We start from the raw sequence: 72,089 nt of genomic DNA, 5'->3' as shown, positions 1-72,089 counted from the left end.
TTGATCTGCACGGAGCGTTTTCAGTGAGACAAACATTTGTCCAGGTGAACAGAATCAGCTTTTTTAAATAACATTATTTGCACCATCACAACTTCTCAAATGTGCACATTATTGTTATCAGCAAAGACTTGGCAACATCTGACCGCCTGTTCTTAAGCCATCTTTAAGCCATAAGCATTTTGGCCCAACCCTGGTCTTTTCCTAGACAAAGGTAGAATAAAAGTGTAGAAATAGCTAGGACTCTGTCATCTGACTAATATTGTGTCATGCACACAACAGAGAATTGAATGTAATGGATTACCTGGACTTGCAGCAGAATACACTTGTTATTGGGACGGCACTAGCATTTGTCCAACACCTGTTAAACCAGGAGGATAGTGTTTCACTCCCCAAAAGCTAGCTGCACTCCTAAAAAGCCAAGAGCCACTGCTACACTTCAAAACATCTATTTTTGATGTAGTGTTGCTCTGCAGAAAGGCACAAACAATACGTGTGACACATTGTTGTGTGCATGTAGGGAGGCGAGTGTCTATTGGCCGAGGATGAACCGAATCCCCTCCGGCTGTTGTGCTTGTCTTTGCTCACCAGTAAAGACGTGACTGAGCTGACAACAGAACATTTGAGGTGAGGTCAGGCTCAACAAAGACACGCTGCTTCGCACACACACAGTGCTGGGCAGCGCAGGACACAACAACGCCTCTGTGTGTGTGAGTGACACATAAATATTCGACTGAGCTCTGTCTCTGGTGTCGTATTGATGTCTGCTGCACGCGTCGTGCTTTCATCTCTCCTCACCCCTCCCTCGGTCCTCTCTGGGTTGTTTACAGTGTCAGTGATGTAAGACTTCACAGATATGGAACGCAACTTTTGATCTCCAGGCTGCTAAGTGTACGGTTAGTCATGCCCTCCTCCTCTTCTTCCTGGGCTGAGAAAGTTTTGAGAAACAACACTCGTCACTTATCTTCACGTGCAGCGTCTCTGTGAGATAATCTGGCGCCGTTAACATGCGCTGCACAAAGACACAGCAAACTGGCGTGCGTCTGAGCTGTGCTGCAGCACACAGCCAGCTCCTCTGTCACTGCTCAGCCAGCCCTTTCTTCTACTTAAAATAGCAGCAGCCTGGAAAATTAACTGTGATGCCGGTTGTAGTTTTTGAATAGGGTTTTTGTTTGCCGCACAACAGCTTTGTTGTGCTTTATTAATGCGCTCCAACAGCGTAGTTGTTGCTGTGCCATCTGTGCTGCAGCTACCAGCTTCACCTCAGCAGCCACATCATAGGTCTCAGCTGTCCACGCACAAAACTACAGTTAACAATGCCAATGTTAAGAACAGTAGGTCCATAATCTCCTCTCACTCATCATCCTTCCAAGGCGGGGGGGACGAGTGAGAGGGAAACACTAAAACACATACCAGAGGCTCTCTGGCTGGCTTTAAGCTCCTTTTGGTTAAGCAGTTCAGTAAATGGACATAAACAGGTCATTAAATAAGACTATTTTCTCTAATAAATCTTTAATCTTTCATATTTCAGTTCTGTTTGATTGGTTATACCTGGAGTTTCCATGGTAACAGCAGGTGGGATTAAGTGCTGCAGCAGGAGAGCGTCGGTTTACAGCCTACAGTTTTAAAGAGGACAGTGATGCTGATCTCAAGCTCCACATTTGCACCCCTGGATTCTACTGAAAGTAGCTTTGCTTGATTCACAGTTCAGAATGATCCTTATTTGTCTTACACTCAGCCCTTCACCTGATCTCACTCATTTTGCAGCTTCAACCTCAGTGTTGTTTAAGGCCGCCCTCATTCTTTGTACTGCTGCAAACTCTTTCTCCTGTTTTCTTACCTCCTGCCTGTTCCTTTGTCTTTCTTCTGTCTCCTCTGATCTCCTCCCACCTCTCAGTGCTCTCTCCCCCCTACCTGTAAAGAATCACACGAATCTCTCAGAGGTGAGCTGGGTTGAGCTGTATGTGTGTGACTGCTGCTGTCATCTCTCTCGACTTTACCACGTGAGCATTCAGCACAAACGACAGAGAGCTGCTGTGGGCTGAAGAACCTAAGAAAAGAGTAACGAGTATACAAGATGGACTTGGCCCCTATGACATCACCCAGCGGTCTGAGAAGTCCTGTTACAAGGTGTTTTTGCCATGGACATCATGGTGTTTCGGCTTTACCGACATATTTAGTTAGGCTAGGTGGAAGAATATCAGAGGAAGAGTTAAAAAAAAAATTCTTATTTCCTGCATTAACTGAGATCAGGTGAGTATTCAAAGCAGCACTGTGGCTGAATTAATGTGTCCTTCCTCGGCTGCCTCTCGTTTTCAAAAGTCAGCACTGCAGGACAGATACTTTTCTAAAGCTCAAAGAAGAACACACAGAACATGGTTATCATGCAAGTTCACCTGATGTCACACTAGTTGACCAAAAAGCCAAATCCCTACAAACACACGACACAATTCAGACGGTGAAAATAAGAAGAGTTGCTGTGTGACGCTAGTGCAACGTGGGGACGGTGGGTTTTGCTTTTGAGTTACTTGTAACTTTTACACAAAGACAATAAGATGTGAAGCGAAACTCAATCAGTGCATCCTCCCATCCTGTTTCCACTTATCCAATTCAGGGTCATGGAGGGGCTGGAGCTGCCATAGGGTGAGAGGTGGGCTACACCAGTTGGTTGCCAATCTTTTGCAGGGCTAATTCTAGGGTTTAAAATACCCTGAGTGCTCCGTCCCTCCCTGATGGATGGGGGAGGATACTGAACCACCTGTGCTCCCTCTGGAGGAGGGAGGAGTTGGGTTCCTGGAAGAAACTCACTGTGTGGCTCAGAAAATATGTGCCGAGATACGACTGAATCCCAACGATAGCCACCGAGAACAAACTTACAGTTAATGGTTGGAGTTAAGGAAAAGGGAATACACCACAGTGTCTGCATTTGAGCACAAGCACAAACGTTCACTTTCTATTTATGCTCACCATATTTACTCAGAGAGGAAGCTCGGGAAACCATAATGTATTTTTTAAAGTTTGCTTTATGAAAAATGTTCTTCTTAGCTCTCATAATGTGTCACACACAAACACTGGTCACCCTCACAGTGTGACCTCACAATATTTCTTAACTCATTTCTTTTTCTAATGCTGTATTGATTTTAGCGTTCAATATTTTATGTGAGACTGTGTGATTTGAGGAGGTCTTTATTAAAAATGTCAGCGCTCTTTCTTCCTCTGCGCTGCCTCTAAGAGGAAAGGAAATGGCTCCAAAATTACAGCCACATATGGAGAAAATCACCTGTGTGTGATACTTTTAATATTTCATGCAGAGTAATGTTAAACGCTTTCATGGATGCCTGTGATGTTTCCTCGCACACAAGCAGAAGCTTTAATAATGTGCTCTCTGATCCCAGAACAACATTCACTGCATCCTGAAGTTTGACACGAAACAGAGACATCCAGCACAGCCCAACACACAACAGGACCAAACCCCCGAGACACAAGTATGGAGAAACTGTGTAACGCCTAAACATGGAAAGAAATGAGGCAGAAACATTCACACACAACTGAGGCGGCATGTTAGGGAAGATGAAATAGAACTGTAGTATAGAAGTGCTCCTAAATAAAGAAAATGTTAGAATAACTACTGTTGCGAAATCAGTTTCACCCAAGTTCTTTTTATTCCTCGGGTATCCAGAGACGGCACCAGAACTCAGTAGTCATTTCACAAAACCTTTATTCATCTTTATTTATCTTCATTTGAGCATGCATCTTCTAGAAGGGAAGACGTGCAAGGCCTTTGTCTGTTACAGTCAGCTTTATAGAAGTGACCCCATCATAAAACCCCCACGGTGTGCTGCAAACTCTGTGTTTGTGTGTGTATGCACGTGCACGTGAGTGCCTGTGTGTGCGCGTACCCGTGTGTATGTGTGTGCACGTGAGTGAGTGTGCATGTAGGTGTGTGTGTGTCTGTATACGTGACTTCCTGGGGGTCATAAAAGTAATCTCCTCACCCAAGCTACACCAGATTCCTCTACACAACATAGAAAACACAGTTAACATATTAGAAACACTGAGACTCCCACTCTGCATCCACTGGGCCAGTGGCCTCTTGTTGTCTTACATTTACAGATCAGGTGGAGAGTCTCCTACAAACCTACTTCTTACATTTATAACAATTATGAGTTTTATTAAAGGTACAAGCATCAGCATCAGCAACCCCCAACTGTAGCTTCCTGTCTCCTTTTATGACAGCAGAACCCAGTGTCCATAAATTCCTTTCCTTCTAAACAATTACACTCACTCAGGCTACAGCTAAGCCAAACTAAAACACAAACCAATCCTTCCTTATTCCTCTGATCTAAACAAATTTAGCACATCATATTATAATAATTATTTTCTTGTACTCACACTACAAAGACTAAAGAACGTTGAAGTTTTAATGTGCATGTTCTAAACTCTGAAGGAGGCTCATGCATTTTAGTTTTTCCTCACAGCAGCCTAAATCTAAATTCATGAGGTCTAAGAGGCGAGGAAGACAGATGGCAGATTTCGAGCAACTCCTAGAAGATTACCTTTCAATTTTCACTTTTCTCTTTGCGATTTGACAAGGCATCATTTCAAGAAGGCTACATAACAGATGAAGGCTGTTTCACTCACATCAGTGATTTGTGATTTGATTTGATCAAAATAAATCCTCTCCACAGCTGATTGGACAAACGCATGTTTGGCTGGACTGACAGAGAGATTATCTAGCTCAAAAAATATCTGATATTAAAGTTTAATCCACTCATTTACCCGCTGCTAATTCACATCTGGACTGATGGCAGCGGAGTAAAACTAAGTAGCCTTTTCATTAGTCGCATGTTCCAGTTGTCCCTTGGCTTGTTGTGACTAGATTGATCGGGGTCTCCTCACTCTGATGTGCCTAGAATATCTCGAAGTGTCTGACCGTTTCTCACATTCTTAGCTCACTGAGAGAGAGAAAGACTGTGAATGCTTAGTTTGGAGGGGGGCCGAAGTTATGACCTTGGCTTCCTGTGCAGTATGTTTTGTTCTTTCTAATCAGACAAATGAGGCCATGATTCTCCGCAAACAGTATTTCTTATCAATCAGCAGTATCAAGCATCATAAAACAGTGTAATATCCAATTCCTGTTTTTCTCAAAATGAACAATCAATTACAATCAAACAATCAATCTGCTGGTCCCTCTCTAGTCTAAACAACAGTGTTTCAGTAACTTTCCACTCAAAGATGGTCCCCTCTTATCTACTTCTATATCTACTTTCTACTATCTACTCGAGCGAGAGTCTACAGCTTTCTACCCACCAAGGACACGTAGTCGAATGCCTTTATTTTCAGGGCCGTGTCCACTTAATACTACACTTTATGGTTATGTGGCATTTTAGTTAATATTTCAATGTGTTCCAGAGTATTCTATGTTTAGACTTAGATCTCCCAGTTTAGTTATTGCTTAGTGTCGCCTTTGCCTTTGTTTCCGTACTGTTTTATCAGCCTCCAATAAACGTCTCGCCCTCTGTTAAAATCAAGTTTAGTTTGGCGTGTCTGCACTTGGGTTCCCCTCCCCACTCCATACAGTCTGCTTCCACAGACTGTGATAGGATCAGGCTCTGAGAACTTCATCGTGAACAATGAGCACTCAATCGTCCTTTAAAATCTTCATGTTCTCAAAAGGTAATTAGACTAGTCTGGCATCTCAGTCAAACTGGACAAGAGTAGGCAAAAACAATCTGACATCTATGTCTTTGTCTTGTGGGGAGTCAATCATACAGAAAAGGAGAAAACTTCATCTTTATTTTCATATTCTCCTCTATGAGCAAGTTGTTTACGACTTAAAATTATCCCCAGTTAACATCATTATTCAGAAAAAGCCCAGCGATCCAAACCTCAGCCGCTTTGTTCACTCAACGTATTTCCCATGTGTGATTGCTGCTATCTCAGCAGGCACACAGGAAACACAAGCAGGATTTATGGATAAGTTGACATTTTATTATGCTTATCATGGGCAGTGAAAATAAGCACTATTGTATGAAGGACACACAAATATCTGCACACAAACGTAATGAAACCAGCTTTTTTTCTCCACTCTGTATATCAGGAGCTGCAAAACTTATTAAAATGATTAGTATGACACACATACAAAAGGACGCACACATGCACGTAACACACAAGTGTTTACTGATGCGTTGAACTTATTCTGCTTATCAGCACTTATGAAAGCTAGTGCTATAAATAAGGGACACATTCCCCACAAATGCATTAACATAAAAATGTGCATATCTCAAATATATATTTGAGTTAGGTAAAGCAGGAGGGCACACAGAGGCACACAGAGGCACACTCCAAACAGGGTGAGGAGGCGAGAGTGGAGCTCCTGATTGTGCTGCATGAAATTAATAACCTCAGGTTTATTAATCTCTGCATTGTCGCAGAGCTCGTGGTGAAGGGAATTTTCTTTTTGCAGAACAAACAGTAAGTTAGAAAACTACAAATGAGAAAAATGAAAATACAACACTGCAAAATCTGTACACAGGATCAGTTCCTGATGAAAGGATATATATACCAATAAGAAACGAGAGAAACCACAGATGAGAGGGTACACAGTAGACACGAGGAGATGACACTACAGGGAAAGGGAGAGAGAATGATGATTGTCAGACAGACAGGGGCAGGATGAAATCCAATGAAAAATGTTCTTTTTATCCTGGAATATTTGCAAGAAAATGGCCAGAAATGTTGGACTGTTCAGGCGTCTGAGTTATCCTTACTTCAGTTCTAATCATTAATATCTGGAAAAAGAAATCATACAATACGTCAACTGTTCCACAAGTCACTTAAAGTCACTTAAACATTTCTACCCCTGTGCACGCAGACAGAGTGCACAGTGACTCGTTCAGGGGAACCCTCTATTCCTGCAGGACAAACAAGAAAATATGCACATAAGCTCATAAGCACTTGTTCCAGTATGTCAGACATTATGCTTAAATTAGAGCTGACAGTGTGATTCGGTACCCAACACGAGGCCTGGAGGACTCGCAGCACTTACTGAGTTCCATTGTTTTGATTTTGACAAATATTTCCGAGGCAACTGCCGAGCGAGAGAATACTTTCACTCTGGTCCTTCGGTGGGTGTGACATCATTGTTGTCATTCCTCCTTTGTACGCCAAAACAATTGTTTTGCCATTTTACGCTGTCGCTCCATTTCACAGGTTCAAAGCAGTCGGACGAATAGCTGTCAAGCGGTTTAGTGTTGCTATCGTTTCATGACAAATTAAGGAGATAAAACAACATCTGTGAAATTGTGCTTGTAATGAAGGTCTTCTTACACAAAATGCACATTGATAATTTCTCCAACACACGTACACACTGAATACAAGCACACAGAGATTTAACTTTAATGATTAGTGTTTCCATGTTGGCAGTCAAACATGATTATTTTTTATTTTTTCTCTGAAGTGACGAGTAGGAAGCTTCGAGTTTATAAGCTGATGGGTGGAACATTTCAATTGTGTTTCTAGAGTTTATCTTTCCTTCCTCTGTCACTGCCCAAATTGTACATCCTTGATTCCTTAACTCCTCAATTCCTCTCCTCGTGTGTCAGTCCCTCACTCCCAGCACAAGTTCAGAAGGTGAGAAACAGACACGAGGAGAGAGCAGCAGCAACACCAAACACAACGAGACAGCCTCACGTCACAGTAAGTGAAGCCAATTGGACGTGATGTTTGATGCAACGGTGTCAGAAATTGTTGTGTTAAGTTGTATTTAGTGAGGGTTTGGTCTGCGTGATCTTTACAATCAAAATCAGCGTTATTGTCACTGTAGCAATGAAACGCTCAACAATGAAACTGAGGTGCAATTTTCTCACTGCAGAAAGAAGCTCAATTGTTTCTGTGTTTTCCATGTTTAATGCTGGTGAATAAAACACCTCCTCTCCGCCTCAAACCTTCCATATTTTCTCATACAGTATTATTATATGAAAGAAGTATGAATGCCCTCATGTGTATGATGAAATATCATTTTCATATTTGTGTAAGGTCTGACTTTATATAATGTTTATAAATCCATTTCAGCAAATAATTCAATATTACTGCTGGCAATAATAGTACTAATAGAATCAGTTCCAGTGATAATCAACATGTTTTAGATGACAAGAATATATAACTGCAGGTTTCAAAGGACTGAAGGGCAGACTTGTTGCTTCCCACTCTGCCACACAAGCTGATCAATGCCAGATTAATTACCCCTTTAATTTCAGACTGACAGCCTAAAATTAAAGGGGCTCCAATAATGAGGAAGTTATGACAGTGTGTAATTATAAAGTTTGAGATCAGTGTGTGTGTGTGTGTGTGTCTGTGTGTCTGTCCACTGTCCAATCAATAAATAACATTTATTTTGTGTTTGCACACATTAGAAGTAAAAATCTAATCTGAGTAGAATCAGCTCTGGTGTAAACACGTATTTTTATTTTTTTACTGCTTTAAGAAACTCCTGACGCAGCAAACTGCATCACAGCTGGAGTGTTAGGAGTAGCTGCTGCTGTACATTACTGGGTCGTGCCAGTGCTGTCAGCCTGCATTCTGGTCCCTGTGTGCTTCTCTGAACCCTGCTGTGGTTAAAATCTCTGAGTCTGTACAGATGATACATTCTGTGATGAGTCTAAAAGCTCCCATGAGGCTTCCTCCTTACTAAAGTCCCCCCAGTGCTCCTTCTTATTGTCAGGCTCCGTAATTAAACTCTGCACTGCTACTATGACGGGTCTGTGCTGTTTGTATCTACATGTTTGAAGAGACTCTAATGTCTTCACACATTAAGCCTTGAGCTTTTTTCTTGACTGATATATTGATGGTTAGCTTGCTGACACCACGTGACACACAAATGGATTTATTTTTACTTCAAAGGAAAAGCTCTGTTTCCATGTAACTTCAATGCATTCTTGCTCATGTGTCTAGGGGAATGCATTAGGTCGCAGAAAGCCAGGTCTTCTTAGCTAATGTCTAGAAACATGCCACAGCCAAATAAGTCCACATGGAGTAACGTCTGTTAGCAGAGTGAGCTGAATCCTGGGGTTTGGATCATGCAGGACTTTTACTTTGTGTTAAATTTTTCCCTTGCCTGGTGTTTGAACTGAGCATTAAAGCTACTTGAATAGATTAAAACTAAAGATTGTATCCATCAATCTCTCACAAACTGGTGGAAATACGAGAATCACCCAAGTGCAGACTCTATTTACAAAGTTTTATTTACAAAAATGTGAACTTAAACAAGAAATGTGGCTAGAAACTGAAACAGGGGACGTGGAGCCGAGGACAGTCAACGGCGGAGAAACGCTTAAACACAGGGGAGCTCTGCAACAAACGACAGGGCAGGAAGGCAAGAGAGTGACCAGAGGTGAGTACGTACTGCCGTGGGGTGTTCTTACATTTTTCTTGGTAGGTACACCTACTGTATCAGTTTGAAACTCCTAGCTTGCTTCATTATCGTGTTATCGTATATGCAATGAGAACTGTGCAATTAATTGGTCATTACGGTTAAATTAGGCCTGACAGTTTGATTCAGTACCCAACATGAGGTCTGAAGGGGTTGATTTTGCCGTAATGGCCTGCTCCCTGGACATTAGCTGCTTTATTACACTGCTGTTTACAAAGACATTAATGATTTATTACAAACTCAAGTAACGCGCGCATTTCTCCCCAAAACATCTGTGCTAACAAACGAGCAATATGGTTTTGCTAAAAGGCACTTCTGAGTTCATTTAGATCAAACAGAGCTGAACTGACTCAGCTGACAAAGTCTGCCCTGACCAGTAGAACCCAGCTGCAGGGCATGATGGTTATTTTCACCACTGCTTGAAAAGAAATTGTGTTTTTTTCTTGATCGTGTTGTGGATTGCTTTCTGTGAACAGGATTGACATTTTCAAAAGAAAAGTTTATTCCTGTTTGGACTCTAGAATACAATCTCTGAACATAAAAAAAACAAGTCACACAATCAGCTTTGATTTGTTGAACAAATGCAGAGCAGATTTCCTGTGTATGCACAATAATTTACCTCTGCCGGTACAAATGAGGGGCCTTCGCACTGAAGCGATTCAGAACATTTCTCCATGAAGTCAGTGATATTTAGCAAATGTTAACTTGCTGTTGCCTTTATGTTCCTGCCAGTTAGCTTATTGTGCACAACAAAAGAGGAGCAAAGTTTCAGTCCCACTTCACACACACATTTGTGCTTCTCCATTTCAGCACTACGTTCATCTCTTATACTGTCTGTGAAATACATGCAAATAAATGCATGCATTTAAATGTATTTGTGCATTTTTCTGTGTTGTAGTTTCAAGTCTACAACAGCAGTCTGTATAATTCAACATATTTACACGGGCTCATGCATTTCACAGTTCAGAGAGTTTAGCATTTCTGGCAAAAACAGACTCACTGGGGAAGGAAGAAAAACTGCATGGAAATGCACCTGCGATTGAGCCAGTGGAAACACATGAACCAGCAAGAAATTCAGGAAGATGATCACCTCAGACAGCTGTGCCAGATTCACAGACGGCACTGGTGCCATGAGCTGGAACAGCAAAGTTGCTCCATCGATTCACCTACAAGCGTCAAGCAACCTATTAAGTATTTGCTCATCTGTCTTCACACTAATATAAACTCGAGTGACATCGCACTCCTAATCCACTGGGGATAATATGATATCAGCCCACCCTTTGCAGCTATAACAGTTTCAACTCTTCTGGGAAGGCCTTCCACAAAGTTTAGGAGTTTCTATGGGAATTTCTAACCATTCTTTTAGAAGAACATTTATGAGGTCAGACACTGATGTTGGATGAGAAGGTCTGGCTCGCAGTCTCCGCTCTAGCTCCATCGGATCAGGACTGTGCAGGCCGGTCAAGTTCTTCCACACCAAACTCACTCATCTATGTCTTTATGGACCTTGCTTTATGTGCTCGTGAACATGAAATTGTCCACAATGTCTTGGTTTGCTGAAGCAAAACGAATTCCTTTCACTGGAACTAAGTGGCTGAGCCCAAACCTGAAAAACAACCCACTGTTGTAGACGTTTAAACAAAAGCCGTTGTGTGTCCTGTGCGAAATGATTATTACCGCCTACAACAAGCACGAGACTTACTGCTGCTGTCCTTCATCTTTCTCTCCAAGTAATCAAACCATCTGGATGTGTGGAATATGATAGAGGTTGGGGAAATGAGACCCATCAGAAGCATCCCGGTGCTGTGAACTCAGCGGACCTTATGCTTCTTAATGGATTTATTATGAGCTGGAAAACGGGCAAACACTTTAGCCCGTGAAAGAGAGGAAAACACCAGGATGGAGACATTTTCCAGAAGGCTGCTGTTGATCGCAGCCTTGGAAAATTTCGCTGATGTTATTTTTTTCCTCTTCTGGGAAGAAAATAACTCGTCGTGGCATGGCTAAAATAAGAAAGGAGGGAGTGTGAGAGAGGAGGAGGAGGATTGAATTACCAACACTGGCTCAAAGAGCTGTTTGATGTTCAGATGCTGTGATAAATTATTGATGTGGAGCCTGTTAAATAAGGCCAGTGCTCATTTGATTACAAATCTCATTAGGGCTTTACAAAATATGCTTTAATAACAAAATCCCTCAGCATAATCGCTGTGTAAAGAGATTGAACACTGTCATTACACAAAGCATACAGCTGTGGTATTGTTACTGTAGGCTAACGATTTAGCCTTTCAGTGTGAATGCACTGATTAACATTTCTGACAGAGGAACATTATGAGTAACAGTTAAAAATATAATAAAATACACAGCACAATTACACCAGAGACGACTGCCCTTGATCTCTAAATGTTGTTTGGACGTCTGGTTAAAGTCATTAGTAAATAAAATGTTATCTGCATACTGAAACGTCACCAAGGCTACTAATTAGTGAATAATATCTGATTACCACCAAGTAAATGTTAGCAGGGTGAAAGCTTGCGTTGACCTCACTAAGAATTTCTACGGCCTTTGCAACTCAGCAGTGGCTTTTTAAAAACACCTCTTTTAGTTCACAGTGTCAGTTTTATGGCTCACTCACAGTCTGCCTCAGTGTCTTGGTGTTTCCAGCATCAGCAGGCCGCCGTTTTCAGCTCACTAGTGCCAATAAAACCATTACAGACATTGTTCGAGACGAGCTGGTGAAGGAAGCAGAACATCAAGCAGCTAAAAAGCCTGATATGTTGCACCAGAGATGGTGGACATCAAATGTTTGCTGCCACATTAAGGACCAGCAGTGCAGAAGTTTGTACACCAACCCCTCATCGTGACGTGGAAACAGCTAGAAATTACTGCACGACACATTATATCACTTTTCTTTACTGCTGATTTTAAGGATTTATTGATTACTTCTGGAGCACACTCAGGCAGTGTGTGCTGTACTGCATGTTTTATACCCAAACTTCAGTTATTTTGTGCGGTGCCCTCCCCAGAGCCGACTTTGGAATACAGGCGGTGACAAGAGACCTTCATTTTCCTCTATCCAGTGCTCCTGCCTCAAGCTAGCTCCAGGTAAGGTCTATCCTCTTGATGTCTGCCTGGAGGTGTCTGCACCAGGTATTTTTCGGTCAGCCTTTCTGTCTCTTCTGTTTAGGGTTCGATGTCGGGGCCTGAACAATGTCCTGAGCCTGAGTCCAGCTGCAGCACACGTGTGCAGTATTGTGCTCGATCGCTGCATCCAAGCACAGAACTACAGAGTCTGAAAGTCATTTATAAACCCATGAGACATGTGAGAGGTGTGTCACAGCCACCAAGAGCAGATCATCGTGGACTTTTCCAGTAACTCGTGACCAGTGTTGGTCAAGTTACTTGAAAAAAGTAATCAGTAACTAATTACCGATTACTTCCCAAAAAAAGTAATCCTGTTACTTTACTGATTACTTATTTTCAAAAGTAATTAATTTCTTAGTTACTTAGTTACTTAGTTGCTTTTTAAAAACACGATTTACAACCTGAAGAGGTGATAAAACGATAGATCTTTCAGCCCAATTCTACTTTTTCTGCATAATCCATCATACAAAATGTAATCAAATGGAAAAGTCTCTTTTTAAAACTTGTTTTATTAGTTTTAATCTTTTAACTTTATGCATCAAGCAAACATTTAATTATATGCAACATTCTCTGACTGGAAGAAATTTGTTTAATATTTAAACCTATTTTCTGCACATTCCAGCACATAAAATAAAATATTTTTGTGTTTACACTCAGTCTTTCAAATAGATGCAAGTAAAACACAGCAGAACATAAATAAAGTCAAAGACTCAGCGGTCCTGTTGCTCTATTTTCACCTGTAAAGCAGGAGTGGGGCAGGCGGAGGTTTACCCTGGTGCAGGTGTGCCGCGGTCAGTGGAAGAATCCGCGAGTTTCTCTGTGAGTTTCCCATTACGTCGTAGCTACTCGGTGCTTGTTGGAAGTTTAGGGGTTTTTTCGCTGTAAAAAGAAGTTTTCTTCCCACGCACAGCGGACACTAATGTTTTTGTCACTTTTTATGGAATCAAACTCAAAGTAAGGTCAGTACTTCCACGCTTTAAACGCTGCACGCTCATACTCTCTCCCACAATCGATATATGATCCACTGTTGACGTCACACTCGCTTACGTCACTGTCATGAGACATTCTCGCAAAAAAATCACGGTTTTAGTAACGCAGTAACGCAGCGTTCCTACGGTAAAGTAAGGGTAATCTCATTACCGTTTTTGCAATAGTAATCCCTTACTTTACTCGTTACCTGAAAAAAGTAATCAGATTACAGTAACGCGTTACTGCCCATCTCTGCTCGTGACAGCTGATGCTCATTTAGGTACTGTGAGTTCACAGTACCTGGCAACAGCTGGACTCCAACATGGAGTTGTTCCTTACAGACTCTATTATTCAGATTCAGATAACTTTATTTATCCCCATGGGGGCAATTGAGAGTGCAGAGAGTGGCAAAGAAGAAGAATAAATAAACAAATGAAATAAAATAAATGTGTCGTGGCATCTAAACTCTGGAACTTTAATGCTACGGTGCTTAGAGCCATATCTCGTCATTAAAAACAAAAGGAGAGCATGAAAATATGGAACCAGAACTAAAATGAATTCATATTTTTCACAGAAATTGTACATTTTACATTTTGACAGTGATGCCAGTATATGTTGACATTTGTGAAGGCGACACTAAAATGTTCTGTTAATAGATTAGAAGCTGAAGAACGTCCACATTCACATAGCCTGACTGACAAAAGCTATGTGTTCAACCACAGTTCTGGCTGTGGACTAAAGAGAAAAGACACTTTTCTAAAACTTCAAAGTTGTGAGTGCTAAGAACCTTTGAGATGCATAAATGCAGCCTGACAATGCAGGGACATTCTGATATGACTTGAAAAAGACAGAAGCTGCGCAGCAGCCTTTAGAGGCTCGGCAGACTTGTTATACAATCCAGTCTGCTTGAAGAGCTCAGATCTGGCTTTAAACCCCAGCAGGGTTCAGAGGAGCACACGGGAACCGGAATTCAGCCTGACAGCACTGGCATGACACTGTAATGCACAGCAGCAGCTACTTAAAACACCCCTGCTGATGTGATGCATTTCTGCTGCATCAGGATTTGGTTCTACTTTAGGAGAAACTGTAAAATAAAGTCTGAGAGATGCCAGAGGGAAAACACTGCTGTCAGTTTCTCCTTCTGTGTGTAAACTCTCTGATGTTTTCAATAATTGTAATTTTCAGCGTTTGTTGTGTTTGTTGTTTTTGCAGAATGAAGAATTTCCTGCTGGAGATGCATTAGCTCAATATGAAAACACAAAACCCGACAGGATGGATTTTGCTCTTGTCTTACATCGGGGTTCGGGCTTACGTTTATTTTACCCACTAAATTATTAATAATACCTGTTTTTATATTTGTGAAGCATCGCAGTGCTGTGAAAGCTTTGTGTTGATTCCAGAAGCAGTTCGTGTAAGCAGGTGTGTAACGATTCTCATTTCTGTTGACAATGTAAATGTTGCAGGGTACTTTACAAAGCCACTATTAAACACGGCACACTACCCAGCAGTGCCTCCTTTTATTATTTTATTAGAACCTGATCTCTGCAAGGGCTCACCAGGACTACTGAGTCAGTGAAGGAGGAGAGAGATTATGGATGATGGAGTTTATATAGATTAAAACATTTTGGGGGATTAACAATACTTTTGTTTCTTCTAGTCCACGTATTTCTGACATCTGACAGGAGTAATAGCTGCCAGCAGTGATCACAGCATAGCGACTATGCTGAGCAGTGACCAGTGCTGCTGGTAAAGACAATACTTGACATAAAAGTAGGTGTTAATGTCATTCAATGTGATTTCTTGCCTTCTGTGTATCATCTCGACTACGTCCACGGCAGGTTGAGGCTCCAAAAGTAAGTCAATCCCCACAGACTCCAGTATTAAAATGCTCAACTTTACAGCAGAAATAAATGTGTTTTCAGTCCTCTACAAAATGCTGGTGCTGCTGCTTGCTCTTGAATGTTTTTGTGCCATTTTGATGGAAATGTCAAAAGATAACATGGCTTCCTGTGACGTACAGCCTGTCCAAGTTCAGTTCTAGTATTTTTAAGCACTAATTAGCTACTGTCTCTGTTACAGCTTGCTAACAGAGCTTGTTAGCATTAGCACGTGACCCTGTCATGCAGAAATGGTAACCTCTGGCTCCAGAAAACCAACACGATGGCAGCCATTATACTGAGGCGTAGTCAAAAACAGCGTTCATTCATTTTACAGTCTATGTGACAAAGAAAACATTTAAGTAGACCGCTGTTTTATGAGTGTTTTATTTGTTAATATGCATCTGGATGATGCTGGGACTCTCTTGCACAGTGTTTATTAGACTTTATTTGGAGTTTTAGAGTTCTGCCCATTTATTAGGCACAGGTTATTAGACTGTTCGAGGCGGTGCTTGAGTTTTGCCATGTTTGCACTGATGATGTGAGTTGAAAAAATAATATGAAGAAAAGCAAGATGGTTAAATGACCTGATATTCCTTTAATGAACTCATACACGGGACAGTCAGCTGTCACCAGGCTGTTAGTTTGTTACCAGCTGCATGAGTGAAGCTGGATTTGCTTTCACCTTGTGAGTCTGTTTGTGTGTGATGGAGATAATTATGCTTGCCACAAAGATCCAGTTGTATGAGCTCCTAATTCATATTCATATTCTGGGAGTAAAAAAAGACCCAGTGCTGAAAAAAGAGGCACCATCTCAGAGGCTTTGTTTCGTCTGCGAGCAGTCTTTCAAAATAAAAGTCACCTGAGTCATTTTCAAGGGAAGGATCTATAAATATGACATCAGATCTTTGGGATGCATCACAACCACAACAAGGACTTGTCAGGCTGTGATCTCCTCCACCTACACTGTGCAGTTTATCCCTCCTGGGAAGAAATGGATCAGAGTGACTATAGAATTACTGCCAGGCAACACAAACAGCTTGTGACCTCTAGAGGCTCTCCACATTATTTGATTGCTATTTATAAAGGCTTGGCTTTGAAAGCAACTTTACATTACCTGATGTCATGGAATTGTGTATAAAACACGCTGCTCTAGGGATTTATTCCATACAGTGTCTCCAGTTGTTTGCCTGTTTGCATGAAAGTAACATGAAAAATGGTTAAGGGCAAGGACACGGGTGAGGGCTAGAGTGCAGTTACCTGCTCTGCTAACATCTACCGGGTCTTCGGTAACACAACTGGAGTTAATTTGTGTTTTAGCCTCATGTCAAACCAACATATTTCAAAGAAACTAAAAGACTTTACCCTTCAGATGAAATCTCACACATGCATTTTGGTCCTTCAGCTCTCTTATGCTTTTGTGTTTGATTGTTCCAGTGCTACAGTCTCTAAATCCATGGCTCAAAGGAACCGAACATAAGATGGCACAATGTTGCCACAGTTCATTAACCTTTTAATAATGAAAGCATAATTACTCACAAAGATTGAACACAGATCAGGGTGATGGGAGCCAAAAACAAACAAAAGAGGAAGTAGACCGTGAATCAACCACACACTCCACTAAACTAATGTTAGTAACATTTTGCACTCTCTCGTAGTATGAGGCCCTCACTGAACGCCTCTGGCACTTTACCTTTGTTGTTTATTGCAGACTGTATGATTGTTATTCTTTATCCTTCAGCTGTAACACAACAATTCCCCTTTTAATAGAGTATCTATTGATCATTTATCTATCTAACACAGGCTGCCCAGCGACAGGGTGGATGTTGGGAACATGTGCAGCAAATCCTGGTCCTGCTTCGCAGCGTTGTGTAGAATTGTGCAGCATTGTTTAGTGACTAAACAAGCGACATTTGAACCAGTTTTCCACCAGATTCAGGTCCTGATTGATCCACCAGGACAGACGATAAGACAAATCAGAACTAGGTCACCAGTCCAAGATGGAGTTGGAGTCTGTTAACCCATGACATAAAAGTTTACAAATTCATGGATTTTACCGATTTTTCAGCAGTTGTTATATGTTGTATTTCATGAAATGTCAAATGTCATATTTCAATGTAGTTGTTCAGCGCTGGTCCTCTAAGGAAAAATGCTCACACCCCTGGGCTGACCTGTGCCTTCTGAATCATTTTGATATGTTTGTGAGAAACAAATAAATTAAAAATTAAAAAATAAAATAAAATAAATAAAAAAGGTTAAAAAAAAACATAGGTAATAAAAATCAAGGAATCAGGAAATAAACATTTTAACTGACGCACATAAAACAGTATATTTTTTCCAAAAAAGTGCACTTCTCCAAAATAAGGGCGGTTCTGTAGATTCGGGGTCATGGTAGACATTGGTGCTTAAGTTGGAGGTAACTGGGATGTTTTTGGACTGAAGGGAACAGAGACTGATGGTTAGAGAGAAACAAATAAAGGAGGCCATCCACATCAGGCTTGAATAACAATCGTTGAACAGGGAGGTGGTGATAATACCAACCACCAGTCATCTGTAACATGGGTCAACAACCACCAAGATAACAACCCCACGAGGGGTTAAATAGGACTTATAATCAGCTGATAGAGGAAACACCTTTGAAAGAAGAACTCGTGTGCTTAAGGTTGGGGGTTATCACCAAGGATGCCCTGGACCTCGGAGGCTTCAGGAAATTGGTGTGCTGCTCATTTACATGTTCAGGCTACCAGGCTGACGGTGGGTGTGTGAGGAATTAGAACGATGTGCATGTTTAGCATTTAATAGTTGTTACTGCTTTTTTTTCTAACCTGTCACTATTAGCAAAAGTAATTAAGTAAAATCATCTGTTTAAAGCTTCCTCTGTGGATTTCTTCCTTTCCTCTGTTTCTGCGTTTCTCACTGTTCAAATGGTTCAAAGGTTTTTTTAACATGAGGCATTTGTTTGTTCTTTGTTGTTCTTCCTGTGTCTCATCACTTACCCGCTCTCGTCTCTTGCCGTGTGATTGAAAATGTTCTTTGAATGTCAGTAGCCATTTGTCTCTCTCTAACTTGCACATTGTTTATGAAGTATGAGTGCCGTTTTAATGTCGAGTTCTTTTCCTCTCGTCTTCAGGTATATAAGTGCTCTTTAAACGTTTGTTTCTCTCTTTTCTCACTCTCTTCTAAATGGCATTTTAATGTTTGTTTTTTCACCGCTCTCGTCCGCCTCATCCTGACAGCGACTTCTTTGATCATCTGAACTTTTTCTTCAGTTTTTCTTTTCCCTTCTTCCTCTGCTTCCCTCACTCGTTGACTCATCCATCACTTTTCCTCAGCAACTGCTCGAATTTCCTTTTTACTGTTGTTCACAAATTTCACTCACACTCTAGTCTCCACTGTTCTTTTGCCTTTTACCTCTCCTCCTACAGTGTTGTCTGTGCTCTCCTCCCTTTCATGTATCCGCTCACCGGTCTCCATATTTTTTTTCTACTTTTCATTTTTGAAAATGAAATATGTGCTGGTTCAGATCCCAGCAGTTAAATGCACCTGACACGGCGAGGTTCAGCTAATTATCGTTCCATTGTGGCATCTCTCCGCCTCATTGCGACTAATGAGGGCAGAGAGACAAAGAAACCCCAAGGAGATGAACACTGGAGAATTCTGAATGACAAATGTGTGTCTACGTTCCCATGAAGAAATGCCAGCTATTTGAATTTGAGTGTGAATGTGCCTGTCTACACATATTGTGTCCAGTGTCCATTCAGTGAAGTGCTGGGAGTGCTGAAATAATGGTGTGTGTGTGTGTGTGTGTGTGTGTGTGTGTGTGTGTGTGTGTGTGTGTGTGTGTGTGTGTGTGTGTGCGCGCGCAGATTTTCGGTCACTGTAATGGAGACATGTCTAGTGCAGTAACAGCTCCAGTTTTCAGGATGTCCTGTTGTCCTTTTCCCTCTGCCTTTACCCTTCGTGTCCCTTTTTCCATTTGATGTAGCTCCTGTGGATTCTGTTGCAATGAATCAAATTCACCTGAAATGGGTGTGCTCATAATAGTCCACTGGGTAAACTGTGTGGGCTGTGGAGTTTCCAGAAATTCAGGCCCACACGTGTAAACACACCTGTGGCTGAAAATGCTGCTGCATCCCCAGGTGGAGCTCTCAGGTTGGTGGCTAATGTGTGTGTTAGTTCAGACTCTAAAATAAATTGATTCATGTAAACATCACAGCTAAATTTGAATTGTCCACTCACCCACTGTGCAGTGTTTGCTAAATAGTGCAGACAGCACACATTGCAGACATTAGACGGATGCACCGCTGCTACTTTCATTATGTGCTGATATTCGTCATTAGCTCGAAAACTGCTGTAAAACATTGTAACAAATTTAGGGGACTAGATATTTAAACATTGCCAAGTACCAATGAAAATTTAGAAGATGCAACCACTATAACATTACCCAGAGGGTTTGGACCCCACATTTATGCATCAACATTAGCATTTAGGCCCCAACCATGAGAGGTTTTTGGAGTCATATCTGGATGAGGGAGTGAAGCACTAAGGCAGGGGTGTCAAACTCCAGGCCTCGAGGGCCAGTGTCCTGCAGGTTTTAAATCTCATCCTGGGTCAACACACCTGAATCACATGATTAGTTCATTGCCAGGCCTCTGGAGAACTTCAGGACATGTTGAGGAGGTCATTTACCCATTTAAATCAGCTGTGATGGATCAAGGACACATCTAAAACCCACAGGACACCAGCCCTCGAGGCCTGGAGTTCGACACCTGTGCGCTAAGGTATCAACTAACACTAGCATGATTAGCAAGCTGCAGTATTTGAATAAACTCGTGCTAACAAACAAACAACACACAAAGTGCTTGGATGGTCTGCACCACACAGAAAGCCATCTGATCTCTCAGATAATTCTAAACAAATCTTCAACAAAACAAAAAAATATAGTGGAGAGGTTCAGTTCAGTCATTCCAATTAGTGGAGCTACCCTGCAATAACACAGAGACAACAGCGAAAATCCCAACAATCACATGTCTCCCTTTCGGCAAGTGATTGTCGACAGTGGGAAGGAAAAAAATCACTTTTAACATTTAACTGGAAGAAACCTCCAGTAGAACCAGGCTCAGGGAGGGGCGGCCATCTGGCATGACTGGTTGGGGTGAGGGGAGGAAAACAAGATGAAGACAGCCTGTGGAGTTTCGCTGGAACTCTAAAGTCATCAGGAACGTGCCCAGTGGCCTTTTAGCATCGTCTTTGTTTTTCTATTGGAAAGCCACGCCCATCCGTCGACTGAGATTTTGAAAAGCTTTACAAACAGACTCCTTATAGTGCGGCTCTGTAGTAAATGAGTGGGCAGTTCAAACACTGCGCTTGTTTTTATGAAGCTGCAGCCCCTATTATCATGTTGTTTCATGTGATGAGTACAACGTCCATATGAATGAAATAAACTGTAATTATATTTAAAAAATGCATCAGCATTCATGCGTAATACCATGTGTGAATGGACTTTTGTGCCATTTAAATGAAGAACTTCCCCAAACCTACAAGTTCAGTTCAAAAAAGTATATTTCTAACACAGAAGCTCATCATGAAGCAGCACTGAATAAATCCCTTGACACAAACCTTTGGGAAAAGAAAACTGTAAAAAGTCTTAAAAGCTCTCTGAGGTCAGAGGTTACGCTTTAAGCTGCCTGTTTTCATACACAAACAGCAGCAAACACAGCTGACTGGCCTCAGTCATCAGGGACACTCAGACTCTTTATGCAGAAGAAAGTCTGAAAAGGCAAGAGGAAGGTTTTGGAGAGAAGTCTGCAATAGCCAGAGGAGGTTAATGATGACTAAATGGAGAGAGTGGACTTTGAACTGATGTGAGAATTAGTTCCAAATAATTAATTAAGCCTGAAATGAGAGATGATTTCTGTTCACTTATCTTTCTCTCTGTGTTAATGGTAATGAGGCTGATAGACCAATGCATCAGTCCACTGATGCCCTTTATCAGATACACCCTCTAATAAACAGTCTGGAACATCTGCAGTGTAATGATATTTCTTGAATGCTGGTTATTCAATTTCTAAACCGACAGTTATCGTCCGAAAGCAATAAATTATTTATAAGGCATCAAGGATCAAGAATGAGAAGATAAAAGTAAACATTCGCATCAAAATAGGACATGAAATCCACAAAAGGCTCATTAAACTTGCTTTGTTCCCAGCAGGTCTGTGTTATGATGTCCAGTGTAATGAATCGGAGTTTCTCAGTTTAAGGTGAAACCTAACTGCCAGCTGTGCATGGGCATGTCGGGAGAGGAGGAGATCAACTGCTGTTCAGTTTATATACGAATGGGAGTTAGGAGTGATTTCCACTGGGAAGAAGGGGCTGCCAGAGATCCGCCCGGCACTGGATTTGCCACAAACACACACACACACACACACACACACACACACACACACACACACACACACACACACACACACACACACACACACACAGGTTTACAGTCATCCAGGGAGTGTCAAAGCAAAACCTGTCAAAGCAAAGCATTTATCATTTTGGTGAATCTGTTGGCTGCAAGACAAACAATCAGTAAACCCGGCAGTCAGTCGGCTGAAGCGCTAAAACAAACAGTTTTCCTGCGACGCTCCTGGAAATGTTCACAGAAGAGTGAAGCGACTGATATGTGAGGGAAGTACATAAGAAAAGGGGACATTAACAACTTAGACTCTACTGCAGTTTTGTTTAGACGGAGGTAAAAATGGTCAGTTTTTGTTGTTTTTCTGATCTTTGTCTTGCTTGTCAACCTCGCCGTGAGTGGGCTTCCGGCCAGTGTACTCCCCATGGCGGTCCCAAGCCAGAATAAATGATGGGGGCTGAATCAGGAAGGTTATCTGGCAGAGCAAATCAAATACGTGGATCAAAGTGACTACATACGCCCAGATGGAGGCAGATGATCTGCTGAAGTGAACCCTGGTCTGTTTATGGGGGCAAAGAGACTTACTGCAATGCACAGACAAACAGGATGTTTAAAGTGGCCTCATGTTTGTCCGACTTTAAGATGGAAAGCTCAGGTGTCCCAGTTAAGGGTTAAAAGGCTGAAAAAATGATGAGTGAGTCAAGTCAGTCCAGCCAGTGAGCATGGCATCACTCACTGGTTTGTGAGATTGTGGTGTGAAGCAGTGAGCTGAATGTTTTTGCTGGGACCATCACAGAGCTTCAAATGGGATGAACAAAGGTTGGGTTTGACTATGAAATCATTTTATTCGATCTGTCAGTCGCACTTCATCAGTCAGTGAGCATATCCCAGATATTTCTCCTTTTTCACTCTTACTGTGACCATAATTTACAGAATGAACTCTGTGTTTTATCTAATGTGGTGCAAATAAAGTCTATAGGAAGCTCCCATAGACCTGCATCTACACAAGTCTCCCCCTTGTGGTTGTTAACGAGTATGCAGGTTTAAGGTGCTGAAACAGCCTGTGTTAGCTCCTCCTCTTCGCCAGCAGAGCAGTTCGAAATGCTTCCACATACACCGCTTCACGGAGGAAGTGCATAGATATTTGAGTGTGTGTGTTTTTATATAAGGCTGCTAGTCTCCTCTATGTAAGATTTGGCATTCGTGTGTGAGGAAGGGTAGGATGCAGGAGTGCTGGGAGCAGCGTGTTAAAGAGATTAGCAGTGATTAACCAGCAACTGGAACACATGACCACTGTTTCACATGAAGCGTGTAAAGTATGTCTCATCCCATGTTCAGTTTGGGGGACATAAAGGTGTGTGTGTGTGTGTGTGTGTGTGTGTGTGTGTGTGTGTGTGTGTGTGTGTGTGTGTGTGTGTGTGTGTGTGTGTGTGTGTGTGTGTGTGTGTATGTTTCACTTTGTGTTTCCATGTGGGGGCGTGCGTGCATGTTTCAGCAGCAGCAGGTAATAGAAAGCTAAACCCTGCCATTAATTATTTAGCAGCAGGAAAGAAACAAGGAAGCAAGGACACGAGCCAAGGCCAACTCCTCCTCCCCCTCCTCCACTTTCTGCGTCCATCTTTTGCACCTGCATCTCTCTTTGTTTCATTTTCTTGCTTTCTCATTGCTCGTTTGCCATCTTTCATTTCGGCTTTCTCCACACATCCCATCTCTGTGCTTTCGCTCCCTTCTTTTCTCCTCCTTTGGGAATCTTATTTGCTTTTCATTTCTTTTTTCATATTTAATTTTTCTCTTCTGTCCTTTTTACTCTTACCCCATTTCCTTGTTCATCCCTAATCCCATTCCTTCCTCTTTTTTCCTAAAATCACCTTGTTTGTCACATATTTCTCTCTCTCCTTAATAGTTTGTGTATTTCCTCATTCAAGATTCCTCACCTTCACTGCTTCCTCTTTCCTTCCTTCATCTCATTTCCCCTGCATTTACTTCCCATTTGCCATTTTTAAATGTATTTTGTCATTTTGCTTTTTCTGTTTTCCTCCTCCTCTTCTATATTTCCTTAATTTCCTTTTCCTCTGTTTCCCCTCTCTTCCTCCACCCTCCTCCATTTTTTCCTGCTTCATTCATTATGCCTGAAAACAACCACAAGTTTCATTATATTTGTCCCTGCTTCCACAGTCGTGAAGTGGCAGAATACCAATGAGCTTCCAGAGGAAGCCACACTAATCTGAAGCGTCAGCTGGCTGCCTGCAGAAGGGAAATATTTTCTCCAGGACTTCTGTGAACACCGGCCGAGGAATCCAGCAGATCGGATAATAATAAAATGTCACTGCAGCCTTGTCAGGAAAAATAATGGGCTGCTTCTCTGCTATTTTGGCTCAATTTCCTTTTGCAAGGCCCAATGTAACAAATGAATAAGAGTCAGACAGCAAAGGAAAAGTTAAACAACACAAAGGTTTTTCCTTTTTCCCTCTTAGAGGAGATTTAATGGGCCTTTTAAAGCTGCACTAATGCACGCTGCATTCAGCCCTGTTGGCAGCAGGCTGTTAGCAATACTGCAGCAATATTTGCATTATTGTTTTATTGTAAAATTTGTCATTTCTGTAGTTTACCATTCATAAATTCATCAAGAATTTTCTCTTCAAACTCACATCCCATGTGCAGTCATTTTATTTTGCCAGAAAAATCCAATAAATACAATTTCTCTTGAAAATGAAAATAATTAGTTTTCCATTCTGTGCATATTTGCAGTACTTTCAACAAAGCAGACAACTATTTAACAAAAACAACAGAGATGCTAATTCCTTTTTTTATTTCCTGGTGGTAAAAACTCAGAGCGATCTTTGCTCCGGTTATGATCCCACCACCAAATGACCTGAAGAAGAGCCCTGTTCAGAAATGAACGACTGTATCACAAACAAAGGATGGCTGTTTGTTTACAGCATCAACTTTTTCTGACTTTGATTTACTTTTTACTTTATCCTACTTATGTGCTCTTGAGCCAGACTGATTTATCGGCCATTAGCTGCTGGTGTCAGTATTTATAACAGCCAATAAAACAAAGTAATGAAGAGACGAGAGTGTTAATCAGAGATGGGCAGTAATCTGATTACTGTAATTATTGTACTGTAATCTGATTACTTTTCCTGAGTAACGAGTAAAGTAAGGGATTACTATTGCAAAAAAGTAATTAGATTACTGTTACTTTCCGGTAAGCATGCTGCGTTACTGCGTTACTAAACTGATTTCGTTTGCGAGAGTGCGTCATGACAATGACAACAGCTGTGTGCAGATCAACAGTGGATAATATATCGAGTGCAGAGAGAGTATGAGCGTGCAGCGTTTAAAGCGTGGAAGTACTGACCTTACTTTGAGTTTGATTCCATAAAAAGTGACAAAAACATTAGTGTCTGCTGCTCACTGTGTGGGAAGAAAACTTCTTTTTACAGCGAAAACCCCCCTAAACTTCTGAGCAAGCACCGACAGTACGCTGCCACGGGAATGTGAAACTTCCAGATTCTTCCACTGACCGCTGCGACACACCTGCACCAGGGTAAACCTCCGCCTGCCCCACTCCTGCTATACAGGTGAAAATAGAGCAACAGGACCGCTGAGTCTTTGACTTTATTTATTTTCTGCTGTGTTTTACTTGCATCTATTTGAAAGAGTGAGTGTAAACACAAAAACCTATTTTATTTTATGTGCTGGAATGTGCAGAAAATAGGTTTAAATGTTCAACAAATTTCTTCCAGTCAGAAAATGTTGCATAATTTAATGTTTGCTTGATGCATAAAGTTAAAAGATTAAAACTAATAAAACAAGTTTTAAAAAGAGACTTTTCCATTTGATTACATTTTATATGATTAGGCTGAAAGATCTATCTTGCTTTATATCCTATTTAGGATAAATCATGTTTTAAAAAGTAACTAAGTAAGTAATTAAATTGAAAATAAGTAATCAGTAAAGTAGCAGGATTACTTTGGGGGATTACAGTAATTAGTTACTGATTACTTTTTTCAAGTAACTTGACCAACACTGGTGTGAATGGTGCATATTTTGTCCTCCGGGAGGCGCTCTCTCATGTCTATGCTGGTGAAACTGAATATTGTATGTAAGCAGATTCTTCTCACCATGTTCACTTGCTCATTTCCTGCTAAGTGTTTGACTTTAAAACACGTTGCTTGGCAGATGGCGGGTACTCGGCACGCTGTCACGTTTTGTTTGTTCAGTTTTTGAAAAGGAGGAAGGTCCATGTGGTTCAGAGCTGCCATATTTCTGCCATCAGCTTGAGGCGCTTGTCTGTAGAAAAGCCCTTAAAGAAGCATTTTTCTCTTTTCTTGTGCTTCCCATAACCAGTGTATCCCATGAGCAGTTATTTCCAACAACTGTACAAAATAAATTGCCAAAACAAAAAAAGGTTTTTCAGTAAAGTTTTAGGAGACACAGTTAATGGCTTAAAGTAAACTGTCTATCTTACAGCGACCTGCATTAATTGTGTTTGAACCTGTGCAGGTAATCATCATGCTGGTTTTGGAAGACAGGCATCAGCAAGTAGACACCATCATGCCAGAACACAAAGAGCGCTGACCTGAAACTGGGGCTCAGTGAACCACATCTAATGATGCATGCTGGATATTAAATTAACTATAAAGTAATGATGGGGCAAGAGGAAATCTGCTCGTGGGAAACATTTACCCTGTGTGAAATGGAGCAGCAGGTAAGAGCTTACTAATGACAATGAAGAGTTACTCATGTGTTAACGTCTTAATTCTGGCATTTTAAAAATGTTTGGCAGATCAAACGTTGTGCAGCTGTGAGGCCAAACACAGCAACACTGGCCGGCTCGATACCTGCTGGAATTTTAATGCAGTAAGTCTCCGTTTCTGCTATCGTCGGGAAGGATTGGAATCAAAAGAAAATGAAAGAAATAAAAAAAGTTTCTGCCAAAGCTGTAAATTAGAGCATAAACAGGGTGCAGCTCCGTCTGAAACAAAAGAACAACATCAGCCTGGTGATGATGAATGGGACAGTCTTTGTCCCAGTTTGGGTTTTATTGATCTTCTAGTGTTTGTGATTTTGATTTTTGGTTATTGTCTGTTATCCTGGTAGAATGAGTTTTATTTCCTTTTATATTAAGGATTTTTCTGTTTTTACTTTATGGTTATTGTAGTGCTGAGTTGTGCAGTACTGTATTTAGTAGTTTCAGTTCCCTCTGTGTTTCCTTTTATGTTCCTTTGATTATCATTTTCTGCTTTGGTGTTTGTGTCTCTGTGTTTCATTCCTGTCTTATGGTTTCCTAATGACTGGAAAGAACGCAAACACAAACTAACATGAAGCTTAAAAGTCTGATTTAAACAAATGAAACTATTTACTATAAACGCTTTCAGTAACAGCTGGCAGTGGAGAACTGATGCGGCGTCTGGTAGAGTTTTAGAGGTAATGGAGAATGGTCTTGGGAGGGTCTGTAAGCAGGCAGGCTGAGTGGGCTGGTTTTGCCGTTGGAGAGTGGACATGCATGTAGGTTACAGGTTACTAATATCCATAGAGCACTCCCAGGCTTGAATTGTTGCTACGACTCTTATACTCCAAGCAGCATTGCAGGTCTTGATGTGGGTGACAGGTATACAAACTAGGAAGAATCAACAAATAGCTACAAACCAGGGAGCCGATGTACCTCTGTAGTGGACGGTGGCAATCTGGAGAATCGCAGCCAGTGGTGGTCCTTAAATACACAATCGTGATGATGACAGACTGCAGGTTTGTGCAAACAGCCTGGGAAAATGCCACTCCGCCCATGGGTGTTTACACAGGATTCATCCACATCCCCACCTGAAAGCCAAAAGAAAAACACACTCAGCCTCCTGACAGGTGTTCCCTGATTCCTGCTGTAACTGTGGATCTCTCGTTGTTCCCTCACAGCCTAATAAAAACGATTGTCTTTCGTTGTTTAACTGCTCTGTCCAGCAGTAGGTTCATCACCCTACAGTCCACATGCTTGTTGTTACACCTGTGGATTAAACTGTAAATGGGAAATTAGAACAGGCATAGTATGTGACTCATTTAATATGAAGATGTCAATTTTAGTAACTACCTTTGCCTAAAGGGACTGGTTTTCTATTATCACACACACACATGGATGAATCACAGGCAGTTTAGCACCTTGCACATGACCTTGAAGATTAGTAGAGAACCTGCTCTACCTTCAAAGACACAGCCCCCTCTGTCTAATGACTCAGGACACCTTGGCCTCACACCTAGACCTTAAAAATAACCTTCAGTTATTAACAACAGTCATATTAAGACAATAATAGAGAGAATCATCTGATTGTTGGGGTTCTCTCTCATACTGACGGGTTTTTACAATTTAAAGTTCCTGTTTTGTGAACTGAACTATGTGCCTCAGCAAAGATCTTCTACAGAGAAGCCCACGGCGCTGATAATCAGGAAGAGACCTCTGCCTGAACCAGGCTCAGAGTGGAGCAGCCATCTGCTGTAAACGGTTTGTGAGTTTGAGAGGAAAGAGGAGCATACAGCATCATTTCCTCATACTGTGCAGAGATTGTTTGGATTGTCGTGCACGTGATGGAGTAGAGTCTGTTTGAGTGTGAGGTGGGAAGAAGAGTCGGCATGGACTGTCTGAAAGTGCTCTCTGTACACTAAGTAACTGTGAGATACAAATGGAGAACTCTCTCGAACAGAGCGATGACATAATTGAGATTATTTTAATCTTTCATAAAGGTGATGTCGACTTGCTTGAATACTTAATACCTGAACGCTGAGCTCCAGCTGTTTTTCCTGCTGTTGTTTCTCCCAATAACAGAATTCAGCCTGTGTAGTTTCTCTTCTTCCGCTGTGTTTTTATGAGACTTTTCATTAGCAAACATTAATGTCCATCCATCATTCTATCTTTAGCAGAGGACAAATGCAATAGAAGAAAATTTCCTCTCTTCATGAGTCTTTTATTGCTCTTTTTACATCAGTCCTAGCAGTGCAGTGCGAAGATGAGTCCTTGTGTAACAAAATGTGTCAGTCAGCAGCATTTGGTCCATTAAAGAACTTATGAAGCCTGCACACTCTGCTCTATTTCTCACAGTTCTCCTTTTGTATAGACGCTATTTTTCTTCTGCCTTCCATTCGGTTCCTTTTTGAGAATAGTGATTTCACCTTCACAGGAGCCTCACATGACCTCCTCATCTGTCCCCTCGTGACTCCTAAAGTGCCAATATGCCCCACAGCCTAAACAGGAAGTTCATATCAGAAAGTCGTCAAAGTAAGAAACTCTCAAAAGCAACGAAAACACCCAAAAATACACACGTTTAGATCTGTATGTATATTTAACATATGAATGTCATCTAATAACCATCAGTGACACAGTGAATGGTTCAATGTGCCCCTTTTTAACTTTGAGCACCCGCCCCTTTAAACGTTTCTGCACGGCCCTGGTCATTTGGTCAACAGAACAGTCGCTAAAGGCTTTTAATAAATAAGCAGCGATACAAATACAGCTGAGCAGCTCCAAAACCACACGTGTTGTTACGTTCCCCTAAAAAGGTCCAGGGGGTGAGGGAAAGCAACAAGTGGGGGCTCGTCCGGGATTTGAACCCACGATCTCTCGCACCCCAAGCAGGAATCATGCAATGATAAGAACCTACCAAAGGTAAGAAAGGACAGCCAGTTAACCTGCAACAGTATGATACTGTAACATAATTCAATTCAGTTTGAATTATACCAAAACAACAACAACAATCGCCTCAAGGCGACGCAACAATCGCCTCAGTAACGCAGAGAATCTACAGTCATACAGAGAAAACCCAACAATCATATGACCCCCTATGAGCAAGCACTTTGGTTACCAGGGGAAGGAAAACCTCCAGCACAGCCAGGCTCAGGGAGGGGCGGGGCCATCTGGTGGGTGGGTGGGGACAGGACAAAAGCCAGTTTAGCCAGAGATTAATAATAACTGAGGATTAAATGCAGAGAGGTGTATAAACAGAGGTTCTTAATGCACCTCTGTGGGTTTTCTCTGAGTACTTAGCTCCCACAGTACTGGAAGGACTTAATTGGTGATTTTAATTTGAAGTCTGGTTAATGTCATCAGGAATTTTCTGGAGGCCATATGAGTTTTACAGCAGTTGTGGTATTAAAGGTATTAAAGGAACTAAAGACTCAGGTAAGTAACATGTGCCTCACTCTCCTGACGTCATAGACCAAAAGTCCTCTTTTAAAACTCCCTCTGACATCACAGTGAGCTGCTTCAACCACGTCACCAACATGTAGCCACACATCTGAAAGCATATTGATTCGCTCTCCTGATAGTTAGACTGTAGTATTGATATTTTAACCTTTGCCACGTCAGCATCCACCTGTAGGCTTGAGTTTCCAGTTTCTATTTGATGTATCTGCAGATGTATGAGTTCAGATGCCAAAGTTGCCAAAAGATCACGAATCGTCCTATAAGCAGGTATCATTGCCATATTATCTGCTTTAAAAGGATAATTATTAAATGCCTTGACTGTATTTTCTTCCTTGACAGGTGAGTCTGCCGCATCTCAGTGATGGACAGCTTACTCACACTCCCAGAAAACAGAGAGAAAATGATTTTTTGGCCTTTCAGACAGTTTGGAGTGAAGCTAAACATACTGATACCTTACCCACTCACAGAACTGGGACAGAAAACAGAAGAGTGACAAACACAAATCACACGATGACAAAATCAATTTCTCATCACACACGTGCTGGACGGAGCTGAAATAACACTGCGGTAATCTTCCCCTGAAACTCCCGATGCTGCTGTGAGCAGGCTGCTGGCTTTACCCAAATCCCTGGTTAAACCTCGGTCTCGCTGGGAATTAGAAATTAATAAGCTTTATTACTGGGGTGGTAAATAGAATACAGCTTTAATGCTACAGTTGTGTAGCTTAAGCAGCGATTCAGTAAAGCAGTGTCCGAGGAGAGAGAGGGGAGGCGGACAGCAAACGTTTGCACCAATATGGACTTTATATAAATATTAATGTCATTTATGAATGACACAGGCTGTTATGTCAGTGGTTTGGGCCCTCTCGCTGTTGCCACAAGCTTTCAAAAGATAACCTTTACTCCTGCATTGTAGTATAGAGCCCAGAGATTAGTATTGCATACATGTTTCAACAGCACCGCAGTGGTTATACTTACACATGTAGTTTCTTCTTACTCTTTTCATTCTAACTGAATGTTTATTGGCGAGTCAGGATATCAGGTCTGTGGTTTCTCTTTCAGCGAAACACACTCCCGCAACAGGATTCCTACAATCTCAGCTGTAGCTTTTTAATCATTTTGCACACAGCTGGAGTGCTCTCTTCAGCGTGGGCACGTCAAAGTGCAAACATGAATGAAAATAAATGGAAGAAGAGCCGTCATGACAGAGCAATAAAAGCAGGAAAAACACTCGTGAGACCTTAAAGATTTGCTTCAACCCACAAGCCTGAAACAAGAGAAAAGAATGAGACTAATTTGACTTCACCATCTTCTCTGCTGCAGCATGGATGGAGCTGATATGCTGGCTGAATAAGTGAGGACCACGGTTCCAGTCTGAACAAATGCTGTTTATCTTTAGTGCTCAGATCTGTGCAGACACACCGGGTATCCATACTGGAGGTTTATGTATGTAACACATAGAGCTAGGCAGTGCTTTGTAGAAACACTGTTAGAACCCAGAAGGCTTGACATACCCAGCTTGATCATCTTTGACACTGACACAAGTGACCATTATGTTGTTGTGAAAAAGACTTGAAAGTAGCAACTGAGCCATAAGCTCTGCCGGAAAATGTTTGTGTCGGTCATAAATCCAAAGAATCTAAGGATCATTCTCTCAGGCCTTGAATAAAGCATTTACCCCCTGCTGGTCATTAGAAAGAATGCAGGTTTAAGACATTTCCACATCGCTTCAATTTGAGGCCACAGAAGCTGTGTCCAGCACATAATGCTCCATCACAACACTCCTTCAGTTCTGTTTGTACAGATCATTTTCAACTTCCCGGTGGGACAGTGATCCAACAATCAGCACACAGCTCTTTGACAGCTAAAACATGCCGTAAACGTGGTGGATATGTCTTTGAAGAGCGTGTACCATTAGCACCATAGGTGGTCTTTGGGTCCATCGCATTTTGTGTGCAGGAGGATGTTTTCCAATGTGAAGGAGAAAAGATGAGAAACTGCACTGGGAAGCTTTCAGCTGCTGTGTGAACGTTACCTTTGAGATCTGGCGAGCTCGTGTCTGTTCCAAGGACTCCCCTGTAATCTCACTCTGTATGCACACAGACCAAAAAAAGAGGAGAAGAAATCGGGCCGTTTGTCAAAAAAATTACCATCAATTAAAGTGGAAACAAGACTGGTTGAAATGCTTGAGTGTTACTGCACGAGGCACAGAGAGAATAGGATATGAGACCACAGGGAAGTAAAGGGGCTTACAATACACCACAGGGACTGGTGAGTTAGGGCCGGACCACACAGGGAGTGACTGATGAGGGTTTTAAAGTACCCAAGGAACGTGGAAGCACTTCTCTAAAGAGCTCTTTGTTGGAGCAGGTTAAGGTATGACACATCAGGATCTGGTTTGTGTTCACAAGGTGAGTGATTACTGCTGCACTGCAGGAGATGAGAGTGCAGAGCTGCGCAGTGGGGAGATTAGCCTTTAGTGAAGAGGCCCAGGGCACTTTTGATAAGTTTCTTTCCTCCGGTTTTTCAATTTTTTCTGCTCCCTACAGGAACAGAGCATGTCTGGTCTGCAGGCTAACTGTAGTAATGGTCCTCTGATTCTTTGTTGAAAGTTCTGGATTTCAAGTATTACTTTTGATAGACTGCCTATATTCAATCAGACAGCTGGAGTGCTTAGATGGCCTGACTTTACCCGACAACTCGCATCACTTCCTCAGTGAGTTTCAGTGTGTTCCTCATCGAAGCGCGCAATAACACAATATCGTAATCTGTTTCATCATCACTCGGTTAACAAATCGTTTGTGTCAAGAGAAGCAACATTTTTAATGGTTTTATCTTTATTTATTGTCATTTTTGGAATCCTGAAGCTCTGCAGATATCCACTGATAACCCTGTGTTCCTGTCTGTTTGCATACACATTTTCTCTTTGTTGGAATCTGGAACATTTTATTTTCCACATTTTACTTCCATCTTTCTAGTTTGAGTTTCCAGGTTGAGCACAGCCATCACATAGTGGAGAGATGATGATATGAGAGATGATAGTGGCTGGCATGGAAACACGTACACCTGGATAAGTACAGTGGGGCAAAAAAGTATTTAGTCAGCCACCGATTGTGCAAGTTCCCCCACTTAAAATGATGACAGAGGTCAGTAATTTGCACCAGAGGTACACTTCAACTGTGAGAGACAGAATGTGAAAAAAAATCCATGAATCCACATGGTAGGATTTGTAAAGAATTTATTCGTAAATTAGGGTGGAAAATAAGTATTTGGTCACCTCAAACAAGGAAAATCTCTGGCTCTCACAGACCTGTAACGTCTTCTGTAAGAAGCTTTTCTGTCCCCCACTCGTTACCTGTATGAATGGCACCTGTTTGAACTCATCATCTGTATAAAAGACACCTGTCCACAGCCTCAAACAGTCAGACTCCAAACTCCGCCATGGCCAAGACCAAAGAGCTTTCGAAGGACACCAGGAAAAGTATTGTAGACCTGCACCAGACTGGGAAGAGTGAATCTACAATAGGCAAGCAGCTTGGTGTGAAAAAATCAACTGGGAGCAATCATCAGAAAATGGAAGACATACAAGACCACTGATAATCTCCCTCGATCTGGGGCTCCATGCAAGATCTCATCCCGTGGGGTCAAAATGATCATGAGAACGGTGAGCAAAGATCCCAGAACCACACGGGGGGACCTGGTGAATGACCTGCAGAGAGCTGGGACCAAAGTAACAAAGGTCACCATCAGTAACACACTACAACGGCAGGGAATCAAATCCCGCAGTGCCAGACGTGTTCCGCTGCTGAAGCCAGTGCATGTCCAGGCCCGTCTGAAGTTTGCCAGAGAGCACATGGATGATACAGCAGAGGATTGGGAGAATGTCATGTGGTCAGATGAAACCAAAGTAGAACTTTTTGGTATAAACTCAACTCGTCGTGTTTGGAGGAAGAAGAATACTGAGTTGCATCCCAAGAACACCATACCTACTGTGAAGCATGGGGGTGGAAACATCATGCTATGGGGCTGTTTTTCTGCCAAGGGGACAGGACGACTGATCCGTGTTAAGGACAGAATGAATGGGGCCATGTACCGTGAGATTTTGAGCCAAAACCTCCTTCCATCAGTGAGAACTTTGAAGATGAAACGAGGCTGGGTCTTCCAACATGACAATGATCCAAAACACACCGCCCGGGCAACAAAGGAGTGGCTCCGTAAGAAGCATTTGAAAGTCCTGGAGTGGCCTAGCCAGTCTCCAGACCTCAACCCCATAGAAAATCTGTGGCGGGAGTTGAAAGTCCGTGTTGCTCGGCGACAGCCCCAAAACATCACTGCTCTCGAGAAGATCTGCATGGAGGAATGGGCCAAAATACCAGCTACTGTGTGTGCAAACCTGGTAAAGACCTATAGTAAACGTTTGACCTCTGTTATTGCCAACAAAGGTTATGTTACAAAGTATTGAGTTGTATTTTTGTTATTGACCAAATACTTATTTTCCACCCCGATTTACGAATAAATTCTTTACAAATCCTACCATGTGGATTCATGGATTTTTTTTTCACATTCTGTCTCTCACAGTTGAAGTGTACCTCTGGTGCAAATTACTGACCTCTGTCATCATTTTAGGTGGGGGAACTTGCACAATCGGTGGCTGACTAAATACTTTTTTGCCCCACTGTAGAAGATGATGAAGAGCATTTCATCTGCAGTGTTCAGCTTCAGGTTATTAAACTCTTGTCAGCTTGTTTTTGGTGCTAAAGCTAACTAGATGTACCTGTTAGCTGTTTCTGGTCTGTGGTTTCCTGTAACTGAATAGATTTTATGTATTTGTCATATTTTTGCCAAATTTGGTCATATTTTAAAAGCCTCGACAATACAGGAATATTGTTCCAAAGGCTGCTGTCACAGCTTGCATCAGAGTGTATCTGAATAACTGAGAGAAAAAGTGCAAGAAATTCTTTTAGTAATTCTACAACCTCAGTTGATAGGCTTGGGTTGGTGCCAGAACTTGAATTATACTTGTTGCTATCAAAAAGAAAGCAAAAAAAAAAAAAAAAAGATTTAAAAAGGTCTCCCAAACTCTTCAAGGTTATCTACCTTTGAAATGACGTTCCAGCACAATATTTGGATCGCTCCCTCGAGGCAGAGTTCATTTGTTGCAGTTTGGAGTTTTAAATTCTCTATCAGCTGGCTGTACTTGTGTTTGCATATTACTGTTATTTTAGTGCTTTGAAGGTCAGGTTTTGAATTCTAGTCCTTTGAGCATTTGTCCTCTTTACATTCTGTGAGTCCTGGTGCCCGTTCAGTATCTGTTTACGTGGCCTTCCTGTTTCAGTCTCAGTTCTTGGTTTGTATTAAGCATTGTTTCCTGACCATGTGTCACGGTCCTGGATCTGTGACCCAGTGTTTTGTATTGTTAATCTTTGATTTCATGATGTATCTTTTATTCTTTCATTCTGTGTAAGTTCAGTCGTTGTATTTCCTGTTTTGTTGTGAAGGTTCACATCTTATGTCAGTGTTTCTAGTGTTGCTTCCTGTCTTATTTTGATAGTCCCAGTCTGTTGTCAGTGTGTTCAGTTTACTTCTCCCCTGTCTCGTTAGCCTAATTTCTCCCAGCTGGGACTCCCTCCTGTTTCTCATTCCCTCCCTGTGTATATAAGCCCTGTGATTTCCTGTGCCCTCTGTTGTGTCGTACCCTCAACAAGCTGTGTGTTTTGCCTCCATGTTTCCAGTCTTTTGTCTCCTGGTTCCAGGTGTTTGTTAGTAGCTTTGTGTTTGCAGTTAGGGTTGTTATTTTGAGTTATGTTTGGAGTTTCTGCCACAGCGCAATAAAGCTGCCTCTTTCCGTTCACCGAGTCCAGCGTTTGGGTCCTCTCCTCCTGCCTGCACACAGCACTTCATGACACAGTGTGCCTCTTGTATTTCCTCTCCTCGGTGCCTTATTGTCTCTTAATGCAGCGGCCCCCAACCCCCCGGTCCGAGGCCCGGGGGTTGGGGGCTCAAGTGTGAAATGTGTGTTTTTCAGGGTTTTTATCGGTTTTCAGCGTTATTTTGTTATCGTTTTTATCGTTAACTCTGTTTTCCTGGGTCTTTTCACGTGTGTTATGAATAAATTTTCTTTTTTTCGGTACCGGTACTAGTTTTATTTTGTTGTATTTATCTGCGACACCTTAAAGGCCGGTCCGTGAAAATATTGTCGGGCATAAACCGGTCCGTGGCGCAAAAAAGGTTGGAGACCGCTGTCTTAGTGTCATTCTTTTTGTCTCCATTTTAGTTTCTAACTCTTTTGGCTGTTTCCTACTTTACTTTGAAGGTTCGTTTTGCTTCCTGTCTCTTTTATCCTCTAATTTTTCTCACCTGTATTAATGATCTTCATCTGTGTTCTGCTCACTCCTCTTCCTTGCTGAGTAATTAGTCCTCTGTGTATACATCTTCCTGTTTTGCCTTTGTTCTTTGTCAAAGTGTTTGTGTTACATGTGCAGCCTTGTGTAATTCCCCTTTGAGTTTTTGGACTGTTTTTCTACCCATTTGGACCTTTATTATGAACTTGTCTGCAGCTACTCAAGCTCCTTGTTCTTTTTTGTATTCAGGCCTCCTAAACTCCACATTTTATAGCAACCATGTATTAGTGCTTATGGTATGAGAGAACCTGATGCACTGCAGTTTGAGCAACCTGGTGTCATGGCAAAGCAGGTAATAGACCCGCTGGTCCACCGTGTCCATCTCAAAAGCATAAAATGGACACAGATGCAGAGGGAGATATTTTATTCAAAGCAAACATCAAAATAATCCTAGGAAAGTCTTTAAATAGGCACCATTAACACATTTACATGTATATAGTTATTAGCTGCCTAGCTGGAATGTGCTTAATACATTTTTGCTCACTAATAATAAATTGTCTCCCCCTGCTGGTCCTGCAGCTTCTGCATGCACACATGGACCGGCGTGTTTGATACTGGACACGTTTGCCGTCGTCCTGGTTTGGTTTGAGGATGTCATAAGTAAACTCTTGTGCTTATTTCAATGATAACACAGACTGCTGATGTGTTATGACTGGTATGTATTTATTGCTGTGCAGTGTACCCTGGCTGTGTGCTCATTAGACTGAGCATCTGCATTTACTCTCAGACAGATTGCCAAAGGTTTGCACATAACTGCTGCCTAATTATTGAACACACACAGATTGTCAACACATGGCAATCAACCTGACTCACCAACTTCTCTGCAATGCATCTCTTTGCAACAGGCAACTTGGCTAGAGTTGCTGTCAACTAGCTGTATTCAGGTTATATTCCCATATACAGTAGAAGCGTCTGTGTCATTTTGCTGTTAAATGTCAGTCCTGCAGCAACAATGTCACCATATGTGAATTATCACAGTTAATTAACACAAACAATTGCATTTAATTGCCAGCTTGGTCCCATTCCATTTCACACTGATAGCAGATTTCTCTTTCTTTCTTCCGTTTTATCACCAACTCGACACAACACTGAGTAATCACAGACCTCGTCCCCGTCTTAAAAGCAGCCATTTCAAAGGTAGAGAGATCACAAGTTTAATCCACACAGTTACAATAATTTTGGTAGCACCAAAGTCTCCACCACTGTTTTCCCTACTGCGTAACATGATGGAGGTAAAGGTGGTGCATGTGGGGGTTTTCTTTCTTGACATGTCTGTTGTGTCCATCTGTCCTGTTTCAGTTCCTGCATTTTTGTAAACACAACACATCACTTCAAACTGTTTCTGTGGCTGCTTAGGAGGAAGCTCAGTCTCTTTCATGTTGTCTCAGCCGCCCTTAGTCAGGGCAAGAAAAGCATGCCTTTACTTTGAAAGCTGAAACTCTTCTTCCAGTCATTAACATTCGTAAATTACTGGATCATGTCATAAAACCTTGTCCTTAATGCACTTCAGTACATTTTAAATGCAGTTCACACATTCTCTAAGGCTGCAAACTTCTGTCCTGACCATCTTTCTTCTTCTACCAAAAGGGCAGACGAACAGAAGGCGTAGCCATCATCAAAGAACAATCTGGAGTCTCCCTGTGGCTGCCGTCTGAGGAGCCCCTTGACGTTTATAAAAACCCCTTCCCCTTTTTAACGCTGGGAAGGACACTGATACATCAGAGCAATGCAGGAAAAAAAAGCCTTTCAGTGGTCTCATGCCATTTATCATAAGAAAAAGAACGATTTGAATAATTCAGCTTTAAGAAGCTCCTCAGCTCTGAGGCTCAATCTGTGGAATAAGTCGCCTGATGTGTGTCTGTTTGTGTCGAAAATCTGACCTAGCATGAAACGCCACTCGCCTTTACAGGACTGTGTTGCATGTACTGCATTAAGCTTCATCCCCCAGTGTGCGTCAGTGTAAAGCTGAGCGTGCCTGTTGGTTAGTGAACTAATAGGGAAACCATGTCTGTGTTGGCTCAGCTCTGCTGCTCTTCGGGGCTGCATCACTGTGGGGGTTAGGAACATGCTGGAGCTGCTCCGAGGTGCTCCTGTGTGGACCGCAGCACTCAGTCTTATACAACGAGGCCATTTTGTCCTTCCCGTCTTCCCTCTGCGGGTCTCTCTGTTTTTCTGTCTCTCAAGAGCAACACTTAGAACTCGGTTTCAAATAAACTTTTGATGCTGGGTGGACAGAATTTGCCTTGCTGGAGCACAGTGCTTCTCTTTAGTGTACACATGCAGGGATGCTGTGCAGCGCGGCACTGAGATCTCCTCATTAAAGTCATCTCCACGCTCATCCAGTCGTGTTTCTTTCATTTATCAATTCATTTTCTGTCACCCAGTAATTTGGAGCGTTTAGTACACTCTTTAATTTCGCCCCGTCTTATTATAGTGGCTTACTTTACATCAGTATGTCTGAGTCCTCCCTACCATCTGCAGTTACACAGCAGCTAACTAAAACTCACACATTACTCCTGTTCTTAAATCCTGCATATGGAGCAGAGCTGCTGAGACCATAATCCAGCAGTCAGCCTCTCCAATCATTTTTCTGTGGACATGTCATCTTTATGTTTCAAGTCATTATTAAAAACTGTGCATCCTTCAAAATCTCACTTCTCTGACCTTCAGTGGTTTAACTCTGGCCCTTGCTGCAGTGACGCACAGGTGTATCTCGGGGCAGAGCTCGCCTCTCAGCTATGAAACCCCGCTGTGATGCTGGTTGTGGTCAGATGTGAAACAGGTGTTAAAACAGTGACACAGCATTTCACCCCAGTGTTGGCTTACTTTCACAAATGGGAGCCACTGTACCAGTAATATGAGCATGGCTGCTCAAATCAACCACACTAACATTAGACCTGCACTGCACTCATGGTGCTGGGTCTGTGACTTTGGATTCAGGTTTATGTTGATTCCTCTGTTTAATATTTATATTTTGTTATCCAGCCTTTAGGTTTCTGTCCTCTTATGTTTCCAGTGTTATTATTGGTGTCTTACTGTGCAGTCAGTCTCGTCTCCATGTTTATTAGCCTCTGTTTCCCCAATCTGGTTCCTCTGTGCCCTCGCTCTTTCTATGCAGTCATTCTCAGTTTCTCGTGCTTCCTGTTTTGTCAGTCCCTCGTCCTGCGTGCATCATCTTCTGTTCTGCCTCCCCGGTCTCATCAGTCTGACTATGTTCACCTGTGTTCCAGATGTTTCCTCTCTGCCCTGACTCCCTCTTGTGTGTATACTGTCTGCATCTCATCCTGTTCGTTGTCACAATCTCCCTCCTCCCTGGATGAGTGCTCTGTCTGACTGCATATGTGCTATAATGTCTACCAGCAGCCTCTTCATAAAATACCTTCCTGTAGGTGTGATTAAAAGGTTCAAGCTGTGCTGTGACCATGTGCCACCGGCAGCTTCATTTTAATCCCAAAAACACAGACGTGTCAGACGTGTTTGAGTTGTGAGTTGTTGTATTGATCTGCAAGGAAATTCAAAATTATTTCATGACTCTCTTCATCTCTCCCTTCCCATTTTCTCTGTCTCTGTCACTCTCCCCATACATGTCCTCCCCTGGCAGCTTTTTGATGTCGTGACCCAACATCCAATTATCTGTAAGGATAGAGATGTCAGAGAACCTGTGAAGCTGCTGCGCGCGCGCGCGCAGCAGCTTCACACACACACACACACACACACACACACACACACACACACACACACACACACACACACACACACACACACACACACACACACACACACACACACACACACACACACACACACACACCTGGTGGGAGATGTGACAGGATAATTGGGGAAGGTGTGAGGAAGGAAATACTGCAGGGATGAAAAATGAAATGGTGACTGAGAGAGAGGGGGACAGGAAAGCGATATACGGGTGTGGGTTGGCGGGGGTGTGGGGGAGGCTGGGATCAACATAACATCACATCTCAAAATTATCCAATAAACTCACCAACTGTGGCTGAAACCTGGACAAACAGCGCTCACAGAGACAGAGCGGTCTGAAAGGAGCACAGGATCAATGACAGGCTATGACTGGATGGGTTTTCTTAACTCATTCACTGCCAGCCATTGGCAGTGAATGAGTTAAACCCATTGACTCATTCACTGCAATTGACGGCTATAGAGGTCAATGGCAGTGAATGAGTTAATTGTCTCTATACTAAAACAAAAAATCCATCAAACCAGTTTGGCTTTGGGTTTTGTGTGTTTGTATTTTTTACAGGTAAAAACAAAAAAGATGTAACAGTTTGATGGAAGATGATGTCAGCACGAAATGCACACTTACCATCCCCAACAGGGCTGTAATGTGGGTGTTCTGTGGTGTCTGGCACTGGGACAGCGCTAACAGATCTGTGAGTTTGCTTGGTTTGTCTCAGGGTTACCACAACAGGCACCAACCACCGTGCGGCCACAGCTCAGTGCAGCAGCTTCAGCAATGGAGGTGCTGAACATGGTTTATTCAGACTCAATGTCCCCAGTCTGCACCTAAATGCTGTCGAAGCTCTGCTGGAGGAGGGAGTTGAAGATCTCCAGGGAAGTCTCCCAGTCTTACTGGGACGACTCTCACCAGGTGGAGCAGCCTCAAGCACTCCACACAGCTACTCTGAACTGTCGTTCGGTGGGATGAGCAGCATTAAGAAACAGTGATTTTAGATATTCGTTATTATACTGGTAAGCTGGCGTGGCTGACTCTCAGGCTTCGACTGTGGACACATCCAGTGAAAATGCAAGCAGTCAGGGTTTGAGGACTTCCACTTCACATTTTAAAAATAGCAGTCGGGTCTGATCTGCACAAATCTGCTAAGTTTGCACGATACAGATTCACTTAATTAAAGGAGTAAAATGCAATAAATTATCTGCTTCTGCTTTAATGTAATTTGCATTAATGTAAGACAGCTGCTGTTGCTTAAGGATTTCAACACATTACAAATGATTATTTCACTACGAGTTCATCACGAGGATATGGAAGGATATCAGTGTGTCCTCGTTTAAATTAAAAGGATCAGAACCTGGAGCTTAAAATGATTTTATTCTCTGATGATGAAAAAGTTGTTTTTATCAATTTAAATGAACAGAAAAGCTGATTGTGAGAGATGTTCTGACTTTCCTTTCATCAGAAACACGTCTCAGGACTAGACTCATCTCTCCTTGACCTCACTGATCCTTCACTTCTTTTCCTTCTGTCTACTCCTCACATCATCCTGTTTTGTCTTCGTTCTCTCATCTTCTTACATCACCTGCTCTCTCCTTTTGACTTTCAACTTTCCAAATCCCAAAAGTCCTCTGTCTCCACTTCCTCGTCTCCCCTCCTTTCATCAGCCTTCTCTTCTCGTCTTTTGTTAAGTATCGCCTTCAACGCTCTCACCTCATCTTCTCATCATCATTCATTCTCGCTCCCTTCTTTTATTTACTTTCTCCTTATTTCTTCCTCAATTTCCAGCTTTCTTCAGCATCACCGTATTTGCATTCTTCTCCCTGAAAACCAGACAGCTGACCTCCAGTTATACAGTGAGTGAGGTGCAGGGACAGCATCATATTTCTGATGTGTTTATTGATTTCAGACATACGAGTTCTATCCTGTGCAAAGTTTTAAGGTGCTACTTGCAGGGGACTTTGACACATCCTTGGCAAGTATCTTGGTGAACTTTGCACAATCCTTATGTGGGTTTAAGATGTCCCATCATCTTCTGTCTCTTTGTGTAACTGCACATGCTCAGATTCTTGCTTTGGTTGTCAGTAACCATACTGTAGTAGCGGTTAGCACTGTTCCCACACAGCTAGAAGGATCTGTGTGGTGAGCCAGGCAGTTTCCATGTTCTCCTGCATCGGTTTCCTCCCCTACTCCAAAGATCTGCATGTTATTAAAGTAATTTGATAGATAAAGTGTAAAGAATACATGACTGTATGAATGCGTGGGTGGATGTCAAAGGCACTTTGAGTGTTTAGGAAGAATAAATAAAGAATCTAAGTTCCAGTTAGTTTCCATTACGTCCTTTCTGAGGTCATTATAGCTGTGTCCCAAAACGTAGGCTGCATTCCTCGGAGGACGCAGCCTTCGCAGTGGGCCAGAGAAGAAGGCCAGAAGTGTGAGGCTGTGAAATTGGACGGTCTCGCCTTCACATTAGCATCACCGCTGTCTCGGTGGAGTTTAATAAACTCGGTCCTCTGCTCCTTGCTATCTAAAATATAACAGGACACTGCCGTAAATTCTCGACTGTCTCATATTTCTGTTTAATCAGTTTTCTGTTTGACGTTTATTCAGCTGTGTAAAAAGGAGGAACCCACTCGATGGATTTATTTAATTTAATAACTTTGATCTCAGCCAAACCGATTTACTCCGGAACAAATAAAACACAGAAAAAGTCAAACAATTACATTTTCAAGTTATCCGGGTGACTCATATATCACGTTTAACCTGAGTAGTGAAAGACAGCGGGGTCTGAAAACAATGAAGCCAGGAGTCCACTGCTCTCGCCGGCTCCAGTGACCCTTGAGCTCCCGGCTTGCTATCGAGCGGGTGGGTAACAGACGTCTCCGAAAACGTCGGCGCACTTTTGCAAATATGCGATGTCTTGATAAACCGAGAAGATATTTAAAGTTTACACTGCTACTTTCTCACCTGAAAATGTGATAAAGGTTTATTTTGTGATCCAGAAAGATTGATAAGAGTAATTTTAAAACTTAGTAGCAGCCGCCATTGTTGGAAACTGGAATTGGCTGGGCCGCGCTATGAATTCTGGGATATGGTGGGCCACGAAGGACACACCCGTCCCATCCTTCAAATTCAGGGAAATGAAGGACGCATTTGTCGGCCGCATTTGAAGGAGTCGACGAATTGGGACAGCCTTCGTCGCCTGGCTGTGACGTAATCGGCCTTCAAATGCGGCCTCCGGAGGATGCAGCCAACGTTTTGGGACACAGCTTATATCTGCTGGAGGACACATCATGCAAACAAGGGTTTTGCTGCCACAACTTAACTGGATTTTCTTCTTTGTTTGAAACTCAGATATTGTAGTGCATCCTTTCATACTGTTGGCAGCGTGTCCAGGCTTTTCTCCACACCTCTCCCAGTATCAGCTGCTGCAGTCAGACAGACTGTGGCTCCTAATGGGTTCTCAGATTTCTCACTAAAATCTGCTGGATGCTGGTACACCAGCACATTTCTGTCATGTTTTCAGCTTTAAACTACATTCCTCTTTGTTTCCCACAGCTTATAGTTTAAAAGGATTAAGTGAATAACAGAATTATGAACAAGAGTTATTTTTAGTTCATTTTTTGCAAAAAATACATATTTGGATTCATATTTGGCGGTGACCTTCAGCTGGCTCTGGAGCTTTCTCAGCTAAGTGTGGAGCAGCTGAAATGAGAATTTGCAGCTCCAGTCTGAGGCCATTGTTCTCAGCCAGAGAAGGGTGGAGTGCTTCACCCACTCAGGGTGGGTGAAGAGTTGTTGCCCTAAAGAGGAGCAGAAGACCGACAGCCATTGTCTGCAGTGATGAGGATGCTGGAGATGAGCACGAGTGCGACATGATCAGTTTACCTGGTTCTGCCTGAGTTTTCTTCCTGTTAAAAGGTAGTTTTTTCTTCCTACTTTCGCCAAGCACTTGCTGATAGTGGGTCATCTGATGATCGTGGTTTTCTCTCTGAAATTGTGCAGTCTTTACCTTACAATGAAGCCCTTTGAGAGCATTGTTTCTGGGATTTGGTGCACAAGAATGAGGTCATGAGGGGAAAATAAACTGAAGAGAGTTCAGTTATACAAGAGCGACTCACAGTGGCACTGCTCCTCCTCCACATTGAAAGGAGCCAGTCGAGGTGGTTTGTGTGTCTGATCACGATGCCTCCCTGGTGCCTCCAATACAGGTGAGGTGTTCAGGCACATGTACCAGGATGAGACCTTGGGGTGACTCCAGGACATGCTGGAGAAGAAGCCTCGACCAATGTTGCCTCTAATGTTTCATGTGTCTGAGCAAACACACAAACTCCCTGAGCGTCCCCTGGACCACTGTGAGCAACAGCAGACGTGTGCACTGTGGTCACGCCAGCATCCAAGTTACATGTTTATTAAAATAATCACATTACAGCATTTATGTTAGACGACTTTTAATGAACTGCTTTACAATGACAATTTAAACAAATCTAGTTCCTGACCTGTAGCATGTTAACACTACTGGAAGGAAAAATGAACTCCAATTTTGAAAACACAACTTTCTTTTTTATAAAGCTCTGACTTGTATGATGAGTCTGTGGTCTGGGAGAGTCTGTAACTCTGTCTGCAAAATACAGTAAATAATGAGCAATGTTGGGCAATTAATTATATAGTTACTTCTTCAAAAAAGTAACTCAGTTTGGCAAACAACAAAGTTTTTTGCAGCTATTTTTTTTTTAATTCAGCCAAATAAACATTTCAAACTATTTACAGAACAATCAGCTGTTCTGCATCAAATCTGATGCCACACAAATTATTTGTGCCGCTCCAAAAAATAATTTCTGTCCACTATGAGATGAAGGAGAACAACAGCCTGATACCTGCAGGCCTGACAGCAGCAGATGTGTCACTGCTGTAACACCTGTAACACTCAGCAGTCGCCTCATTGTTCTGACACACACAACAAAACTACTGACTACACTACACACTAACTACACACTAACTACACACTAACTACACAAGATTTGTGCTAAACGTCGCAAATCTCTCACATGTCAAAGCACCGCGTCACTCCTAAAACTTCCCCCATTTCTTAAATCAAATCAAATCAAATCAAATCACTTTTATTGTCACATCACATGTGCAGGTACATTGGTACAGCACATGTGAGTGAAATTCTTGTGTGCGAGCTTCACAAGCAACAGAGTTGTGCAAAATACAAGAATGGCTACATCTGAAACTAATAAATATATGTACAACATATAATAGTATATGCATTTCTGGATGTGTATACTAAATATTTTTCTACACGTGTGTGTGTGTGTGTGTGTGTGTGTGTGTGTGTGTGTGTGTGTGTGTGTGTGTGTGTGTGTGTACACACATATTTTACAAATTAAATAGAGTAAACAATAAATAAAATATATAAAAATATACAGAGTAACAACTAGATGCCACGTTGCCATATCATTCTTTGATTGGTCGACATGGTACATTTTAAATCCCATATGGGAGCAGCCAGTCACTCACAGACTAACACTGCAAAATTGTTAAAGTATTAATTTTCATTTCGATTCAGGTTAGATTTTTTTTGTGCGCAACACAGATTTTCTGTGCGCAGAGACGTGCCAGCAGTGCACTATTGCGCACGAGCGCAGCTTAGAGGGAACATTGGCCTCGACTGACTTGGGAACACGTTGGAGTCCAGCCATGGACGACCTGAGCAAGAGGAAAGTCGTTTGGATGGATGGATGTGGCAAAGCAACAATTCTTTTCTTGTGCCTCTCTTCTTTGCTTTTTCACATATTTTCTCTTTTTTAAATTTTCTTTCTGATGTCTTTGCTTGAATTCCCAAAGCCATCTGAATGTCCCCACTCTCTCTTTTCTCCTTTCCTCTTTCTTTGCAGGTCTCTCTCTCCCTGGGGTTTACTGTTGCAGTGATAACCAGTGTCTATCAGTTCTGTGTTACAGTGTCTGGGTGCTGTAGATAGCTTATCTTAGGAAGGCTTACACCTCCAGGAGCACACACACACACGAATCCCACTGTACATGCACACAGACACACATGTGCACACGCAGCGCTGAGACGTCACACACTCGCTCAGCAAACACACACACACGTGCTGCAGAGAGAAAAGTGTCCCCCGACTGCTGTGTTATTATCTTCATTCACACCACGACAGATTTGAAAAATTCTTTGGGTGTATCTACAGGCCCAAACAGAAGCAGGGTTTAATCAGCCAGGCCCAGACCCCGGAGTCTCCACAGTAAGTAGAACAGAAGAAGAGATGCTTAAATAAGCGTACCGTTTCATAAATGTCAGAGGTGGTGGTCTTAAGCAAATGTCCCAAAATTCCCATTACAATCCTCAGTTACTCCAGTTCAGTTAAAAAAATGCTTTAAGCTCCAATTTCTACATTTCATTGTTAGTGTAACTGTCCTGGTTCAAGGCCTTAGACCCTGATTTTTGACTCGTTTGGACTTGTTGTTCATTTTTGCAGAATATTGAGATTCTGCTGTTCAGTTTCAGAGAGCCTCTGAGTTTTGTCACATTTCTAGTTCTTGTTGATTCAATTCCCTTTCATCTCCAGTCTACTCCAGTCTTCCCTCCTCAGCGTCCCCAGTGTGCACTCAGTCCTGTCTGTTTATATTTGTCAAAATTTGGTGTCTTTCTCGCTCTCCGTCTCTTGGCCGTGTCGTCTGTGGTTCTTATGTTCTAGTTTGTCTTTTGCTTGCTTTCATGTCTGTTCCCCATTTCCAGCCCAGTCTTTTCTCTCTCTGTCGTTTGTTTCCCTGTCCTGGTATCAAGCTCACGTCTGAGTCTGAGTCTCAGTGTGCTTGCCACTTCCTGTTTTATTCTGACAGTCCCTGGTCTCACGTGCGTTATGTTTATTGTGCTCCCCCTGTTAGTCGGATTTGTTCCAGGTGTGTTTTCCACCTGTTGCCCATCCTCTCGTTATCCTGTGTATTTAGGGCCTTAGTTTTCCTCTGTTCCTTGTCATCGCCTCTTGTTGTGTGTCTGTTTGTTAGTCAGGGTTTGGGGTTTCAGTTAGTTTGCTATAGTTCAGCTCTGCTTGTTATATTGTTCAATCAGCAGTTTGCCAGGAACTAAAACTGTTTAAGTTACGTCTGTCTGCCAGGTCTTGAAATTTTTTCTCACAAAAAGAAAAATGCAGGATAACCTTTTTTTAATGTCTTTCTGTTAAATCTATGCCAGTGTCTTTCTCTATCCCATAAACAACACAATCGAATGCTGTCAGTCACTCTCATGGCCAGTCAAAAGTTTATTGACCTGGAAGACAATTTTATGAAACAGTAACATAAAGCTGACCACGTCCTTCAGTGTTGTCTCAGCGAAGGATGACTTGTAACAGATTTCAGCTGCATTAAACAGAGTGGACTTCTTTAGCAGCCTCACAGATTAGAAATTGTATCAGTGTCAATATTGTGTTACAGAAGAAAATGAAAGGACAGAAAAAGTGTGAACTTATAAACATGAGAGCCAAACAGCCCTGTGAGGTCTGTTCTTGTAGATCAAATGTTAAAAGTTGCTGCTCAGATAACATTAAAGGGGATTTTTTTTCTTGTCCTTTTATATTTCATGCTGCCATCAAACATGATTATTTACAGAAATGTGTGCACTCATGTATGTGCATGTCTGTGTTCCATGTGCTGAGTGGTTTTTCTCTTTGGGCTTTTTGATCCATTATAGATCAGAGGCTGAATATAAAAATGAGATAAAATAAACAGCATAGGTATGTGCCGAATATTCGAGAAGGCCGAGGACAGGTGTCTGTCTGAGGCGAGCTCACTGTCAGCCGCGCCTGCACTTCCAGCTTAGCGCTGACACTGAATCTGGCCAGAATGTCATTCGCTCTGCTCCACAGATATATATCGTGGCAACTGGGCTGCTCGTGCCAGTTCATCTGAAATCACATCTCCGCTTTGCTCTCGAGCAGCTTCGGTTCTTGCTGTCATGAATTCACAAGAAGTTTAAACATTCCTTTGATATCCTGCTCCGCGTTGCATCACATCGTTTCTGCAGATTTGTCGGCTGCGAAATCTCTCGTTCTACCGCATGTGAAAGGTGCTCTGCTCGATTCACATCTGACTGAGGTCACTGAAGTCCACCAGAGAAACTGTCATTTTCATCAAACTAGTTCTAGTGAAACTTCTCATTTTTGACACGCTGTATTATCCTGCTCCAAGTTTCCTTCAAACGCAAGCCCAGACTCAGAGGCCGACACTCCAGCCTGTGCAGGAGAATTGTGGAATTTCTATTTGTTTTTGGTAAATAGTTTTTACTGCATCACCAGCTCTCCTCCAAATATCCCAGGATGCATCTCTGGATATCCCAGAGGCTGGATTGGAATCTCTCTACCTGTCTGGAGCTTTTCTTCAGACCAGGAAATACAGATTCTACCTCACAAAGTACTGCCTGCACACTCTCCAGTCTCAGCTTGAAACCTGTTCTTGGTGAACATTGCCCTTAGTGTGCTGTTCCTGTGCCACTGTAAAATAAAACACTTAAATGGTGGTTAGACCCTGTGTCTGCATTTACATCCTCTTGGCTACTAAATTATGACAAGTCCACCAAAATTCCTGTTGTGTAAAATAACCACACACCAGCCTTTGAGCCCGATAAGCAGCAAAAACATGATGAAAAACTGTTTTTCACCTAATTGTCCACTTTAAGCCGACTCCAAGCGACTCAGTCTCCATGGGGATCCATGTTTGAAATAGAAATGTTTTTGGCATTGGTGCATAGTTTCTACCTTCATGACAGCTGTACAGGGGGTTTATCTTTTAGAAAAATAATACAACAATTTGAATTTTGTTAAGACTTCGAGTACAGGACGGGTCCTCTGCGGAAAAATTGTTTTTTTTTATTGAAATTCCTAAAAGAAAAAGCGCCACAGAGCAATGACTGCACTGAACAAACATTACATAGCCGTGTCCTGCAGGTTTTAGACGTGTCCTTGATCCAACACAGCTGATTTAAATGGCTAAACGACCTCCTCAACATGTCCTGAAGTTCTCCAGAGGCCTGCTAATGAACCAATCATTTGATTCAGGTGTGCTGACCCAGGTATTTAAAACAAGCAGGATGCTGGCCCTCGAGGCCTGGAGTTCTCACCCCTGCTCTAGACAGTGAGGGAAACAAATGCAGGATGTATCACTTGCATGGTGCTGCTGAGATTAATATACATCAAACTAAATGTACTCAAAATTACATGAACGAGGTTAAAAAAGGATTGTTGGACGTTACAGGTGTGTACCAAATTTCATACACAGCAGCGGGGTTGCTGAAATTTGATGGAGACACTGTGCACCCTCTGTGTGCATAAAGCAATAAAGTGATTCATTTTCACCACTCCTGTGCAAACTTTACCACTTTTTGATCTGAGGCCCCAAAATTTGATTCATTTGCATAAATGACAATAAACGGTGCAGTCACATCACACGTCAGGTGCTCATTTTAAAAAGTGTGTGCATGTTACTGTAGCCAGTGATAAAAATGAACCTGTGTGGAGTGACAAGACGCCATTTACTCCAGTGAATCTCTTCATTAGCAATTAGCACATGAAACTCTAAGTCACATAAATCATTGCAGGACCTGTTTTAGTGGCTCCTGACCTCTTTCAGGCTAAAACAGCAGCTGTCCAGACAGCCATGTGAGCCCTGTCTGACAAATAGCTGACTGTCATTCTTGTCTCCATTCTTGTGTCGTTCCAGACTTAGAATAACTGTATAATGGCCACTCATCCATCAAACTCTGGGCTCTCTGAGGAACAGAAGGGCGACGGAACATTTCTGCTGTGTAGGGACATTGATAGTCGCTCGGTGTTACGGAGCCGCGGCTGATATTCACAACGTGTTGGAGAAATGAGTTGAATGACGGCATCGCCCGCGGTGTAATAGAGGACATTAAAGGCTTTTCAGACATAATTGGGTTTCTGGGGTTTGGCTGAATGAGTCCTCGCTCATAAATCACCACAATCACAATCTATATTCGTGTCTTACTCCCCTCGCCTTTCTCTTTATTGCTCCCTCGAGCCTCTTGTTTGCTTGTTTTTGTTGTCCTTCCTATCACTTTCCTTTGTGTAGTGTGTCTTTTTCCCTGTTGCACCTTTATTAAACATATGTAAATAAAGATGCCGGGAGGAGGCAGCTATGCTGCTCATTCTCAGACTTTGACTCTACTGGAGTAGCTTTGTATGATTCACAGTTCAGAATAATCTTGTCTTAATCTGGGGCTGTTTCCAGCCTCAACTTCATAATCTGTCTGAAATGAGTCATTTAGTCTCCCCCCTCCGATTTCCTCTCTCTGTGCTCTACGCAGAGCCAAGAGAAGAAAAAACTGTGTAAAACTGAGTGTTTAAAGCAGTCTAGAGGCTTAAAGTGTTTAGTTGTACATATACTGACCTTTATTCTGCCATATTTAATATGAACATCCACCAATAGAACAGCAGATCCATGATAGAAAATAAGGAAAAGCTGAATAGTTCCACTTTAATGGAAGCCACAAATATCCATGTAAAAAATATTGATTCATCTTCATCGTCTGTTGCTCATGACATCACTCACTAAACTCACATAAAGTCTTTGCTGAGGTCACAGATAGTCATCGGTGTCTTGATAACATCACCAGAAATCTCTCGTTGTGTGTGTGTGTGTGTGTGTGTGTGTGTGTGTTCGTTCCATTGTCGTTTTTCAGGCTTTGTTCTTTGATGTCCTGATAATTTTGTTCAGAATGATCAGACATGATGTCCTCCAACCTTCTCTTGCTGATGTCAGCTGTAAAGAATAAATTATATTATTAATACTTGACATTAACTCTGGTAATAAACATGTCCCGTGTGGACAAATAAACGCTGACTGCTAATAAAGTTCAGTTGAGAAACAGTGATGAGGGGAAGAATTACCTGCTGAAGCTAATGGGACAATTTTAATTACTCAGCAACATAATAAAGTCGATCACTTTAATCATTTGCACTAAGTCATGATGAAATGTGACTATTAAAGATGTTTATGTGAGAGGGCCAATGAAAGAGCAGCAAGTGTGCCACAGCAGATTTCTCATTAACCCTTATGTGCAGCAGTTGATTCACTAATCCAGCTATTGTTCAAAACAGCCGAGTTCAAGGCAAAGGAGACACTCAAAGCCACAAAAGAAGCTTTTCCAAGAGGAAGTAAAATGTTCTTGGAAACCTCCTCTGGATTTCACACTGGTTTCTTTTCCTGTATCGCTGTATTTTTACGGGCTTCAGTTCCCAAATGGCATCAAATTGTAAAAACTTTTAGGTGTTGCACATTTTCCATCCATGTTTTTACTCCTTTCTTCAGTGCAGCCTTTAAAATCAAGCACTTGTATAACTGGGTCCTTTGTAATTCATGCAAATCTCAGAGGGACGCCAGAGCAAAAACTTTATTCACCACCCCGACACTCAATCTCCCTCCTTTTTTCCCTGCAAGATTCATAATAAAGCCGTGCTAATCTAGCCTCTTTTTTTCTTTTTAAAGAGACCTGAAGGAAAAAAAAGTTTCACAAAAAGAGCGATAAGCTGAGCTAACAAGAGAACAAATCTAGTAATGAGAAAACAAGAAAGTGAAGGAGACACACAAAGAGCTAAAGGACGAAACAGATGAGAAGTCTGAAAGCGGCGCAGGCCTTCGGAGAATTAAATAACAGAGCACAGCAGCCATCCTGAGCATCCTTCTTAACACGCGTGTGCGTGTAACTGAACATTAACACTTCTGACACAGAAGAAAAGTGTTTGCTTTAAGTTAAAAACAGCAAAGAATCAAAGTTTGAAGTTAAATGAGAACATAAAACTGTTCTTTTGTTCAATGAGCAGAAGATGGTAGAGGAGTTAAAGCCCATGATACAGGAGAAGGATAAAGTCTCACACCATGGAAACACGGGTGCCATTACTTACGCACAGCGCTTATTGTGACTCGCTTCCACGCCTGCAGTCGGGAGCCTTCCTGTGCTCTACAGAAAGCTTCACTGTGGGCTCCACGTGTGCTTCTGCCCAACATCTGTGCTTCACTGAACCCGAAATAAAGCGAGAGACTGAAGCAAAGCAGAGCTGGAGCAAGGCCACATTTCTTTAATAATATGTGATTAAAATAATGTTATTGAATAGGAATATATTAGCAGTCCCACCGTATCGATCACCACAGTCTCTCAGACACTTGAGATATCAGCTGAACTCAGACTGCGATAGACTGATAAGAGTTTCTTTGCTCTTGCAGGATTTTCTAGGAAGGGTAACCATCTCCTGATTTAATTCAGACTCCTGCCAAGGCCCACATTAACACTTGTGCTGTTTATCTTTCTGTGAACTTTAGTTTATATTGACTTAACATCAAAAGAGCCTTAAAGATTTATATTTAAGTGCCTTCTCACTTGGCCTCTTGTTCAGAAGATGTATAGGAGCCTAAAACTGGACTCTGCTGGGCTGTAAAGTGGTGTTACATTTTAGATCATCTGTTTGGAAACAGCTTGAAAACCTCGACTCTGCCTCCATGACTTACATTTGTGCACTGATGGTTGAACTTTTACATTTTCCTGGAAACATTACTGCAGCTGCTTCGATCACGTGACAGACCGCGTGGATATCCTGGATATTACACATGTGATCCATATAAACCGCTGTTCCGCTGCTTATTCTTCCTCTCACCTTGAAATGAAGTGGACCTCCTGTGCTTATTGGGTGGTTTTAACTTCAGCGACTTTAGACTGACAGACGTTTCCGGGGTGAGTCCGTGTCTGTCCATCTGACTTTAGGACATCATCAGCTTCTGAAACGTTTTAACCAAGATAACATGATATTACATTTCTCTAAACATAACACAGTGGTTTTAATGCCTGAACCACGGTGGCCCTGAGAGGCCAAACGGACTGCAACTAAAGAAAACATCAGCAATAAGAGAAACGCCGCAAAAGCACACGAAACACAACGGAAATAGGAAAAAACGGATTTCCAAAAGCACAAGGGAAGTGTTTCTGGGGAGACAATAACCCGACGGACCAGTTGCAGGAACCAAAATATGCTAAGAATTGCGCCGGGAGACACTTAAAAGAAGTGCAGGATCAATCGTTTTTGTGAGGAAAGAAAAGATGAGAGATAAGTGTGTTAGCCTAACTATTAGCCTAAAAATCCAGTATGAATCATGATAAAACACACCTACCATGTTTTGGGTTCCTGCAACTGGTCCCTCAGGTTATTGTCTCCCCAGAAACACTTCCCCTGTGCTTTTGGAAATCTGCTTTTTCCTATTTCCGTTTGTTTTGTTTTTCTTATTGCTGGTTCTTAAGTTGCAGTCCGTTTTGGCCTCTCAGGGCCACCGTACTGAACCAAATAAGTATGAAAACATGTGATGTGTACAACTCAAAACTGAGTGGCAAAATGATTCACTTCACTAAATATGGACTTTTTTTGCCCTGTAAAAGTACAGACACATTCATTGTGTGTACTGTGCATGAATCAACAGATTGGAAGTCATTACTATTATGCAAACTGTCACTAGACTGTTTTTCACAGAAACTATTAGTGAAGGTATCAGAAATAAAGAACTCAAAATGCAGTAGAGGCTCATGTTTGGTTTTTTCTGGCCTCAGGGCTGAGTGACGGGACTGGGAGAGGAAGCGTTGTGTTTGTCCGGTCCAGTTACAGTCATCTCAGAACGAACATTTTCAGTCCTATTAGAAACTAAATACACATCATGATTTAATATCTTGATTATTTTTCCAAACCCGGTGATGTGCGTTATGGCCAGAACTCTCTGCTTTGGTCTTGTCTGTCTTGAGTTTTGTTCAGATCTGAACCAAGTCATTAAATGATCTTATTAATAATGGAAGCATGTTTGATAGAAATGCACTGGTATCCAACAGTCGGTCTATTTGATAAGAATATATTTGATGTACTTCTGGTCTTCTTCCTTCCACACAAACCTGTGAGGTGAATAAAGATGTGTAATTTCATGCAGGATTATTCTTCGGGGTGTTTTACAGTACACAGACAGAGGGCTATGAACATCATCACTACAAAAGCAATACTAGCTGTTACATCAAAGCAGCAGGTAGGAGAGACCCATTGGCAGATGTACAGACAGTCCTGAGGGATGGATGTCTCTGCAACAGAGCCTATTATGTCACCAAACTAGGAGTACATAATGTATCCCTGCACCCAGAGGCACTGCTCGCTCTGCTCCTGCCTGGTAGCTCGTCTTGAGTCTAATGGGGAAATCTGGACGCCGACGGGCCATTTAGTTATCTGTATGTCTTTGGGGCCTGGGATAGGCCATTATAATCACTGGCTTCACCATTCGGTCTTCCTGCAGTATTAAAAGTGTTGGAGAAAAACTACCTATTCAAGTAAAACTAAAATGAAGTTTCTGACTTTTTTTTTACCTTCTAAAAATTTCTGAAAGGGTCATTTAACACTTGCAATGAGGGCACAACGCAAAAAGAGCGAATACACCAACACCAATATTTGAAGCTCACCTGTTGCCTCCACCAAGGACATTATGTGACTGATTTGGTTTGTTTGTTTGCAGAATAGCTAAAAAAAAAAAAAACTTGATGTGAGCCTTGTTTCAGTGTGACGCTGACCTTTATCTTTGGGAGTTTATGATGAACAACCACATATAATATATTTGAATAAAATTAAGCCAAAATACAGATGCACTAAGTATGCCTTACTTCCATGGCAAGCAAGTGGGAAAGTAGCAGCCAGGTGTCACATGTCCGCCTCCATTAAAGCTGAAGTTCTGGCATTTTGTTGATCTGGATCATTCAGGTGTGTGTTAACACAATGAGGAGGAAAAACATCAGCACTGGTCTTCATGAAGCAAATACTGCTGCCTGTGAGTCTGGGAACCACTTAAAATCCATCATTCTGCAGTGAGAAAGATTATTCCCGAGTGGAAAACATTCAAGGCAGTCTTCCCAGGAGTCAACGTCCCAGCAACTGCAAAAACCCCAAGAGCTACGTCTGTGATTCTACAGGTCTCAGTTAGCACGTTAAAGTTGTCATATGTTGCTGTTTGGGGCAAGCAGGACCTCAAAAGAACCCCCAGCTTACACAGGGAACTGCTGGGCGGGCTTTCTTGAACCCCCAGCGGGTGAACAACGTTCTGACTGAGGCTGCGCAGGGCTCGACTCCGGCTGTGACTGTGGCTGAAGCTTGGTTGCTTTTCTCCGAGGAGCAGGTGCAGGTGCTAGGACTGGCCGAACACCAGCCGCCCCCACCCGAGGAACTGGTACGAGTGCAGGGAAAAACTGGCTCCTGGTTGCCCTTACCCAGGGAACTGGTCTAGGTGCAGGGACTGGCCGGACCTCTGCCGCTCCCACCTGAGGACCTGGACCTTGAGAAAAAAAAGGCCTAATAGTTAGTGTGCGTTTAATTTTTTACAAGACTGCAAACATTGCAAAACTCCCTCCATGTTCTCAAGAAACTATCACAAATTAACCAAGACCTATGCATCCTGTAATTACGCAATGTGCTTTGGTTTTAGTTATTCTCTTTGTGAAATATTATTATTAATATATAAAAGGAACTTATAAAGAAATAAAAGCTGGGTTAAAAAATAAGGTAGAGCTGCACTGAAGCTACAGGTTGTTTTCCACTTATTCTGTGGTACATAAATTCTAGTTGTACTGTTTCCCACCACATTCTGCCGGAGGGCCTTCACTCCAGATTTGTCGCCAAGAGATTTGGAAAAATGCAAACTCTACCAAAACAACGTGTACCTGGGCAATCATTCATACTTTCTAAAACTTTTGGCTTTTCATTTTTACCAATACTTTTACCAAGTACGACCTAAAGTAAATACAGGTAAACAACCGGGCAGATGGATTTGCTGTTAGGTAGCTGCGAGGATCTGCCAAGGTCAGTGTTTGCTGATGTCTGAGTGGCTTATGCAAACTTGGCAAGACCAGAGTGGACAATTATTAGAATAAAACCCAACATGGGAAATGCAGGACTTGGCCTTTAAGAGAACTGAAGTACTTGCAATGACAAGGATTATGTAACAAAAACACTTCACCAGTATGCAATGTATAAACTTCACTTCAGCAGTTGGATGAAAACATAAAGCAGCTTAGTGCAGCGAGACTCTGCTGTCCGTGCTGCAGGAGAGACTCTTGAGGGAAAGTGGTGATTAGCGTGTTTCTGTCTGCGGTGCTGAAATTACAGCTGAAGTAAATTGTTGCCTGAGGGCTGAATTTTAAACTCAGGAAAAGAACAAGTTGTTTAGAAAGCTGCACTTCCAGAATGCCATGCAATATATATCACTGAAAGAAATCTACAAAAGCTCCCGACACACAAGAAAAGAAGGAAACACTCGTGCAAATGTTCTTCTTTTTTAATTTAGAAGAAATCTGCTCAACGACACGTTTTCATCACTCTCCTATTTATCGATCTGCATGTGTGAAGTCTTTGTTCAGCTCTTTTCCATGTAAAGAATCACTCACACACTACTAAGCACAAGATACCAGTACACTCGCTCCATTTCAGTACAGTTAAACTTCGACATTGTGGACTTCTATTTCACTGAAGTACTTTTGTAGAGGATTCATTGCTGGCGACATTCTGTGCTGGATTTCCAGTAAATTGCCTGTCAGTCAAACAGTGACTTCAGGACAGTCAGCGAGCTTCTTCGGTGTTTGATCGTGTAGCGTAATATTGAAAGGTCCAGGCTTGTGTAAGGCTGTTGCGCATTTATGGCTAATTCTCTTCATAAAAGATCCTCCTTCCTCTGCGAGAGGATTGATAAGAACTAATGGAATCTGATTCCATTATCAGTTCTCTTCTTGGCTCTCATTGGGTTCTCACTGGCTCCACTTTGAGAGTCACCACCATCACTAACCATCTCAATCTTAATCTGCATTCATGGAGAATAATTCCACGCTGTGTGCTCAAATGTTTGCACATGTTGGAGGCATTTCTCCTCTTTGTTTGGGGTCATTACTCAGTAGTAATTATACATATTACACAGAACTCTTTCTTAAAAGTAATGCCGTATGTCACTTAATCAGAAGTAACATTTATCCGTAAAATGACCTGAAACACATTGTCTCATAATTGTCAGTCAACAATATAAACTAAGAGGGTTTGATATTAAAATGTAAATGTGTCATTGTTTACAATTTCTGATAGCGAGAATATACTTTCATAACCGTAAATACAATTAAAACCTACAGTTTGGTAATGAAAAGGTTAAACTCCTGCATCAGCGATAAGTTTTTGCAGACATGTTAATTATTGGATCTGTAGCCATCATTATAGCATGACTGAGGATGAAGCTGATTGTTGGGCAGATGAGCCTTTGCAAGTCAGACTGGAGAGTAGCCCTGGTATGTCTCTTTGGAACTGGGAATTCTGCACTTCCACTTCCAGTATTTGCAAAGATCCTAGATCTACTTTTTTACCTTGAGAAAGCATTTCTCCCGAGTTGGGTACCCAGAGGCGCAAAGATAGCAGCTAGGGTGAAACGGTCACACTTCATGAAGGTTTTCATGGCAGGACCTGCCTCCACATGGAGCACCTTGAGCAAATGAGCTTGGAAGACTCATTCGGAACCTGCAGAGATGGATGGGTGTTGTGCCATCTAAGGACATGTTAGGCATGGGGAGTGTGTTGCCCCTACAGAATATAATGGTCCATCACAGACAGCCACATTGGATCCAGGTGACCTCAGGGTCCATTTGGAGGACACCTGTCATGGCGCCCAGAAGCCCCCATGTGTGTGTTTTTTTTGTTGTTGTTTTTTTTACCTGACCCAGGGTTATCATTTACAGTTCCTACACAGGCGAGAAGAGACACTTTTTTCAGTGGTGATAGATCTATTAAGGATATACAAAATTAAAAAGGTAAAATGAGGTAAATTAACCAAAAACACCCAATGTTAGTATCTGTACCACTCAGCACCTCTACTGTCTGCACTCATGCCCTAAACCTCCGAGCAGCTTTCTCGGTAAATGTTGTCACATCAGTGCATGTTGTTCTAAAAAAACGGCAGAAGAAGGACAAAGAGGTGAAAGCTGTGCACTTTTTATCTAATTATCTAACAAGTTGATCCCGTGAGCCCCTGAGTTACAACATGTTTTGAAATTTCCACTTTAGAAAAACATCTCCAAATTCAATCGGTATCCTTGGTCCCTTTGGATGAGAGACGCTGCAGATAAATCCGTGTCTCCATCACAAGGCCAAAACAAGATTTCAAAAATTTAATTAAAAACTGACACTTGTAACTTGTGCAATGGTCACCTTCGAAAAGTTTTCTCCTGAAAAGCTACAAAATCCGATGCTTCAGAAATAAAGAATACCAATACATCATTTAAGTCATAGAAATATAAGGAAGGTGCTTAGAGGGTTGTATTTCAACAGCAGATGCAGCTCTGGTGGTGAGATGGACTTCTGAAAGAATGAGACAAAGATGAATAAAAACAAGGTTAAAGGTAAAAAAAAAAATTTAAATTTTTTTTTTTTAAAAACTGCAGTTCCATCAGTGGCCACAAGAGGCTGGCTCGAAAACTGAGTAAGTCCCCATAAACTCCCATGTTAAAATGTCGAATTTTACTGCAGAAATACACATGTTTACAGCCTGATGCAAAAACTGTGATGTTCTCCATTGCTAACAGCATGCTTCATGGCAATGGTGCAATCAGAGAACTGAAACATCCAGCTGTGTTTGTGCTGTTGAAGCATTTTAATGCAGCTTTTTCAGACACACTGCAGCTTGTTATGAAGTTAATTGCACAAACCGCACATCCAAGAAGTCTGTCAGCATGAAAAAGGGACATCGTATGTGACTTGGATGCTGCTGGATATGGTCACCCCTAAAAACTGTAGTTCACATATCAGAGGGTGACATCAGCAAGTATAGGTCCATCTTTTATATAAAGCCTATAACCTATATTAACTCCAAAAAGTGCAAGTTCAAAGATTTGTGGTTCACTTTTCCGGCATGACAGCCACAATAAAAGAGCAAAGCAGGAAATGAAACCTGAGCAGAGAAACCTTCAGAATGAGCGACTGCTTTATTAATACTGCCAACTGGACACATTTCTTTTGCAGCAACAGGCCCACAGAAGGGTTCAGTCCTGCTTGTTGGATGGCTCTACAGAGAATGAAAATTGTAGAAAAGTTATTAATTATTCAGGGGTCTTCTTTCCAGCACATTCACTGCTATTCTCAGTCATGGGAAGTATGGACAGTTAATGCCTTTCCATCATAAGGAAGTAAAGCAAGGTTGCTGTTTAGACCCCAAATTCTCTACACGTGAGGGTTTTTCCAGCTTTCCTGTGTACTCAGATTATAATCCACATGACAGCACACTGATGTAGAAAAAACATGTATTTTAAAGACATCTTGGGATAAATGTAAAAAAAAACCAGTGAGTTATTATGCACTGGCTTTGCTGTTTCAGCCCACTTGAGATTAAATTGGACTGAAGTGTAAAAAGTAAAATGAGTGTGAGACCTCTGGTTTAAGATGAGGTGAGAACATGACCGATGGATCCGGATAAGAATAAAATCTCATTACAGCACAACACCAAAAGGTTCCACATTTCTAATTCACTGTTAGTCGGCCCTTTGGATTAAGCAGTATCCACCTCTCAGATTTAAAATCAGCTTTTGTAAAAGGAGTGCTGCTTTCAAAAGCACCAGGGCTGTCTAGTCTCTGAATGTTTTCCGTGTTGTGTCTGCTTTCCTCCTGTCACAATACTTTTGATATTCCAAGGCTGGATTTCAGGAGCTTTATTAAATTTTAACAATTCTCACGTCACCCATACATTTGTCTTGTTTTTTCTTTCTTTTTTTTAAATCAAAGTGGAGAGGTGGTGTTATATCTTCACTCCGGGTTACTAGTATAACAATGATACTCGGACCACGACGTAACTTGCGGTATTTATTATAACGGAGCAACTTAACATGGAGCTAGCCCGAGCAACAGCCGAAAAGCATCATTTCCCCTAATGCATCGGGGCAAGCCCACTACGGATCCTGTTATAACCCAAAATACACAACATCTCCTCCCCTCTTACAAAGGATGTACTATGAAATAAACAGGTGATCTACTCACAAACTTCAGTCTTCACTGGCACATGACAGTAATAGCCTCACAAACATTTCACCTCTTATTAACTGTAAGGTTACAACACCAACTCTTTTAATTGCTATCTTGGGGAGTGAGGGTGGACTACCTCAACCTCCCCCATGACCCATGGGGATTATTCTGCCCCGTTCATTTGGGTCAGGTGCCATCTAATAACTCAGACGAACAGGAGGCCGCCGCTCTCTATTGGGGTATCGGCGGTCTGTGGTAACGTCAGTCTGTGTGCTCTCTTGTGGAGCCTTTGTTCCTGACACCGAAGATGTCTCAGTCTCTCTTACAGTCTCCTTTACAGGTGGAACCACTGTTCCTGATGTGGTGGAGTTCTCTACTTGTGTGTGTGAAGGGGCTGACGAGTCGATGAGTGCATTTTCAAGATCTCCGCAAGACCCTTCTGCAGACACTGGTGCGGACCGGAGTAGCTGATCCACGTGTCTTCTCCAGACTCCATCGGCCACCTGAACTGTATATGAAACTGGACCAGTTTGAGCAATGACAGTTGCAGGAACCCACTTGTGTACTCCTCGGTAGTTCCTGGCCTGCACTGACTCGCCGGTGCTGAAGACTCTGCCCTTGACCTTTTGACCCCTGTACATGATTTGTTTCTCTTGTTGTTTTTGTACAGTGTCCTTCACAGTTGAGGGTTTCAAAAGATCAAAGGTAGTGCGCAGATCTCTTTTGAACATTGCGTTGGCAGGAGATGTCCTTGTGGTCGCATGTGGACTATTCCGGTAGTTAAGCAGAAACTTGTGCAGTCTCTGATGCAGTGTTCCTTGGCCTTGTGATGTTTTCAGTGCATGTTTCATTGTCTGAACAAACCTTTCTGCAAGACCATTCGTTGCAGGATGGTATGGAGCTGACGTAATGTGCTGCACTCCATTAGCCTGTAGGAAAGCCTCCATTTCCTGTGAAACCAGTTGAGGTCCATTGTCAGAGACTATCTGAGTAGGAGATCCAAACCTACTGCACATTTCTCCTAGAGCTTCTATGGTCTTTTCAGTGGTGGCTGATTTCATGATGGTCACTTCAGGCCATTTACTGTGTGCATCAACAGCTACAAGAAACATTTTGTCCTCGTATGGACCTGCAAAGTCAATGTGTACCCGATGCCATGGCTCCTGTGGGAACTCCCAGGGATGAAGAGGAGCAAGTGGTGGGTTGTTCCGGACCATCTGACACGAAGAGCAGTTCTTAGCAATCTCCTCGATCTGTTTGTCCATATTTGGCCACCAAAAATAGCTTCTCGCTATTTCCTTCATTCTCACTATTCCACTATGTCCTGCATGCAGTTGCTTCAACAGTTTTGGTCGCAGTGACATGGGAATGATGACTCTCCTCCCCCACAGCAAACATCCCGCCTGAACAGAAAGCTCCGCCCGCTTTCCCAGGAAAGCCTTCAGGTCTACACCCTTACTTGCAGGCAGACCCTTAATGATCCAGTCCAGCACTGCTGCCAACACAGGGTCATTTCTGGACGCCTTTTTCACCTGCACAGCCGAAACAGGTGCTGTCTCTACCTCCCTGAAGTAGAGGATCTCAACTGTGTCAGAGACGGGTTTTTTAACAGGAAGGGGTAACCTGGACAACCCATCTGCATTGCAATGAGACTCCGATTTGCGATACTTGATGTCATAAGAATGTCCTGACAATATCAACGCCCACCTCTGGAGACGTGAAGCAGCAAGAGATGGAATCCCTGTATAGGGTCCCAGGATGGTTGTGAGAGGCCTATGGTCAGTAAACAGTGTAAACTTCCTACCGTACAGGTACTGGTGGAATTTCCGAACACCGAATACAATGCTCAGCGCCTCTCGTTCCAGCTGAGCATAGTTGGACTCTGCTGTGTTTAATGTCCTTGATGCGAATGCAATTGGCCTTTCTTCGCCATTTGGGAGAATGTGGGAAATCACTGCCCCCACCCCATAGGGAGAAGCATCACAAGCAAGCTGAATTGGGAACTTGGGATTGAAGTGGGTTAGCACCTCAGATGCAGTCAGTGAATCCTTTGCCTTTTGAAAGGCGTCTTGGCCGCTTGCTGTCCACTCCCATGCTTCTTCCTTGCGTAGCAGGTTGTGCAGTGGTTTCAGGAGTGATGCCAAGTTGGGTATGAACCGTCCGTAGTAGTTCAACAGCCCTAAGAAAGACTTTAACTGACTGACATTTCGTGGTGGGGGTGCATCCACGATTGCTGTGATCTTCGAAGGTGCAGTGTGAAGTCCATTTGCATCAATCACGTGCCCTAGATATTCCACAGATGACTGGAAAAAGTCACATTTCTCCTTACGGACTCTCAATCCGTATTCCTTCAGCCTCTGAAGGGTCGCATCCAAGTTGCGCAGATGCTCTTCATCATCTGCTCCTGTACACAGGATATCATCCAGATAGCATTGCACACCAGGTAATCCACTCAGGATTTGATCAATCGCTCGTTGAAACAATGCTGGAGCTGATGTGATGCCAAAAGGCAACCTGCAAAATCTGAAAAGTCCCTTATGTGTGTTAATAGTCAACATGTCACGTGACTGCTCTTCAACGTGCATTTGCAGGTAAGCTTGGTTGAGATCTATTTTGCTGAACTTTTGTCCTCCACTCAGACCAGCAAATAAGTCATCAATCAGTGGAAGGGGATACTGCTCTGCTGTTAATACAGGATTCACGGATACCTTGAAGTCTCCGCAGATCCGGATTCCGCCGTCCTTTTTGGGAACTGGAACGAAGGGCGTGGCCCACTCGCTGGTCGTAACCGGCTCCAGAACACCATTCTTGACCAATGCGTCTAAATTAGACTCCACCTTGGGCCGAATGGCGTACGGCACAGGTCTAGCCTTCATAAAGACTGGCTTGGAGTCAGGCTTGAGATGCAGCTTCACTGTAATTTTTTTCATGCTGCCCAGCTCCTCACGAAAAACCTCCTGGTGTTTTCCCAGTATGGCCTGTAGCTGAGAGGAACCATGCGACAGCTTTCTCACCTCTTGCCAGTTGAGTCTGATTGTTTTGAGCCACACACGTCCCATTATAGCAGGGCAGTTCTTCTGCGTAACATACACAGGCAGCTTAGCAGTTTGGCCATTGTATTGAACAGTCACCTCTGCCATTCCTTTCATAGGCACTCGATGTCCAGTATATCCTTTAAATACTGTGTCGGAGGGTTTGAGTGGAAGGTGCTTCAGACATGTCCTATAGACATTATATGACACTAGTGATGCTTTTGACCCAGTGTCAATCTGCATTTTTACAACATGTCCCTCCAGTTTGGGCGTGACCCAAAAGCCGTCTGAGGTTTCATCCACCTTCAGTATTCGCACAGTATTTATTGCAGACAACACTTCTTCATCTGAGGAGTCATTTGCTCTATCCTCATGAAGCTTAACTGTGTGAACATGTCTTTCTTTTTTGAATCTTGCAGTGCCTCTTTTATTCCCAGGCTTTGAGCCCTTATCCTTGCACCTTTTGTTCCTGCATGCCCGTGCTACATGACCTTTTTTTCCACAGTTGTTGCAATCCATTTCTTTGCACCAGCAATCACTAGCAAGGTGTCCTAACTTGCCACAGCGGAAGCATGGTCCCTGTGCATTTGCTTTACCATTGTCTAGTTTGTGTACTCTGTCTGTAGCATGTAGCGCATGGGCTTCTTTTGATGCCATTTCCATGGTCACACTGATATTAATTGCCTTCTAAAGAGTCAAATCACTTTCCGTGAGCAATTTCTTCTGTGCAGCTTCATTTCTTAAACCACACACGAGTCTGTCTCTTAATGTGTCATTTAAAACATCTTTAAACTCACAGTGTTCAGCTAATTTGCGTAACGATGCAACGAACATTGTGACAGACTCACCCTCTTCTTGGTTTCGCTTGTGAAACTTGAACCGTTCAGCGATCACGAGGGGCTTGGGCGAGAAGTGTTTGGTCAGTGTGTCCACGATCTCTGTGAAACTTTTACTGCCTGGCTTTGCTGGCTGTAGCAGGCTCCTTAGCAGGGTAAAAGTCTTTGGGCCTATCACACTCAAAAAAATGGGCACCAGTTTAGCATCCTGTATGTCGTTAGCCGCAACGAAATATCCAAAACGCTCCGTATATGAGCTCCATTGCTCCGTGCTTTCGTCGAAGGGACCGATAGGGCCAGTAACTCCAGCCATTACTCGGCTCCTGGTTGAATGGCACTCTTCCCCTCACAACTGTTCCTTTTCGTAACGTCTCTTTTATCCGTTTATGTTTTGGTTAACGTCACTTACGGAGTCTGCCCTCGTCGTCCTGTCCGCTGTACATTCCTCCCCGTTTCGCTGAGGAGAAAAAAAAAACGGCATCCACCTTCGCACACCGGTAGCGTCGTCCTACCTCCGGCGCCGTCTAACACCAGGTTAGCGCGAGGCATCAGCAGGAAAAAAAATTTAAAACTCCAAAGCGGACTGCAGCGTCGGTCCAGACGTCCTCGTCGCCACTTTTGTTATATCTTCACTCCGGGTTACTAGTATAACAATGATACTCGGACCACGACGTAACTTGCGGTATTTATTATAACGGAGCAACTTAACATGGAGCTAGCCCGAGCAACAGCCGAAAAGCATCATTTCCCCTAATGCATCGGGGCAAGCCCACTACGGATCCTGTTATAACCCAAAATACACAACAGGTGGGTTGAAGAGTTCACGGCCTTCTGTCTCCTTCCCTGACAGAAGACAGTGTAGATGGTGTAATTGCCTCAGAGCCGTCCATGTGGCTTCAGCTGCTTTACCCTGGGCTCATGTCCAGTGCTGAGAAAGTGCGTGTGCTGGTTAGGTGTCTGCTTTAAGGTACAGCTTCAGAAGCCTATCAGTGAATGACTCTCAATCATACTGATGTGTGTGATAATTGTGGACACTGTAAAGACCTTTTTATTCACATAGGATGCTGAAGCATGCACACATGCACTTTAACCGAGGGGCAACGATTGGAGCTGAAAATGAGGCAATTCTTTAAGTTCCAAAATCTGCATTTACTCTAACGTCCACATGAGCCTGGAGTCGGTCTGCATAGGTGTTAAATGTCCAACTTCACCACAGAAATAAAGCATATTTACAGCCGCCTGCAAAAGGCCGTTTGGATAGCTTTGCTTTCATAACAATCCTATTCAGGGGAATTTTCTTATAACTCTTCCACCTGGGTACTACAGGTTGGGTCGCTGTTACATTGACTGGCGTTTGTCCCAACATGGACGCGCCGTCGCTGTCTGCTAGACTTCATCCACCACTTCTGGATCATTGAACTGGATTTGGAGCATTTTTAATAGATTATCTGACAAATAATTCAACTTGTTGTGCAGGTAGTTACACTAACAGACCGGCCAAGAAGTCTGGGCTCCAGTTTTGTGTGTGAAATTCTAGGATTTTATTTGGATGTTACTTATCACTACTTCAAGTCAATTCAATTTTATTTATACAGCGCCAAAGCACAACAACAGTCGCCTCAAGGCACTTTATATTGTAAGGTAGACACTACAACAATACATGCAGAGAAAAACCCAACAATCATATGACCCCTATGAGTGCGCATTTTGGTGACAGTGGGAAGGAAAAACTGCCTTGGGGGGAGGCAGGACTTTATTTACAATACCAAGTGAAATACATACATATATACAGTGATCTGATATACTTCATGTAGTGACTCACTCACGCTCATCCAAGGAGGGTCCAAGGGAAACGGGCAAGGGCCCCCGGGGGTCTGTACAAGGAGAAGGAGAAACAACCATTAGAAGGAAACCAAGGAACACAAGGGAATTCATTGAGGAGAGCCTGGCTACACCACCTGAGGTAAGTACAATGATCCAGCGAGGAACATTCTTAAAAACAGGCTGGAATAATCAGGAATGATGAGTCTCAGGTGTGGAGAACAGCAGAAGGCCAGAAAACCAGATGCTGCCCTGGCGGGAGGAGGGGAAAACAGCAACCCCCGGCAAAACCGGAGGACCATGACATCTCTTTTAACAGGAGGACACCTCCAGCAGGACCAGGCTCAGGGAGGGGCGGCCATCTGCCACTACCAGTTGGGTTGAGAGTTACACCCATGCTGTTTATTAATGAGCTGAAGCAAGTGCATTACTCACGACATGTTTTTATGCATATAAGGCGATTTCTGGCTCTAAAGCATTAACACATGCACTAAACCAAAGCTCTAAAGGGCCCTTTATGGCCACACCAACGGTGTCATGTGCAAACAGTGACATCACCACACCTGGCACCATTTACACCACCACTGCAAGCATGGGTACTCCTGAACAAGTGTAGGTGTAGGAGCTGGAGAGTACATGACTGCTCGGGTTTGGAAAGGGACTCCAAGATCAGGTGAACAGGACCCACTCTGGTCATGAAGCAGGTTTTGAGGATTAAGGTTAAAACAATCTATACTGTGTTTGGCTGCATAAATGAGAAACAGTCATTTCTCTCCATTTGTCCAGCTTCATTCAGACACTCACTTAAAGAGTCTTGTTTTTCAAAGTGTCAAGCTTTGTTTTTCTGTGTGCCGGTTACCAAATGTTGTATCTATAATACATGAAAGGCCACCACCTCCTGCTAACTTTAGCTTCCAGCCTCGTGCTTCTTTTACTCACCTTCACACTGCTGTCAGGTTAAGTGGTTGCTCAGGTAGTGAAGAACACAGCAGGAAGTTAATGCTCTCGTGCTTCATCGGTGCACACTGGACAAATAACTTTTCAGTCATGACCAAGTGTGAAGCAGTTTTTTATATTTGGAGCTTCGTTCTTCTAAAAGTCCAGAGCAGGTCTGCAGAGAAGTCTGTTGATGGCTTTTGGGTGGAGAAACGGTTACCATCTACGACATGTGTGTTTCATAGTCAGTGAGTCAACACTGCCCGCAAACATCCCAGCAATGGCTCAAGCCCAAGATCATGAAAATCTAATTATTAGTTGTTTTTAAATCAATAGAATCAAATGTATGAAATAAGTTTTTTCACTTCTGGGATATAAGAAAGAACACCAACAGCAATCTGTCCTAAAGTCCAACCACAAGAAAAGTCCAATGTTTTCAGCTGCTGTATCAGTTTTACATTTACATTTAATGCCAGACCAACATCAGCCCTTCTTTTTCTTACTGTCACCATCTCTGGGGGTCAATCTTCTTTCTCCCTCCCTCTTTTCTTTCTCTCTTTTTGTCTAATTTCTGCAGAATCTTAATAAAGAGTTATTAGAAGAACCACAGTCAGGATACCTCTGGCTTCACTGTCAGCAAGTTCCTTTCCTATAGCATCATTTACCTGGATCACCTTGCCTTGCCAGCCTACTCATCTGCCTGTTCAGCAGCTTGCCCACAGTACCCCAACCTGATCCTATTGTAAGAAGTGAGCTAATAATTCCTTTGCTACTTCTCCAAGCTCTCGTTCTTACTACACTCAGACCTCTGGTGGCATTAGCTGGACTCAGATGCAGACGGAGTTAAAGACGAGTCCAGTAGAGGTAAAGTATTAAACTTTGACAGAACTTACAGATTCAATTTCTCTGATAACAAACTAAGAAATCTGATCAAAGAAACAGATTTTTATTAGTTTTTTTAATGTCTGATATAAGAAGGGTTGCCACCATGCACCGTTTTAGCCGGAACATCCCATATAATGTGCACAATTAGTTTTTCCCTTACTCTGCCTTTAATGTCATGCATATTGACCGTCACCTGCGATGCAACTTTCTGACCATCAGATGGCTCTCTTACAAACACCAATTCTGATTTGACCGCAATTGTATCAGACGAGTTTGTGTCCTTCAGTGACAGCCCACCAGATGTCTTTGGTCTGCTAGTATAATCTGGAAGGCAGTCATGGATAAACCTGCCAGAAAAAGACTTTGAACCCAGCTGTGCTTTTCCTCACATTGTTTGTTGTAGCTGCAAACTGCCAGCATTGATTCAAAAAATATCCTTGGAAAAAGTAAACTGGGTAATTGAAGATTACTGTATTTTATTTCAGTTTTTTCTTATTTTCTCAAAGGGAATGCCCCTCGAAAAACATTTTTACAACTCAATGGTTTAAACTTTTAGGATTTTCTCAGTCGTTCCACATAATTTGTGATACAACAGTGGGTAGATCCAACTTTTTTGCAGCATTCATACACCATCACAGCCGTCTACCTTCCCTTTCAAACTACACTAACTAAATAATCCCAATACGATCCTCAGCGAAAGGGAACAGACTTACCAAGGTGGACAGATCTGAACTGAAGGAAACCTGAAGCTGACTTAAAGCAGATTTCATGAGAAGAAACCCATGATAGAAAAACCCAGAATCAGTGTGCTGGGGGATGATCTGGGTGAAACACAGGTCTCTGTGGTCCAACTCACTGGGATTTCAGCCTGCAGGGAACACAACTGAGGAAGCTCAAAGGACACAAACAGAGAGCCAGCCAATGGGGGAGCTCTGATCTGCTGATGTAAAAGCCACACTGCTGCAGGCTGTTTCATCAGTCAGCCAACAGATGGTGATTTATTAGCACAGTCTGAAAAGTCACACGTGCACAGTCATTGAGACATTTACAGGTTTTATTCAGTGGAATTCTATCTAACATTCACTCTCAGATCCAGATTTAGTCTTTTATTGGTTTTTCCCCTTATTTCTCTCCTATAAGCATTAAAATACTTTCCTAAAATAGAGCACGTATTTGTTATTGTCATGGTCTTGAGTCTGCTGACTCAGTGTTTGTGGTTTTTTGATCATTTTTATTCTCTGATTCATGGTTTTGGTTCCCTTTGTTTTCTGCTTGTGTTATATTCTTACTTTAGGTTTCTGTTGCTCTGCCTTCGCCGTGTTCCTCGTCTAGGCCCTCTTGTCCCTCTGTCTCACAAGTTAGTGATTCACATGTCTCTGTCTCAGTGTAAGGTCCACATCTTTGTGAATGGTTTTGATAGTTCCTTGTCCTGTGTTCAGTGTATTCCGTTTTGCTTCCTCCACCTCTCGTTATGTCTGATTAGTCCCAGCTGTGCTTCCCTTCTGTCACTCCCTTGTGTATTTAAGTCTTGTGTTTCCATTTGCCCTTTGTGGTTTTGTACCACTGTAGGTCTCGTGTTTCTGTTTCTTTCTTAGTCCCACGCTTCTAGTCTCCAAGTGTTTTGTTCTTAGTTTCTTACTCAGGGTTTTTTCCCAGTGACTAAAGCTTCTGTTCTCAGTTTACCTTTTTGTGTTGGAGTCCTGCATTTGGGTCCACTTCCTGCCTGCCACACACGTGACAGTTATTGTGGACTTCTTTTTTTCTACTTTCTCTTCATTATCGAGCGCTTAAAAACCACCGGACTGCAGCTCAGGCACTAAAAACTGTCTCACACACATAAACATTAATTCAGTAGAATATCAGTTATAATCCCTCAGATTCTCCCGTTTCGTAACGATAGAGTTGTGATATTGAAAAGTCCATTAACTCATACAGTCGGCATGTTTGCCGGCTTTCTTCTTGGTTTCATATAGACTAGACTTTGGTAAAGCGCTGCTATGTTAACAAAGTGTTTTAAGCACACACACACATTCATACAGCACTCTTAATATCGCACTGCTGTACAGCACTTTTCCTCTCACACACACCCTGACTGCAGCAGCTGTGTTGCTTCAGTCGGTATTATGTGTTTTACGTCGTCTAGTTTTATTTTGTTGCAAACATTGTCCCTTTCACGTGAACTCAGTTGTAGCTAAATTGAACCCTGGGTTTGCTCAGCAAGCTGTTAACCATCAGACTGCTTATCCTCAGTGTCCTCAGGGGTACGTGCACAGTGCAAAGAGAGCGTGGGTACGTTGAACTCACTGGTTACTGCAGGCCCCCGATGGAGAGGTAGGCTGTCCCAGAGTTTCAGAGCTGTAAGTGTGAAAGAAAGGACTGAAAAAGCCAGTCTAGTGTTTGGAGCTACTAACAGCTGCCGGGCGACTCACGTTTGTCCTGGGATAGAAAATTGTGAAAACCTGAGAGAAACTTCAGGGTAAAATATAGACGTGAACTAGAAGATTTTTAAATCATTTTCAGTCATAGAGGTATTTCAAAAGGCCGAACTGAGATGATTATTCATGCTTTTATCGTTTCCCGTCTGGATTACTGCTGTGATCTTCTGACTTGTTTTAACAAGCCAGCTTTGGATGGCCTTCAGACTGTGCAGAATACTGCAGCAAGACTTAACTAGCACCAACAGAAGATCGCATACCCTTTAGCCTCCTTTCACAAGTAAATTTTAGGTTTCACTTTAAAATTGTAGTTTGAACTTTTAGGGCCCTACATGGTCAGGCTCCCCTGTACACCTCTCACCTGCTGAAACCTCGTTCTTCTTCCCGAGCTCGCAGGTCATCGGGTCAGAAAGCTGGCCACTGGCCTCACTCACTCGTAAAAACTTCTCTTTACGCTGTACAGACTCCACTCACTTTATTCTGCTGCTTTACATTGTTGTGATACATTATACTTCTTGTTTTATTGTGAAGCATTTTGTGATTTTTATCTGTGAAAATTAGATATATCTATATCTAGACGGATGTATGGGTGTTCCGCTGACATCTAGCATGTCATCATGAAGGCCACGTACTGTCTTCAGTTTGTGTCTAAAGTCTAAAAACATTGTGCAGATTCAACACTGACGCCTGAAAACGTTTACGTTCCCAGCAGCATCATTTCTGAATCTGTAGGTTGACTTTATTAACCTTCCATCTTTTGTTTGCTTATTCCTGCCATAGTGACTGTTCATTCAGAGTACTGATCTCTGCTTGAGACAGTTTTGCTGTGAGCATAAACGTATGGATAAAAAGACACCCTGCTATTTGTTTTAAACACACACCACGTGTGAAATGAGCATGTCATGTTGCGATTTTCCCTCTTTCTCACATCCTGCCGGAGACTTTCGCCCTGCCCGCAGGAACACCCAGCAGGTCGTTCTCAGACAGATGTCATTCAGAGGAGCAGACGCCTTTTGGATCTGATGTGCTAACAGGCTAACGAAGATCACTTTTAAAAAAAAGCAGCACAATTACAGCCATCTAAAGAGATAAAGATTAATTAGTTTAGAGGGAGACACATAAAGATGAAAAGTTAGAAAGCAAGACTGAAACATGCGCGTAGATGAAAGGCTGGTAGGGCGGTTAGCTAATGCTTAACTTTCAGGCATGTCAGATTATGTGTCGTGTATCTGCGTATGAGTCTGTTTCTGAGTGCATCCAAGTGTCGTGTGTATGTTTGCCAGAGTGTCTACGTCTACATGCAGCTCTCTCACTCACACACACACACACACACACACACACACACACACACACACACACACACACACCGTAGCCCTTCTCAGCAGGCGTCCCTCTTCTCCCTGCAGAACCTGTCAGCTCCCTCATGCTCTGAATCCATCATTAAAATTTAAAGGCACAGTCAGAGACACATACAGCAGCCTACTTTCTGACTTTATTTTTTATTAAAAATTACTCTGCAAAGTTTTAAAACTTTGCAAAGGCCAGAAAATAAATACATATATAAAAAAGAAGAAACATACAAAGATATAAAATAAAGTAACATTTAAAAATGAAATAGAATTCATAAGAATAAAATTTGCAATTAAATATTACATAAAATTTAAGCTGAGTGAGTTAAAATACACCAAAATACAACCTGACATCAGGACAATCACATATCAGCATCATGCAAATTCACAGTGTTGTGCTTGTGGTCGTACCACCCCGAGCATGTCCGGGCGTCTGGATGCATGAATTTCTAGACCCTGCCAAGTGTTTTCAGAAGCAGCAAAGACATTTAAAAGGTACAAAAGAAAGCAAATAGTGAGGTGCTGGGCAGACATATTGCATTTTGATGTAGGTGATGCTGTGCGCAACTCATTCGTTTCTAACAGCATCTTCATACTGAAGAGGAAAAG

The sequence above is a fragment of the Rhamphochromis sp. 'chilingali' genome (assembly GCF_963969265.1).
Source record: "Rhamphochromis sp. 'chilingali' genome assembly, chromosome: 8".
NCBI lineage: Eukaryota > Metazoa > Chordata > Actinopteri > Cichliformes > Cichlidae > Rhamphochromis > Rhamphochromis sp. 'chilingali'.
Note: the sequence above shows the minus strand (reverse complement) of the source record.